Source organism: Crinia signifera, chromosome 4 (assembly GCF_055691185.1).
Source record: "Crinia signifera chromosome 4, ASM5569118v1, whole genome shotgun sequence".
Taxonomy (NCBI): domain Eukaryota; kingdom Metazoa; phylum Chordata; class Amphibia; order Anura; family Myobatrachidae; genus Crinia; species Crinia signifera.
The window spans coordinates 284,649,593-284,721,681 of record NC_139220.1 but is presented as its reverse complement, the minus strand read 5'-3'; the positions used below and the strand labels follow the sequence as shown (position 1 = coordinate 284,721,681).

The 72,089-nt window shown below is 48.2% G+C and overlaps 1 protein-coding gene and 1 pseudogene across 5 annotated transcripts; both read right to left on the bottom strand.

The window, feature by feature from the left end:
• Positions 1-24,140: 24,140 nt before the first annotated feature.
• On the bottom strand, positions 24,141-67,708 carry SORBS3 (sorbin and SH3 domain containing 3). 5 transcript variants are annotated; one of them, XM_083184835.1, is made up of 16 exons: positions 67,062-67,697; positions 66,879-66,986; positions 65,387-65,545; positions 63,009-63,069; positions 62,722-62,803; positions 59,499-60,054; positions 59,001-59,099; positions 50,763-50,796; positions 47,981-48,036; positions 46,701-46,759; positions 42,148-42,262; positions 39,302-39,406; positions 30,037-30,216; positions 24,642-24,727; positions 24,430-24,536; positions 24,141-24,354 (listed from the first exon to the last, which is right to left on the bottom strand). In XM_083184835.1, exons 2-16 carry the CDS (start codon positions 66,984-66,986, stop codon positions 24,269-24,271), a joined length of 1,893 nt encoding a protein of 630 aa, XP_083040961.1. In that variant the 5' UTR covers positions 67,062-67,697; the 3' UTR covers positions 24,141-24,268. The 5 variants fall into 5 exon arrangements, with proteins under 5 accessions (XP_083040961.1, XP_083040960.1, XP_083040963.1 ...); XM_083184834.1 differs by having other exon boundaries at positions 66,879-66,989; positions 67,062-67,695; XM_083184837.1 differs by having other exon boundaries at positions 47,981-48,033; positions 66,879-66,989; positions 67,062-67,687.
• On the bottom strand, positions 35,759-35,895 carry LOC146076294 (U2 spliceosomal RNA; annotated as a pseudogene).
• Positions 67,709-72,089: the final 4,381 nt, after the last annotated feature.

Below are 72,089 nucleotides of genomic sequence, written 5' to 3'. Positions count from 1 at the left end.
TAGACATGTCGGTATTTCATGCCCTACCATCCACTAGGGTGAATAAAATAGTATGTTGAGCGCAGCGAGCCATGCGAGGGGACATGGTACACTTAGACAGTGTCCATGTGGACCTATGTAAAAACAATAAAAACTCATGTTGACCTTTTGAACATGTCGACCTTTTTCACGTCGACCTTTTAACCATGTCAATCTTTTACCTGTCGACCTATAGACCCTGTCAACCTTTTGACCCTGTCAACCTTTTGACCCTGTCAACCTTTTGACCCTGTCCACCTTGTGACTGTCTACCATTAGTGGTCCACCATATGACTGTCTATCATGAGTCAGTCTATGTTTTATACCATAACCGTATAGAAGCACTCACACATTACCAGTAGCCTCCTGGCTGTGCAGTTTAGCTTTGAAACCAGACACAAGCTGCTATTTTTTGGGTGTCAGCGTGTGAGGTAATTTTCAGGGTCAGGCTCTGACGTCAGCGCTGGCCTCGATCATCCTGTTTCAGTCGCAGATGACCAGTAGGGTCAGAATAATACCCACTAGCCTAAACATCTATGGTTTTTGCATGGGAGCATGCAAAACCCGGGATTTAGGCTAGTAGCTCCCAGTTGATATGACCCGGGTCGTGAGACCTGGCATTTCCACCCTGGTACCGACCAGGGTTGAAAACGGGTTCAACCCGGGTAACTGTGCAGTGTAAACGGGTAACCTGGGTCGATGCAAACCAGAGTCCGTTCACTGCAATGAAAAACCCAGCGCTGGGAGATGCAAGAGAGCATCCCAGTGCAGCCCTGGCCTGTCTCCCAATGCCATCACCCGCTGGCATTATGCCAGGTGGGAACTCAGATTGAAAAGGGTTCACCAGCCAGGTTGCACCTGGGTTGGAGATGGGTACAAAATCCTGGGAATTGTAGATGGAAAAGGGGTATAAAAAGGTGCCCATACACGGTCCGTTTAACGGATCCGTTCGGCACTTAATTAGCACGCATCGCATCGGATCGCATCCCTAGTGCATGCCTTGTGCATGCACTGTGATCCGATGCGATGTGTACCTAGTACAAAAAGTATGTGCAGCACATACTTTTTGTACCGTACGATGAGATGCGCGGGAGCGCGCATCTCATAGTACAGAACGGACGGTCCGGGACATTTATACAGATTGGAAACAACATTAGGTGTTCCTGAATTGCATATGGACTTTTGCTGGGTTTCTTGGCAGAGCAAATGGACCTCAGTGGCTGTAAGTAGGATACTGTGAGCAAATAAGCCGCTGCGCCAGAATCTGCAGATTCATAAACATTTCTTTATTCATCAGTCTAACATGTTATATCACATAGAAATATAAAAATTACTAGTAAGTACATAAGCACTTTAGAAACAGCAGCAATTCAAAAAGGAACTACATAGACAATGAGGAAAATAGTAATGTAGTATCATACTTGCCAACACACTGGCTGCCCCCTCCCAAGGGGGCGTGATGCAAAATCGCGTCATTGCAGACCCACCCCTGCCCCGCTCCACAAGCGCGAGATTACAGGCGTATGGGTCAGGGCGCAGGACTACAATCAGGGACGGACAATGGGGACTGCCATCCCGGGCTCCAAGGTTCCTAGGGCCACCGAGACTCAGAGTCCCAGAGAAGGAACGGAACCTGGGTGGGAAATGCAGTTAATGCACTACTGGGTAATTAGTCCCATGAGGCTGGGCTGATGGGTCAGAGGAGCATGTGCTGAGCTCTGATTGGAGGAGCTCATCACATGCTCCTCTGACCTGTGCAGCTTCCTGTGAGGGACTCACTTGTTGTGGCTGATGCTCTGCCGGGCCGGCTGCTGCCTGTTCCCTGCTGTGAGTACATGGTGGCATTATGGTGGGGGCACTAGCACATAGCATAATGCAGGTTTCTACATCTGTTTTATTACATATATACTGTGTGGATTCCACCATTATTAACGAGTGCCGCATCTCCTGTCTGCATGTATCAGGACCCTGGCTAGGGGATACCCTTTGAAGGCTCCGGGAGTTTCCTGTTCATTTACATGAGTGCTGTCTGATCTGTATATATACTGTACCTCATATTTCTCGGTTCAAATTCAGCAGGACCCCAGAGGTAAAAGTGTACCAGGCCCCAAGATCTCTGTTTATGGGCCTGTGTATAATGGAAGCGATTATATATTTGACACGTAAGTTCTGGGCTGAGGGTATATTTAAACCTTCCAATAGCTGAAATAAAGAGGCTGGCTTGGGCTTTTTATACGGTATGTGGTCATTAAGTTGACAGTGATTAGGTTGACCACTATTGGTGGTCCATATGCATTAGAACGACATAGTCAAAAGTTCAAAACAAGCAATAGGTCGACATGCAAGGTCGACATTAATTTTTTACTTTTTTTTTTTTTTTTAAAAGACTTGTTCGTACTTTACCATCCCGGTGGACGAGGAGGGGGACTAGAATAGTGTGCCGAGCGCTGCGAGGCAATGTACCCGAAGCATGGCGAGCACAGCGGTTCACTTATACTGTGTCATGTCGATATAGACACACCAAAAAAAAACTAAAAACCACATGTCGACCTTTTTCATGTCCACCTTTTACATGGCAACGTTTTTGCTTGTGACAACATTTTGACCCTGACGACTTAATGCATGTCAACCCTTTTCATGTGTCGACCTAATGACTGTCGACCTAAGGATCCATACCCATTTAACTAAGATGGGAGTTCTATTAAAAATGGGATGTTGGGATAATACTGTAGATAGATTCTGTTATCTTCTAGAATCTGATGGCTATCCTTGATACCCCAGCTGTTGTTGAACTACACATCCCAGCATGCCCATCTATAGTTTTGCTATTTGGCAATGCCAAAACTGATGCAGGGCATGCTGGGATGTGTAGTTCAACTACAGCTGGAGTGTCAAGGTTAGCCATCACTGGCCTAGAAGGTGTTAAATAAGAAGTAGAATCTGATTGGTTGCTATGGGCAACATCCCATTTTCAATAGAACTTTCATCTTAGTAAACTTACTCTGAGTGTCACCGCAGAAAATAAAATAAGATGTATTTGCTTTCACCCCGTGCTGAGGTAGTCGGAGGCATAATCCCCAGTATTTCCCTCTCTGCCGATAATGAACGCTAACTCACAAGACAGGAAGAAGCAAAACTAATCCATGACATCTAATATGGCCTTGCTAGATAGAAGGCGACCCCACATCCAATGTACGGAAGGGGCATCAGGCACTCCACATTTAGGGGGTTATTCTGGTTCATTCACTCAGATGCGAATTCGCATCCTTATGAGTCAACCAGATCCCGCCTTGCAAATGGTGGTACGCCGGGCCACCATTCGCACGGCTCGCACATTCGCACAGCAGGCGAATGGATGTTTTACATAAACATCCGTTTGCAGCCTGCGGGGGAACACCTACATAATTCGATGGTTGGCGACCATCGAGTGATGTGGAACATGCGCGCATATCTAAGGTCGCTCAGAGAAACATTAGAGCTGCATGCACATTCTGAGGGAAGTGGGCGGGCAGCTGACAGCCGGTGATGTCAGCTGTCCATCCCCCCTTCACCTGAGTCATTGGCCCATTAGCACATGAGAACGCCCAGCGTTCTCATGGTAACAGCCAGGAAACGCTGGGCGTTTCCATATACTAATGAACCGCCTCACGCTCCCCCGCCCACCAGCTGCAAGGATGGGTGTGTAGACCCAGTGAACTGACATAAAACAACAAACATTGACCCTGTGCGAACGAGCGCAGCCCTGCGAATGGACCTGAATAAGGTCCTTATCGCAGCTATAACCATTAGACAGACCCATCCTGAACCTTCAGTGAGGGAAAAGAAGAATTCAGGTGCTCTTGCTTGCAAAACGGCAGACCTACGCCTTATTAAGAAATAAAATCAATCTTTTCCTAGGTGTTTCCATGTTTTTATTCAACACCTGTGTATGTGTATATATATATATATATATATATATATATATATATAAACGTCACCAAAGGGGTAGGCCCGGCCACCGACATCACAAAGGGGCGGTCCCAGCTGCCGCCATCAGGAGGCAGGTGTGGCCCGCTGAAGTCACACCCTTTAAAAATTGGGCAGGGTGCAGTGCCCTGCTAAAACAGCCTAGCGTGAACACTATGTAGATCTATCTATCTATCTATCTATAGATTAGATAGATACATAGATACTCCTCAAACAAATCTAGTGTCGGTGCTCACCACAGCCCACACCAGGGGGCAAATACAATAGACGGCGTAGAGGTGGCACTCGCTCAAGTAGCAATAATCACAGACCTCCTGTTTAGGCCAACGTTTCGAAGCTTTAATGTGTGCTTCTTCCTCAGGACCAATAATCGATTATTGGTCCTGAGGAAGAAGCACGCATTAAAGCTTCGAAACGTTGGCCTAAACAGGAGGTCTGTGATTATTGCTACTGGAGCGAGTGCCACCTCTACGCCGACTATTTTATATATATATATATATATATATAGACCGGCACTCTCCCCTCTGTGTTGATGGCCCCGGTGCCTATCCAGGCAGTAATGGATGGGGGGAAAGTCGGCAAAGTGGGGCGCCCATCATTTAACCGAAGGGGCAATAATTATCTTGTCCTTACTGATACGGGGGTCTACAGTATTGAGTAAGGGACTTTCTTATGTTCCATCTACTAAGTTTGACGGCATGAAATGGGAATTCGGCAATTGAAATTACGTGAGCATTTTCATGTAGCTGTCGAGACGGCCTATTGATCCCTCCACCGTTACGTAAAGTCATGGGTTCATCAAGATTTGATCAGGTACCTAACTGTGGGCCAGCCAATCAGCTCCTGCCTGCCATGTCACAGACTGTGTTTGAAAAATGTCAGGCAGGGGCTGATTGATTGTTTTTTTATCACTCTCCATTTTATCACTTTCGAAGCTTAGTGTATCTGGCTCTGCCTCTGAATTAAGACTTCCTGTCACATGCTAGATCCCGATATTAATCCAGAGACTACTCTGTCTTCAGTTGATTGTAGGGGTCGTCAATTTACCAATTTCAGTCTGGAAGAACAACAGGTTATTTTCGATTTGTCCAAATATAACGACATTTTCATCCATACCGCCAATAAAGGCAGGGCAATTGTCATACAGGGTGTGATTCAATATAGAAATAAGGTGCTTAGACAATTGGCTGATGATAAGGTTTATTGCAAATTAAGTTGAGATCCCATAGATGTGTACAAATGCAGGTGGGACACAGTGTATCCACTTTGCGCTACATCATCGACCATGTCCCAGCATCACTTAGACGCGGTGACACATCATTGAGGTTGCTGCGCTGTGAGTCTAATTGGATGTACCGTTTGGGCACCCTAGCACCTAGGGGCCTTAATGAATGTTTGGGATCACACAGTTTTCTTTGAATTAGCGTGTTTTTGCCTACGTATGGACATTATGACTTTCTTTAATCCTCTGTTATACTGCAGTTTGCCTTTTTAGAGATAATAGTATTTAACAATTAGTGGGAATGTAGGGTACTGTCTCCTCACTGTGACAATTTTTGTGTGTACTTGCTACAGTATTTTGATAGTAGAACTTGCGTGGCATTGGTATTGTTTTAAAATGTATGTTGTCAATTGTCAATTTATTCACTGATAAAGTTTTTACGGTTTGGTAGGTAACCATGGTAACGGGGGAAACAACGGGCCGTCCAGATGCATGCAGATGTCGGGGCACGTGGACTTGTTCCGGTGTGCATTGATGATGATAGCGCAGTACGCCAGCTGGGGACCCCGCAACTGGATGTGATACACTTGAGGGTATGTAAAGTATGTTTTTTCATTTTATTTGACCTGATGACAAGGTGAACATTAAACCTCGAAACATTGTCGCTATTTACCTGCAAACAAATTTGACATAATGTTCAGGAATGTTGGCCTTTAACCCTGCACAAATTTGTTAATTAATCAAAAAGTTTTGTTCTTCTTCACTGGTGCACTACTGGTACCAGCAAGTCCTGCTAACTGTAAAATGCTTAGGTATGTTGGAGCATCTATAACAAGTGCCAGCATTCCTATGGCTTCCAGAGCATGCTGGCAAAGGTAGTATTACATTGCCACCAGGCCCCGGCAGCCAGAACCTACTGGGACTTACAGTGCACCTGTAGTGTTACAGCTGAATTATCCTTTGGGTCAACGTTGCTCTCCTGCATCCACAGTTGCCAGCCACCACTCAGTTTACTGAAAATCAGTAACTTGTTTCCCATTGGTTAAAATATATAGGGTCCGAATCAGATTTCTATGCTGTGCTGTTGGAATGGTATGGGAACACTCCCTACTAAGGCGCAGTAGAACACAATGTTACATTAGCCTTAGCCTCTGCAGGGCCTGTTCTGTGCACCTAAGAAGTTAACAGCTGCCGAATTTGGTCTCCTGGTAAATATCCAGAGGAATTTTTTTTAAAGTACCGTTTGGGATTAACCTACAGTATAAGGCAAATATATGACCCATGCAGTACGGAAACAGACATATAGCTCTACTGTGGCAGCAGTATTATGTAAAGAACATAAGAGTAGATATATGGCCCTGTCATTATCATGGCAGTTGAGACACCGCACACTACGGCGTCTGTCGCTGCGCTTCGTTACTGGCATCCACTGGGCCATGAACTATTCCTTACATTAGCTGGGAAAAATGTGCAGAAACTATGCAGTGAAGTCTGCTCCCTCCCTAAGCACAATCTCATGATCATCTGTACGTCTTCCCCATAAGCATGCTTTATGCAACAGGCAAATATTAGTTTTCTGTGATAATTCTCCCCCAGGCACATGTGGGCACGTCACGCCAACATTTCCTCTGCCAATGTTCAACCAATCTGGAGGGTACAAATGGGATTTCTGAGTTTCTTTTAGAGCTCCAATGTTACTTGTGCTTAATTTTGTGGCACCCCAGAATTTTTTATGGGAATGCCGCGAAAAAAAATGCAGACAGCCCAGCCATTGCAAGGGAGAGTCACTGACGTCAGCAGTGGCCTCGATCCCCCAGGGCCATCGCAGTACTAAGTCTAGACTGTCGAGACGCTGCACATGGGGGAGGAATCCATTCGATGGAGAGTGATTGCTGCAAATGGATTTTCGGTACTTGTGTAATATCTGGGCGCCCGATTTTTTCATCGGGTCGGAAAAATCGGGTCGATCGCATCGCATGCGATGCGATCGACCCGATTTTTACATTGGATCCAATATTAAATGGTCCCTGAGACCCGATTTTACATTGGGTCCAATGTTAAATGCCCCCCAGACCCCATTTTTTATTGTATACCCACCCTGTTCATACCCCCACTATCCATGTGGGCATGGAGTTGAGTTTATATAGTGTGGCGAGCGCAGCAAGCCACTGAGCCCGAAGCATGGCGAGCGGATTCAGAATACATGTTAAGTAATCCGCGTCCGCTCTCCACGCTTCGGGCTCGGTGGCTCGCTACGCTCGCCACGCTATATAAGCTCAACTCCATGCCCACATGGATAGTGGGGGTATGAACAGGGTGGGTATACAATAAAAAATGGGGTCTGGGGGGGGGCATGGTCTGGCAGCCATTGCGATCGGACGCTGTCATACTTAGCTCCCGGGACCCTCAAAGTTTTGAGCCCCTCCAGAGCCGCCCAATGCCCGCACTCACCCCCTCAGCTTCTCCGGAGCGCCTTCGGAACCCGCCACAGCGATCGCGGAGCCGGGGAAGGACACAGTACCTTCCTGCAGGCTGCGGCCTGCGGCGTTTCTCACATCCCACACCTCGCGCCTGGGCCCGCCTCCCGTCCTCCGGCTGCAGATGCACCCGGCCAGCCTCCACCACTCCTCCCGGCCCCCCACACGGTCCGGACCTGAGCGGGACCCGCTCAGCCAGAGGGGAGCCCCAGATAGGCCTTTTCCTGGCCGCGGCCTACTCGGGTCAGAAGCCGGGGCCTAAATTTGAAGCCCACCCCGGGACTCGGCGTCCGGACCCCATCGGAGACTGAACCCACCACCCAAAGTGCCAGCAGAGGCCCATCCAGCCTCACAAAGGTATTTGGTCTATTTTCAACCAACCCCACGGTGCCCCCCCTGCCTCTGAACACCCCTGGATGAGACCCTGTGACCATATTGCCTCTCACATCCAAGGCAGCCATCTCATTTGGGCTCCCCATATTATTATTATAACCCTGTGGGAGACATTCCTATAAGGCACTTCCAGTTTATTATCCATTGGACTACCATATCATCACCTGTCCCCATTGCGGCCAACCTACCTCCTGCTCCATTTATATTATACTTACTGTGCTCACCTACTGCACAGCCGACCCTCCCTATTGCCCTGGGAACTACCTACACTCCCTACCGTGACCCGCAGGCACAGTCCTTTATGATGTAACCCTGCCGTGCGGTGAATTGCCACCCATGCTATCCCCACTAAAGCCACCTGGAAACCAACTATCACACCTAAGGTGCCAGTGAGAAGAAATCTGCCCTGTTTTGACATCACGATCAATCAACAACCCCACTGTCTCATTATGCCGTCCAAGAAGGCTAAGGAGCCCCTCCCCCCACGGGTTTCCTTTCCTGCACGCAGATCCGTACAGACCCCGCGTGCCCCTTCCAGCCCCTCTACATCTACTCCTGTGACGACTCCTCTACTATATGTCCCGGACCCCCCCTCTCTGCAATGGGAGCCGACTGTGACCCTGATGCCCCAATCACGGTCAAAACCCTGTAACAAATCCTATCTACCTTCAAATCTGAACTCACCAAAGACCTGTCCTCCACAATCAGGGAGGTCAAAACAGAACTGGTCGCTATCGGCGACCGCACCGATCACCTTGAGAAGAAAATGGAGGAACTGGTGGCATCCCACAATGACCTGATTTCTTCCTATGACCAACAACAAACAGAGATAGAGGCGTTCAAAAACAAACTGGCAGACCTGGAGGATAGATCCAGAAGAAACAATATTAAGATCAGGGGGATTCCAGATTCTGTCTCCAACTCCGAATTAGACAACTATGTCACCACCCTGTTTCGCAAGCTGTTACTAACTGCAGAAGAGAAGGAACTCTTGATTGATCGTGTCCATCGCCTCCCTAGACCACGTACGGTCTCTTCGGCTCTTCCCAGAGACACTATCCTCCGTGTCCACTTTTTCACCACCAAAGAACGTATACTACGAGCTGCAAGATCGTCTGGTGACTCAGACATACTGGGAGGCCTACAGATTTTCCCCGACTTCTCAGCGCTGACGCTAGCTAAGAGAAGATCACTGGCACCGATCACGACAGCCCTCAGAGCCAACGACATCTCCTACCGCTGGGGATTCCCCGTGAAGCTCCTTATCACCCATGAAGACTCTTCATATACTGTCTCCTCTCTGGACGCAGGAGTTAAACTCCTCCTCGAATGGGACATTACAGTACTTCGCCCTCCAGCTCCAAAATCAAGCTCCGCTCCCCGCGCGGAATGGTCGACCACATGAGGGCCCATGCGGGTCTCTCACAACTACGGCCTGATCCATACCCGCCTCCGGGTGAACCGTTGTTTACCTCTGACCCAGGAGGCGCGACTCTCGGACTGGTTGGGTATCGCACCTTATTCTACTTTCTCTGTCATTTTTGGTTTGATTCGGGTCATGATATAGTTAGAATTTGTTAGTTAGATGTCTCTTTAACTTGACCATATTGATCCGTTTGATCTACCGGTCCTATATTAGCCTACTAATGTTTGTTAACTGTACATGTTACAACCCTTATGTTCTCATACGCAAATGCCCTTATGGCTCTCTGTCTGTTTTTCATATTCTCTCCATATTTGGCTTAGTAATGATTATGTATGTTTAAAAAAAAAAAGTATGCATGGGTGGCAGCCTGCCACTTCACTAACCCCCTTTATCTCCCCATACTACTGCATTTCCCCCAGTTTGCTCCCTGCAGTAGCCATGTCGGTCCGATATACTGGACCGTTTTGCTTTCATCCCCTCCCTCCACCTACACCCCCCCCCCCTTTCCTGTTGCCGTTCCCCCCACCTTTCCCTCAGATTCCGAACGTACCCACGAGAGACAAATAACCCCATACCTGAGAGGACACTTTATGTACTGCTAGCTCCTGCATTGTACCATCTATCTCTAAATGTTAAGGGATTAAACTCCCCCAACAAACACAGATTGGCTCTCACATTCTTCCATAAACAAAAAGCTAATGTTGTCGGACTACAGGAAACCCACTTTTTTATCTGTTAACCCCCCCCTTATTTAAGGATAATAGATTCCCCACTGGCTATTTTGCCAATGGCCCCTTTAAACGTAACGGAGTGGCTATACTGTTCAGCAGCAACGTATACTTTGTATTACATTCCCATATAGCAGACAAGAATGGACGCTACCTGATCCTGACGGGAGAGTTGGAAGATAAGCTAGTTACATTGGTGTCTCTCTATGCCCCCAACTCCAATCAGATCCCTTTTTTACGCAAGCTGTGCCTCCTGATCCGCAAGTCCACCAAAGGGTCCTTACTTATAATGGGCGACTTCAACTTAGTACTTAACCCCTTACTAGACAAGTCAAAAAAACCTACCGGTTCCAGACCCCCTCCTTAGCCTTCCGTAACCTTTTAGCTGAATTTGACTTATACGATATATGGAGAACCCACAACCCCACTGGCCGGGAATATACCTTTTACTCCCCTGTCCACAACTCGTACTCAAGAATAGATCTCCTCTTATGTGATAAGTGGACATTGCAGAAATCCAAAGACATTGACATCCTCCCCATTACCTGGTCCGACCATGCCCCTATATCCTGGAAATGGCTCCTAAACAGCCAAAACATCCCCCCTAGACCCTGGCGTCTTTCCCCCCACCTCCTGTCTGACCCATTGTCTAAGTCCACAATCACTGACGGAATTACCTCCTACTTTAGCACCAACTCCCCTCAAGACACTTCAGTTACAACACACTGGTGCGCCTTCAAAGCGGTCACTCAAGGCACAGCCATCCAGGCTGATTCGCTTCTCAAAAAGCACACCATCCAGAAACAGACCGACCTGGAAAATAAACTCAAAGACCTAGATACTAAAAATAAATCCTCCCCCTCACCCGCACTTCGTAAAGAACTCCTTCAGACCCGCAGCCAACTCCAAAAAATGCTCTTAGCCCGCACCCAATCAGCTTTAAATAGGCTTCACCAAAAATTTTACCTTTCAGGAAATAAATCGGGTAAAATGTTAGCCCGTAAACTGAGGATGCACCATGCTTAAGACCGCATCAAACTTATATATTCTTCCTCCAATGATAATCTCCTGAACCCACAAGACATCGCCAATCGGTTTGCCCAATATTATGCCCAACTCTACAATCTATCCCAAGACGCAGAAACCCCTCAACCGATGCCCTCGTCCATTTCATCCTTCCTAGAAGGCCTAACTTTACCTTTCCTTACTCCTCACCAACTAGAGACCCTCAATGCCCCATGGACCCACCTTGAGGTGGAAAAGGCAATTAAATCCCTCCCCCACGGTAAGGCCCCTGGGCCAGACGGGTTTATCAACAACTTCTATACCACCTTCCGGGATACCCTGATGCCCTACCTGACTAACCTCTTCAATAGCATAACCTCCTCAGGCTCTCTCTCCAAAGAAATGCTAGAAGCCCAGATAGTAACCATCCCAAAACCCGGCAAAGACCCAGCCCATTGCCATAACTATCGTCCAATAGCGCTATTAAACGGAGACTTGAAAATATACGCGAAACTTATCGCCACAAGAGTCAACAGATACCTCCCCTTGCTGATACACCCTGACCAGACTGGGTTTGTACCCGGCAGGCAATCGTCCGACAACACCCGTAGAGTGTTTAACCTAATAGACTCATTAAAAGACGACCAGGACCTTCTGCTGCTTTCACTGGATGCGGAGAAGGCCTTTGATCGATTTGAATTGGAAATACATACGCAAAGTCCTCTCTAGATTTGGTTTTAAAGACCGAATCCTTTCAGCTATTCTTGCCCTATATAGCGCCCCCGGGTGTTTAGCAATGGTTTCCTCTCAAGCCCTTTCCCCATTTCCAATGGCACTAGACAAGGCTGCCCCCTCTCCCCTTTGATTTTTGTGTTATCTATCGAACCTCTGGCCTCTAAAATTCGCAACGATCCCTCCTTCCCCGGTCTCCGAGTTGGCACATCTACCCATAAGCTGAGCCTGTTCGCAGACGACGTACTCCTTTTCGTCTCAGACCCAGTCTATACCCTACCCCACCTACACTACACTCTGGACTCCTTCAGTAAAGCGTTTTATTACAAATTCAACACCACCAAGACCGACGCCCTCCCCATTAACCTAGCCAGCTCACTCCCGACATTATTTACCAAGTTCCCCTACAATTGGCAAAAGATATCCATCAAATACCTAGGCATTAATATCCCAGGTGATACCAAGAAAGTCTTTGAAGTAAACTTACCCCCACTTCTTCAATCCTTAACCACCCTCTCCAAATCTTGGCTTGCGTTTGATATTTCATGGCTAGGCCACATGGCTGCATTTAAAATGTCTCTATTACCCAAGTTAATGTACCTATTCCGCACGATTCCATATATCTTTCCAAAAAAAGAGCTAACCTCATGCACCTCGATCTTACTCAAATACATATGGTCCTCCGGTCCCCCCAAGATGGCTAGAGCCAGAATGATTCTCCCTAGAGCTAAAGGCGGTTTAACCCTGCCAGACCTGACCCTATATCACGATGCATGCAAGCTAGCCCAGATAAAAACCTTTTTCTCTTTCGTCCAGTCCGGTGACACAGCTAACCTTGGGATGTAGAGGGGTCCGCCAGGAGCCAGGCACCTATGCTTCAAAACTTTGGGAGCAGGCTCCTCCCTTCTGCATCCCATCATGCCTCAGTTTCGTTTAGGTGCCCACAGGAGTGGGTGCAATGCTGAGTGGCTGCGCGCAGCCACACTTTTTTTCTTTGGTTTTTAGTTAGGTTTTATTATTTTCTTAACTTATAGTGCAGGTTTTGCCAGCATAGGACTTCTGTGGAAGTCATTACATGCTGAGAGCGCAGCAGGACACAGACAGAAGCGCGTCCTGTCAGTGTCCTGTGTGCAGAGAGGTACATTCATGAGAATGTGCACTCTGCACGGCGCTGAGCTCCGCTCAGACGAAGACTGGTCCTGGGCCACGGGGGACCCCATCCAGCGCCTTGCTAGAAGGGGATCTTGGGGAAGGGTCCTCCAGCGATGGCAGACGCCATCTTTAACGGTTTGGGAGCCGAAATCCCCCAGGGGAGTTGAAGCTCCTTACAGGACGCCCAGCGTTTCTGGGCAACTCCAAGTAATCCCTAGAGGGGGAGTTACTGGAGATAGAGAGAGACAAGGTGGGTGCGCCCGAAGGGGATTTGGCGCCAAAAGCGCGACTTCCCTCAAGGTTTGGAAGAGTGGACTCTTCCACTCGTTTCTGGCGCCATTACTCTGTGCTTGCTGCGGAGCTGAGAAAGACAGAGCCTGCTCAGAAGTCTCTCTGGTGAACGTTTCCTCCACTGTATCGATAGCAACAGGAACACAGATAAGTACACTTGGTGCATTGCTCTGTGACTTTGCCTGAACGTTGTGCAGTGTTTAGTACTGTATATTATCATGGCGGACGAGGGCAGTTCTGTTGCTGGGGAGGGAGCGCTTGAGATGTTTTATCATTGCAAAAAATGTAATGTAAATATGTCGGTTGAACAGTTGGACCAGGGGGAATTATGCCCTTCCTGTGAAGCTGTCCCCTGTGGAACTCGCATTACTAGTCCCAGGGAGGCTGAGCCGGCCTGGGCTGTGGCTTTGGGACAGTCTGTAAAAGCTTTGGCAGAGGCGTTAAACAGGCAAAGGGGATCGTTGGTAGGATCACCAGGTCCCATTCCCTCATCTCAGGGATCTCTCCCACTTACTCAGGGAGACCCCATATTGCTGCAGACAATGCAGGATACTGCGCAGGGGGTGCATAAAATGTCTTCCCTTTTGGAGCAGTTCACAAAGGTTTCTGATGAGTTTATGCTACGGCAGGGTTCCACAGTGGTTCCTCCTGTATATGCTGATGATGATGTGGAGGAAGAGGATTTAACTTGGTCACAGGGGGAGGAAGCAGATTTTTCAGCCTCTGGTATTGAGGACCTCATTTGGGCCGTCAAACAGGCATTGGATTTACCTGTAGAGGATAAGTCCTCTGCACAGTGTGTGTTTAAGCGGAGTAAAAAAGGAACCAGTGTCTTTCCCATCTGATGAGGGCATGGTAGCTCTGCTGGGTGAGGCTGGCAAAGCCCCGGACAAGAGGCTATTGATGGCTAAAAAATATGCAAACATGTATCCCATGCCGGAAAATCATGTTAAGGTATGGGAGAAAGTTCCGTTGGTGGACTCCTCCGTGGCCAGATTGTCAAAAGCCACGGCACTGCCAGTGCAGGGTGGCGCGGCTTTTAAGGACCCGGTTGACAAAAAGGTAGAAGGCTGTTTAAAGGCAGTTTTTGAGGGAGTGGGTTTCACTATGAGGCCCATCATTGCCTCGGCTTGGGTGGCTAAGGCCATGATCAAGTGGACTGAGTCTTTGGAGAGTCATCTGCAGCATGATGCAGAAGCTTTGGCCATGGTTGAAAAATTAAAGTGTGCCGCAGAGTACATTGGTGAGGCCAGCGAGGAGGGCGCCAAGATGGCGTCAAAAGTGTCGGTCACGTCTGTCACGGCCAGAAGGGCTCTCTGGCTAAAGGCTTGGGACGCAGATAGTGAGTCCAAGAAGTCCTTAGAGAATATTCCCTTTAAAGGGGAGTTGTTGTTTGGTTCAGAATTGGATGAGATAATCAAACAGGCGACGGGTGGTAAGAGCACTTTTCTTCCCACTACTTCAAAGTCCACTGGGTCGAAATTTGGAGTGTTCAAGCAGTCCTTTCGTTCCACCTTTAGGGGGGGAGCATCTGGCAGAGGTCAATCAGGCCGGGGAAGATTTCAAGCTGGCAGAGGTAGGACTTCCAAGTCCAGGTTTGGCGCCTTTAATAAGAAGCACGTTGCCAAGGGGGAGGACAAACCCTCGGCATGACGGGGCGGAGACTCCCTGTTCTGGAATCAGGGTAGGGGGTCGGCTCCTGCAATTTCAGGACAGTTGGAAGGTAGCCACGGAGGATCCGTGGGTGCTTTCCATTGTTTCAGAAGGATATCGGATAAAACTGAGGGGACCGTCCCCTCACAGATTCCTTCCAACGCCATTACCAAGAACAGCCTCCCTCAGAGCTTCTCTTTTGGCAGCAGCCATATCTCTAGAGGAGAAGGGGGTGGTTATTCCAGTGCCCCTAGGGGAGAGAAGAAAAGGGTTTTACTCGATACTCTTTTTGGTTCCCAAGCCAGACGGGTCTTTCAGACCCATTCTAAACTTAAAATCTTTGAATGCTCATCTCTGGGTGGATCACTTTCGCATGGAATCTCTACGGTCAGTGCTGCTGAGTATAGAACCAGGGGAGTTTTTAGCATCAGTAGACATTCAAGATGCCTATCTCCATGTTCCAATTCACAGAGAATTCCAGTCCTTGCTAAGATTTGCAATAGGAGAGAAGCATTGGCAATTCCAGGCACTCCCCTTTGGACTAGCCACGGCTCCGAGAGTATTCACCAAAGTGATGTCCATTATGGCGGCAGCTCTCAGGTTGGAGGGGATAACTGTTATCCCTTACCTGGACGATCTGCTTTTCAAAGCGGAATCGGCAGAGAAGTTGAAGGTCCACCTGGAGAGGGCGACACAGTTTTTAAGAGATCAGGGTTGGATTTTAAATCTACCCAAGTCCCACTTGACACCGACGCAAAATCTGAAATTTTTGGGGGTGATCATAGACACACATCTTCACAGGGTGTTTCTCCCAGAATCCAAAGCGCTGGAGATTCGACTGATGGTTTTGGAAATTCTACAAGCCCCGACACCATCAGTGTGGCAGGGAGTCAGACTACTAGGAAAGATGGTAGCAACCTTCGAAACCTTGCAGTACGCCAGGTTCCACTCCAGAATTTTTCAATGGAACATCCTGGCTTGTTGGTCAGGAGATGCCAAAAGGATGAAATTGGAGATTCTTTACCTGTCCACGGAGTCCAGGAGGTCTCTCTTGTGGTGGACAGATGTGGAGAATTTACAACTGGGAAAATCTCTCAGGTCTTGGGATTGGCTGGTCATAACGACCGACGCCAGTCTGAAGGGCTGGGGGGCAGTGACCCTTCATCTAAGACTACAAGGACTTTGGTCAGTAGAGGAGACAAGATTGCCCATAAACATATTGGAGGGCAGTACTAAATGCGTTACTACAGGCGGAGACGTATCTCAGAGGGTCTCCACTGAAAATTCAATCGGACAATGCCACGACGGTGGCCTATTTGAACCATCAGGGCGGGACTCGCAGCAAGATGGCGATGGCCGAGGTATCCACTTCAGCTGGGCGGAGATCAATGTTCCAGCGTTATCGGCCATTTTTATACCGGGAGTCAAAAATGTGGAGGCGGATTACCTCAGCAGAGAATCCCTACAGGAGGGAGAGTGGTCTCTCCACCGGGAGGTTTTTCAGGAGATTGTCAGTCGTTGGGGTCTCCCAGACATAGACCTTATGGCAACGAGATCGAACCGTCAGGTTCAGACGTTTTGCTCCCGAGTAAGGGATCCGACTGCATGGGCGGTGGACGCCATGACAGTGCCGTGGGAGTTCCAGATGGTGTACATTTTTCCACCCTTGCCCATGTTGCCGAGGGTATTGAGGAAAATAAGGGACCAAAAGGTTCGAGCAATTCTGATTGCTCCAGACTGGCCCAGGAGGTCTTGGTACTCCACTGTACTGAGGTTGTCCAAGGAGTCATGGAAACTTCCTCTACGCCAGGACCTGTTGTTACAAGGCCCGTTCCTTCACGAGGACCCAGCTCGTCTAAGTTTGACGGCGTGGTTTATGAAACCGCCTTATTGAAGAAAAAGGGGTTTTCTGATGAGGTGATACAGACCATGTTGAGGGCCCGCAAGCCAGTGTCTGCGGCTAACTATCATAGGGTCTGGAAAATCTACATTAGATGGTGTGAGAGACAGAAACTACACACCTCCAGATTCAATTTGTCTAGACTTTTGAACTTCCTGCAGGATGGTTTTTCTTCAGGCCTTAGTCTGCAATCGTTGAAGGTACAACTATCGGCCTTATCCATATTTTTTCAAAAAAGAGTGGCTTTGTTGCCGGAGGTTCAGACGTTCTTACAAGGAGTTGCTAGACTCAAACCACCTTATAAGCAGCCAGTGGCACCTTGGGATCTGTCTTTGGTTCTATCCATGCTACAGAATCCTCCTTTTGAACCACTTAGATCTGCGGAATTGAAGTATGTGACATGGAAACTTACTTTTTTATTGGCTATTGCATCAGCCAGACGTGTGTCAGAGTTGGGTGCTTTATCATGTAAATCACCATTTTTAATATTTCATGATGACAGGGCTGTGTTACGCACAGTTCCAAAATTCCTACCTAAAGTAGTGACGTCTTTTCATTTGAACCAGGATATTGTACTTCCAGTTTTTGTTCCCCCAGAAGGGGTTAAAAATAGGGACAAAATGAAGAGGTTGGATGTTGTCCGCGCCTTGCGGATATACATTGAGAGGGTAAAGGACTTTCGCAAATCAGATTTGCTCTTGGTGCTATATGACGTGCATAAAATTGGGTGACCTGCTTCCAAGCAGACCATTGCACGTTGGTTAAGATCTACCATTGCTTTTGCCTACTGTAAAGCGGGTAGACCTGTTCCATCTCGTATTAATGCACACACTACCAGGTCGGTTGCTTCTTCCTGGGCGGTGCGCCATGGGGCTACAGCGGAGCAGTTGTGTAGGGCTGCCACCTGGTCCTCTGTTCATACCTTTACCAAATTTTACAGGTTCCATGAGTTCGCGTCGGAGGACGCTTCATTCGGACGGGCAGTGATGAGAACTGCTAGTCTGAGCGTACCCTCCCAAAGGACCGGCTCGTGAACGTCCCAAGGTTAGCTGTGTCACCGGACTGGACGAAAGAGAAAAGGGGATTTTTGTAAGAACTTACCGTTCGAACCCCTTTCTCTGAGTCCAGTCCGGTGACACAGCGATCCCTCCCTTACGCTCAGTTAAGTGTACCGTTCATGTGTTGCCATGTTATGGTTAATGTTATGTTGCCTTGAAAGATATATGCATATATATATATATATATAAAAGATGTTCAGGCATTGTTCTGAGTTATGTATCCTAGTGTGCTTTTGAAGTCGAACTGAGGCATGATGGGATGCAGAAGGGAGGAGCCTGCTCCCAAAGTTTTGAAGCATAGGTGCCTGGCTCCTGGCGGACCCCTCTACATCCCAAGGTTAGCTGTGTCACCGGACTGGACTCAGAGAAAGGGGTTCGAACGGTAAGTTCTTACAAAAATCCCCTTTTCTACAAACACTCTGACCAACGATGGACGGAACTTGAAAGATCCCGTGCACGGATCCCCACAGAAGACCTATTCAGAATACCCAAATCGCTGAGACCCAACCCTCCATTGCTTCTCCCCTTCACAAGGACTTCCCTCACAGTGTGGGACACTCTGATGAGTAAATTGGCCCACCCCACGCCTCAGCTCCCCTACATCTCCCTTAAAACTCTCCCTCATCTAATACCCAACCTACACCTCTCTCCCTGGTACTCCTCGGGAATAACAAAACTAGGAGACATCTTGGATGGCCTCCGTGTAGCATCCTTTTCACATCTCCAACAAAAATTTACGTTACCCAGCTCTGAGCTCTACCACTATCTCCAGATATCCCACTAGTGGAACAGCATCCCCTGCCGAGCTACCCTTCCACACACTTTAACCCCACTAATCTTTATCCGCCTTAACCAACCGAACTCCAGCGGGGACATTACTTTTTGGTATAAAACCCTTTTAGACTTACCTGACACCCCCAAATCAAAAGCCCAAGAAAAATGGGAAACCGATCTCGACATAAAACTCACAGATGCCCAATGGAGAAATATCTTCAAATCGTCTCATTATATGTCACAGTGTTTGAACCACACCGAAATGCATATTAAACTGATTCATAGACTCTACCTGACCCCAGACAGATTAAACACCTTCTGGCCCTCGTGCTCTAAACTATGCTGGAGACAATGTGGGGAAACTGGCCACATTTTCCGGACCTGCCCTATCATCATGTTTGAACTAGCGAGTCGGGTATTGGACATCCCACTGCAACTTTCCCCATCAACAGCGCTCGTAAACGTATTCCCAGACACTGTCCCGCGATCCACAAGAGCTATGTTTTGGGTCATATCTTTATCGCTGCTCGGGCTACCCTGGCTCGATCTTGGAAACAGCCTGCCCCCCCCCCCCCCGCTCCCAAAAGTTATACAGAAAATCAACTTTAGCTATACTATGGAGACGGAATATATGCCATATCCATACTCTGCCTCATCCCCGCTGGCGCGATGGTCCTACTGGCATAACTATGTCTTAGCTGATGCAGGCTCTTCCACTCCCCCTGTGCCCCCCCCTTGTGACCCTGGCCAATTCAGCCTCAACGAACGGGGCTCACCGTCTCCCGACCATCCCAGATCCGAATAGAGTGCTACCGCTCCCCAGAACAAACTTTCTCCTACATATCCTTGGCCTCCTCTGAGGTTAAATTTGTATCTCGATGATGGCTATTTCCTAAAATATGTGCCACTCCGCCTATGTCTACACTCCATGTGTTTCACGTATCGGATTTGCTACAATATTATTCTTCCATGTCTTGTTTATATTTCTTATTGTTTCTCTACCAAACCGTATATATGTTTGTAGAATCTGAGTATGTTATCCCCACTATGTACCCCCCCCCCCCCCACCTTTTTTTTTTTTTTTTCAGTACCCCCTTTATAAATTTGTTGAAAAAATAACCTTTTCAATAAAAATATTATATTATTATTATATAAAAAATTGGGTCTGGGGTGCATTTAACATTGGACCCAATGTAAAATCGGGTCTCAGGGACCATTTAACATTGGATCCAATGTAAAAATCGGGTCGATCGCATCGCATGCAATTTGGTCGCATGCGATGCGATCGACCCGATTTTTCCCAAAAAATCGGGTCCATCGCATCTGATTGTATGCCTTAAGTTAAGGCATACAATCAAAAAATCGGGCGCCCAGATATTACACAAGTACCGGATTTTCCCCTCTTTGCATGGCTGCAAAGCCATTTGCAGCTGTGCAAATGGGCGGGATTTCACTCTGGTGGGGAGGGGGTAACTGACTGCTGGGCTGCCAAACGATGCAACACTGCAATCAGGTATGAATCGGACACTTAGTGAGGGCAGTCTGATTTTGAGCAGAACATCTATTACATTTCCCCATATTACCAACTTTGCTAAAGCTTGGTCAGTGTATATGTGGTGTGGCTGGGGAATAGCCGGGTGATCAGGAGTGTCGCTGCAAAGAGCTGTAAAGACAGGCATTGTATAGGGGGGCGGGGCTACGGTGGTGCAATTCAGCACAAATTGTATCTTTGGGTCCGCCCAATTGTGTTCTGTAACCAGGTGCAGGGCCATGGTGGAGTATTGCTGGGGCTCGAGGGGAATGCTGGGGACTTGCCAACCTTTCTGGGGGGGCGAGAATGCCACCTTATTTTCGGGAGCCTCACGGCTGTTCTGGAATGTAGGCAAGTAAGCATTTTATATGCTTAAAAATCGGGATATTATGAGCAAAAACCCCACCGATTCCAAATATACCGTGGAATGCGTGAAACCCCAATTTTGCTATTTTTCTGCAGCTCAATATTGGGCATTCCTGACAGCACGGACAGTGTAATGGTTAGCGTTACTGACTCACAGCGTGATGGGATCTATTCCCACCATGGCCCTAACTGTGCAGAGTTTGTATCTTCTCCCCGTGCTTGCGTGGGTTTCCTCCGGGTACTCCGGATTCCTCCCACATTCCAACAATATACTGGTAGGTTAATTGGCTGCCAACAAAATTAACCCTAAAATGTCTGTGTGTGTGTGTACATGTGGTAGGGAATATAGATTGTAAGCTCCACTGGGGCAGGGACTGAATGTTCAAATATTCTCTGTAAAGCTCTGCGGAATATGTGCGCGCTATATAAATTACTTCATAAATAATAATAAAACAGTGAAGTTTCAATTTTTCACAAATTTTCACAATGCCACAACAACATAACGGTAATGTTAGCGCTGGCGGTTGTGAGCAACACTTTAATTGCTCAGTCGGCTCCATCTAGTGGCCACTGGTGCGCAAATCACTTGAATTCCTCCCATAGAGAGGAGGAGCCTTTTATTATATAAACCAGTGTATTAGTAATGTAGGCTCACACCTACGCCCAGTGAGGATCAATTACTTTTATATTTGTATGTGTGTTTTTGGACGAATGGAGTAGTGAAGGGCCCCAAACCAGTGTCTTGCTTCGGGCCCCATAATGTTTTATTCCAGCTCCAGGCAATGGATGTGGAACGATGTATCTTGTAGTAGGAAAGGAGCTGGGCTATAGGTCGCATTGTTTTCTGTATGAGGTTTATCTCTATATTTGGCAGTGTTAGCGGCGTGTGGACATTGCTGCTGTACAGAGTCCGCTTATGTAGCTAGCAAACAAACACACATACCATACATACACGGCGGTCATAAAACAGGACCGTGAAAGCAGCAGATACATTTATGTGCTTAAATAGGGTTTAAACACTATATTTAAAAACCTTGCGTGCCTGTCCCAGGGGAAGCCCCTCTACAGTGAGGGATCGCACTACACCGTCTCCATCATTCTGTATCCAAATGTCATTATCTGGGCTTCATGGGTTAATATTTATTACAGATATATATTTAAAATAGAAAAAAAAACATATGGGTGATGTTTGTAGTGCTCGGGCTGTATTTAGATCATACTGTACACTCCAGTGGTGTAACTCTCCTGCAGCAGCAGCACACTACTGTATATTACCAGGTGATTCTAATACTACAGGTGCAGCGGGCTGAGCATGTCACTGCCCCATCCATACAGCCACTGATTCACATTGTGTAGATGTGGAATGTGAGCAGACATCTTCATTACTGCCACCTCGCCCGGCAACCCGGCCTCAGGCAGTGGGCACAGTGACAAGTAGGGGCAGGGTGGTTACGTACGAGAAACAAGGGCGTCACGCCCAGGGGAGGGAAGGAGGAAAGTGCAGAGAGATGAGCAAGTGTCAGATAAGTGGGAGAAGGAAGAGAAGAACGAGATGTCAATGAAAACACACTGGATAAGAGATTGGGGTGGGGGGGGGGGGCGGATTTAGAAAACCTACTGTAGGGGTGCTGGATCTAGGGCATACCGGGAGGGATCCGATTAGGGGGGTGATTTTACTTGACTCTTTAAGCTGTGAAGCAGCTTAAAGAGCTGATTCATAGTACATATGGTAAATGCGGTGGTGGAACCCTGGTTTTTTTTTACAGCATTTTTCCAATAGTACTCCCACCCGGAGAGAGAGAGATAGTGGTGACTGATAAAGTATCAATCAAGCATCTTCTGTCATTTTGCAGACCATGGGGGAGATGTTCTAAGGCTTCAAGAGTGGTAAAGTGGGGAGAGATCAAGTATCAGTCAGTTTGACTGGGATGTTACTGGCTGTGTTTGAAAAAAGGAGCTTATTGGCTGGTATTTTATCTCTCTCCAAGGCCTAATACCTCTGGCCCTATGCTTCAAATATAGACAGGTAGAAGTTGATAGGTTGTTACTTTATTTCTCTCCTATGCTTGATACATACAGTATTCCCATGGAGGAAATTTAGCAAGATTGGCAGAGAGATGGGAGCAGGCATGGAGAGATGGTGATGGGAGCGGCACAGGACACACACGGACCGTCTCACAGTTGCACCCAAATCGCCAGAATTACATGCACATCGAATGCTCAGATCTAAATCTGTATATTCTCCCGCATTGCGGGTTCTACGTGTTTTAATAGAACAGGGACTCAAACTGTATTCTCGCTTAACGCTTTGAGTGCCAACGTTGCTGCAAGTGATGTGCAAAATATCTGCTAAAAATGCCAGTTTTGCTCACGACGACTTCAAGTAATTGACTTCAGATCATGCGCCGGCAGTAAATAAAGGAGTTCATATTCCTCGACTTCAGCTCTGGCATTTTTAGCGGATATTTTGCTCATCTCTCACAGCATCGTTAACACTCAAAGGGTTAATTATCCATTATCGCTATTAGCGTGCACTCATTCTCCACGGTGCCAGAGATCCATATGTAATCTGATGGATAACCTTTTTACTTTGCTTAGACTATGGTTCCGTGTACTGTACACGCCCTTCCTAAGCTTCTGACCAATCAACCACAAGTGATGATGCAACGCATGACTAAATAATCACCTGTAGATGCGCATGCTCAGCTAAACCCATAGGCCATCTGCAGAACGAGCATAGCTGCCTACCCTCCTGCATTCTGCAGGAGACTCCCTGAAATAGCCGCAATCTCCCTCTCTCCCTCATTAGTATAGCAATCTCCCTCATTTCACCTAGCCCACATTATGTAACTGTTACATTTTTGGGGGAAAAAGGAATGAGAGTTCGCTGCATTTACATTGAATCATCAGCGCTATTTCCCAGCATTGTACCCAGTATAGTAGCTCTTTGGATCGAAGTCATTTAAAAAGATTCCTCTCAGATGTAGCAGTACACCCCCACGCTTCTAGGTGCCACTTTCACAATCTCTTTTCACAATATCTCCATATATGGAACTAGACACACCCTTTGGGAGGAGCATGACATGCCTCCTCAATGGGACACTGTGCAAAATTCTATTACCAACTATAATTTCCCTGAAACTAGTTTTCAAAAGTAAACAAGTATGAGAACGAGGCTTGTGTGCAGCTCTGCATGCATCAGTGGGGGTAGGGAAGATATTGGCAGGTGATGGCAATGGAGAAAGATCCCATTATCTCAATACAGTAAACACATCCCAGTACAAGGGAGTACACATGGTCACCAAGTTATAGATCAGGGACTAAGGAGGGCAATGTCTGAGTAGTCTTTTATTATGCCCTAATTTAATTATAAACATGTTTTCTGAAATACCCTATCCCAAGCGTTCCAGATAACACAATACACACACACACAAAAAAAACCCACAAGCAATAGAATGAACTTTATTGTGATGTAATCGGTCTACAGTAACCACAAATCATTGTCATCGCCAAGTAATTATTGCTGTGAGCTGTGGTGGGCATGCTCAGTCCCGTTGTGCATTAGTAAATACTCATTCACTTGGGAGAAGTCTCCAACGCCACATGTGGGACAACAAAATTTCCAGGGAAGGTTCCAAATTTTTGAGTCCTCCAGCAGACACCTGTGAGACATAGACAGGAGACATGAGCTATGCAGGAGTTACGGCCATGGTCAGCACCGGCCCTGAGTTACTCACCTACGTACCACCCATCTTCACAATGCTCTGTCACCGTCACTATGTCCCCTATAACCATCTGCAGCTCATCCGGATTATTTGGGGAGAAATTGAACACTGCTCGGTACCTGCAAGAACAGAACAAGAACATTCCACGCTCCCATTTGACAACACTCAGAGGTGTTCTTTGTAGCCTGGGTGTTTCATGTGCTGCAGTGTCATATTCTACTTACAGGGTCCCGGACAGCTGCCTTGGCCTACCGGATGCCGGGGCTTTCACCGTACAGGGCTGTCCTCTGAGTGATACATCAGCAGAGTCCTGTCAAGGAAACCATGGTTATACAGAAAGCATATGGCTGGAGACTTGGCAGTTTTAAAATACAGGGCCCACTTATCATTGAATATTTGTGGCTCAATCAACTCCGGGGGAGAGGATACCTGCTACGATCCCTCCCACTGGCGACCATTACTCCTATAGGTTTACAAACTTCCGGATTGCAAAGCATTCCGGAGATTGTTACTTGCAGCTACCACTATCTGAAGATAGAGGGAGCCGCTCTATAGCCTATGGGCCACACTTCACAGATAGCCATAAGAGGGTTCCCCCACATGTGCGGTCAGCGGGACCTCGTATGCGCAGGAGAAGGGGAAGCACTCAGGGCACATCACAAGGGTGGGGTCCTTTCTGAGACCAGGGCTCTGCTGATAAAAAGTTTGGGAACCCTTCTGGATTTTTTGTATTTCTGCTGAAATATGGCCTAAAACTACCTCAGATTTTCACAATACACAATCTGTGCACAATCTGTCTGATTGTTGATTAGTGGAATCCACACTCTTTAGAATAAGGTAGAATTTTTTTTAGCCTGATGAGCATCAACAACTCTTCTTATGAGGTCCTCAGGAATCTACTTCTGTTCGTGGCACATAGGTTGAAAATAACAGACTCTAAGGCCCGTATTCAATGTGGCCAGCGAGGGGGTTAAACGGCTGGGATCGCAGTAAACAAGCGATCCTCGTTGTTCAACCCCCCCGCCGGCTGCTCACTCTATTCAATGTTCAAGTCAGAGGACAGAGAGGATTCCCTCAAACAGCGAGGCTCGCGGTTAATGCAGGGAACCCGCTGCATTTAGCGACGAGTCTCACTGTTTCAGCGGCCGTATCCGCCATTTCCCCCTCGCTCCAAAAAAGGGGGAAACAGCGTGTGCAGGGTCAGGTGAATACTGACCCTGCAAGCTGTGATAGCGAGCAGGCAGCCATGCTCGCTGTCACAGCTCGCCCCCGGCATTGAATACACCCCTAAATGTATCTTCAAAATATCTGCTAAGCCTAAAGGTTCACATTCTGTACTTCTGCCACTCACGGATATGGGATATTGGACCATTGTTCCCATTTGTTTGTTTTGGGGCTTTTTATCTGCATTTAGGACTTGCGTGAAAATCTGGGGTAGTTTTTGGCCAAAGGTTAGCAGAAAATTTCATCAGTGTTCACAAACTCTTTATAATTGGGCCCCTGTAGGAGATAAAACACCAGATTGTGGAGAGAAATTGTTTTAGAACAGGCAGATTGGAGAAGAGTCACAGAACAGTGTGGGGAGAAGCAGTAACTGGCAGCAGAGGGATGGGCAGCAGGGGCACTGATCAGTGTGGAGAGAATCAGTGTCTGGCAGCAGAGGGATGGGGAGCAGGGGCACAGATCAGTGTGGAGAGAATCAGTGTCTGGCAGCAGAGGGATGGGGAGCAGGGGCACAGATCAGTGTGGGGAGAAGCAGTGACTGGCAGCAGAGGGATGGGCAGCAGGGGCACAGATCAGTGTGGGGAGAAGCAGTGACTGGCAGCAGAGGGATGGGGGAGCAGGGGCACAGATCAGTGTGGGGAGAAGCAGTGACTGGTAGCAGAGGGATGGGGAACAGGGGCACAGAACTGTGTGGGGAGATGCAGTGATTGGTAGCAGATGGATGGGGAGCAGGGGCACATATCAGTGTGGGGATAAGCAGTGACTGTTAGCAGAGGGATGGGCAGCAGGGGCACAGATCAGTGTGGGGAGAAGCAGTGACTGGCAGCAGAGGGATGGGGGAGCAGGGGCACAGATCAGTGTGGAAATAATCAGTGTCTGGCAGCAGAGGGATGGGGAGCAGGGGCACAGATCAGTGTGGGGAGAAGCAGTGATGGTAGCAGAGGGATGGGGAGCAGGGGCACAGATCAGTGTGGGGAGAAGCAGTGACTGGCAGCAGAGGGATGGGGAGCAGGGGCACAGATCAGTGTGGGGAGAAGCAGTGACTGGCAGCAGAGAGATGGGGAGCAGGGGCACAGATTAGTGTGGGGAGAAGCAGTGACTGGCAGCAGAGGGATGGAGAGCAGGGGCACAGATCAGTGTGGAGAGAAGCAGTGACTGGCAGCAGAGGGATGGGGAGCAGGGGCACAGATCAGTGTGGGGAGAAGCAGTGACTGGCAGCAGAGGGATGGGGAGCAGGGGCACAGATCAGTGTGGGGAGAAGCAGTGACTGGCAGCAGAGGGATGGGGAGCAGGGGCACAGATCAGTGTGGGGAGAAGCAGTGACTGGCAGCAGAGGGATGGGGAGCAGGTGCACAGATCAGTGTGGGGAGAAGCAGTGACTGGCAGCAGAGGGATGGGGAGCAGGGGCACAGATCAGTGTGGGGAGAAGCAGTGACTGGCAACAGAGGGATGGGCAGCAGGGGCACAGATCAGTGTGGGGAGAAGCAGTGACTGGCAGCAGAGGGATGGGGAGCAGGGGCACAGATCAGTGTGTGGAGAAGCAGTGACTGGCAGCAGAGGGGTGGGGAGCAGGGGCACAGATCAGTGTGTGGAGAAGCAGTGACTGGCAGCAGAGGGATGGGGAGCAGGGGCACAGATCAGTGTGGGGAGAAGCAGTGACTGGCAGCAGAGGGATGGGGAGCAGGGGCACAGATCAGTGTGGGGAGAAGCAGTGACTGGCAGCAGAGGGATGGGGAGCAGGGGCACAGATCAGTGTGGGGAGAAGCAGTGACTGGCAGCAGAGGGATGGGCAGCAGGGGCACAGATCAGTGTGGGGAGAAGCAGTGACTGGCAGCAGAGGGATGGGGAGCAGGGGCACAGATCAGTGTGGGGAGAAGCAGTGACTGGTAGCAGAGGGGTGGGGAGCAGGGGCACAGATCAGTGTGGGGAGAAGCAGTGACTGGCAGCAGAGGGATGAGGAGCAGGGGCACAGATCAGTGTGGAGAGAAGCAGTGACTGGCAGCAGAGGGATGGGGAGCAGGGGCACAGATCAGTGTGGGGAGAAGCAGTGTCTGGCAGCAGAGGGATGGGAAGCAGGGGCACAGATCAGTGTGGGGAGAAGCAGTGACTGGCAGCAGAGGGGTGGGGAGCAGGGGCACAGATCAGTGTGGGGAGAAGCAGTGACTGGCAGCAGAGGGGTGGGGAGCAGGGGCACAGATCAGTGTGGGGAGAAGCAGTGACTGGCAACAGAGGGATGGGCAGCAGGGGCACAGATCAGTGTGGGGAGAAGCAGTGACTGGCAACAGAGGGATGGGCAGCAGGGGCACAGATCAGTGTGGGGAGAAGCAGTGACTGGCAGCAGAGGGGTGGGGAGCAGGGGCACAGATCAGTGTGGGGAGAAGCAGTGACTGGCAGCAGAGGGATGGGGAGCAGGGGCACTGATCAGTGTGGGGAGAAGCAGTGACTGGCAGCAGAGGGATGGGCAGCAGGGGCACAGATCAGTGTGGGGAGAAGCAGTGACTGGCAGCAGAGGGGTGGGGAGCAGGGGCACAGATCAGTGTGGGGGGAAGCAGTGACTGGCAGCAGAGGGGTGGGGAGCAGGGGCACAGATCAGTGTGGGGGGAAGCAGTGACTGGCAGCAGAGGGGTGGGGAGCAGGGGCACAGATCAGTGTGGGGGGAAGCAGTGACTGGCAGCAGAGGGGTGGGGAGCAGGGGCACATATCAGTGTGGGGAGAAGCAGTGACTGGCAGCAGAGGGGTGGGGAGCAGGGGCACATATCAGTGTGGGGAGAAGCAGTGACTGGCAGCAGAGGGATGGGGAGAAGGGGCACAGATCAGTGTGGAGAGAAGCAGTGACTGGCAGCAGAGGGATGGGGAGCAGGGGCACAGATCAGTGTGGGGAGAAGCAGTGTCTGGCAGCAGAGGGATGGGAAGCAGGGGCACAGATCAGTGTGGGGAGAAGCAGTGACTGGCAGCAGAGGGGTGGGGAGCAGGGGCACAGATCAGTGTGGGGAGAAGCAGTGACTGGCAGCAGAGGGGTGGGGAGCAGGGGCACAGATCAGTGTGGGGAGAAGCAGTGACTGGCAACAGAGGGATGGGCAGCAGGGGCACAGATCAGTGTGGGGAGAAGCAGTGACTGGCAGCAGAGGGGTGGGGAGCAGGGGCACAGATCAGTGTGGGGAGAAGCAGTGACTGGCAGCAGAGGGATGGGGAGCAGGGGCACTGATCAGTGTGGGGAGAAGCAGTGACTGGCAGCAGAGGGATGGGCAGCAGGGGCACAGATCAGTGTGGGGAGAAGCAGTGAATGGCAGCAGAGGGGAGGGGAGCAGGGGCACAGATCAGTGTGGGGGGAAGCAGTGACTGGCAGCAGAGGGGTGGGGAGCAGGGGCACAGATCAGTGTGGGGGGAAGCAGTGACTGGCAGCAGAGGGGTGGGGAGCAGGGGCACATATCAGTGTGGGGAGAAGCAGTGACTGGCAGCAGAGGGGTGGGGAGCAGGGGCACAGATCAGTGTGGGGGGAAGCAGTGACTGGCAGCAGAGGGGTGGGGAGCAGGGGCAAAGATCAGTGTGGGGGGAAGCAGTGACTGGCAGCAGAGGGGTGGGGAGCAGGGGCACAGATCAGTGTGGGGAGAAGCAGTGACTGGCAGCAGAGGGGTGGGGAGCAGGGGCACAGATCAGTGTGGGGAGAAGCAGTGACTGGCAGCAGAGGGATGGGGAGCAGGGGCACAGATCAGTGTGGGGAGAAGCAGTGACTGGCAGCAGAGGGATGGGGAGCAGGGGCACATATCAGTGTGGGGAGAAGCAGTGACTGGCAGCAGAGGGGTGGGGGTCAACTTCACGCCGAAGTGGATAGTGGGGGTATGAAACCGTTGGAGGACGCGTACCGCCGCCCCTTGCGGGCTCGCTGCGCTCGCCATGCTTCGGGTTGGCGTCAATAGTGGGGTGGCGTTAACAATGGGGGGGCATTTGACCCATGCGGGGGGGTATGCAATAAAAATTGAGGTCTAGGGTGTATTTTACATTGGTCCCAATGTAAAATTGGGTCTCGGACCATTTTACATTGATTCCAATGTAAAAATCGCGTTGATCGCATCGCGTCGATCGCATCGCATGCGATTTGGTTGCATGCGATGCGCTCGACGCATTTTTTTTGGGTCCCGATGCCTGCAATTAAAATCGCTGGCGCTGTGCTAGGAAACAAGTACCGAATAACCCCCTATGCATACCTCCCAACTTCTGTCCTGATGAAATAGGGACACTCCCGCGGGTGGGACAGTGGGACAGGACCCGAAAATCGGGACTGTCCCGCTGTAATCGTGACAGTTGGGAGGTATGTCTATGTGAATAAGGATAGGAGAGCACCACCACAATGATAAGTGTTAAGGAGTTACTGCAGTAACCAGGGTTAGTACTGACCTGCTCTACAGAATTAGTGTGGGATTCTCTTCTAAGTTTGGGCATCTGCTTCCTCTGCTTTGAGGACCCGTCTTGGATCTGCACATAGCTTGCAGGAAACAGGCCACGACGCTCAGAGCCGTCAATTCGCCCTTCAAACCATTTTCCATCAACCCTCTTAGTTATAGCGACACGCTGGCCCTGAGGCAGATAAAGGCACACGGACTGACACACATGGACACAGAACCATAGACAACACATGCAAGGATCAGACTTATTGCACACTGAACCCTAACCAGACACACAAACACGTTGACACAAGCAACATGATGTACAGTATTGCCTGTAGCTGTGGTGTGCAGGACGGAGGTAGTATTGTAATTATCTGATATACACTATAACACTGAGGCAATATCAAACAATAAGCACAGTCACCATGAAATGACAATTCACCATGTGGGAAGAGCACACAAGGGCTTGTTGTCTGTACACACTATGGAAGTCACATGGCGCTGTACACACGTACGAAGGCACAAATGCTCTGTCTGTCTAATGTGACGTCACTGGGAGTCACAACCAAAAGAAATGTCAAATATGGATCCTGCTACCACTGTTATGTAGGTCGCTGCTACATTGCTCAGGGGCCCCTAGAGATGACGAAATGTTAAGATGAGTCCTAGTATAGGACAATAACTTTGTCCCCCTTGTAAAATGGAGTTCACCGCATTTCTCTCCATTCCTGAAAGCTTATTTAATGAATTGTGTTCGGGAGAAAAAAAAAATGACAATATACCACTTGGATGTAAAAACCAGAACTCTGCCAGTTAGTGGCCTACTGTATATGCTGTAGACATGTGCAGTCCGCAGGTGCCGCTATCATGGCGGTGTCTGGTGCATGCAGACTAATATTTGCCAATGACATGCATGTACTGCTTGTATCAGACTATTATCAGTATGGAGGAAACATTTTCAGGTTAAGGGAATCTTCTCTGCAGTGTTCACGTTGTATATAAAGGTAATGTAACTAAAATGGGCATAGGTACGGATGTCTGACGGTTGGGATAGCGGCGTTCACAAAGCAGAAGCCAGCAGCCTGAAGGAGGGAATACCGACAGGGATCAGTTAAGTATACTGACCCTGCCCCCCTAACTCTCCCGGCATTGGCATCCCGGTAAAAGAAATCTAACACGATCCTGTAGGTGAAGTAATGTAAGGCACTTATGTAGATGAGGGAATATTACACAGGTAGACCTGTCCTCATACATTTACATTTAGCTTCAATACACCAGGAGGTAGTGTGAGATGCCTGGTGCATAGGTACTGCCAGGTCTCTGCAACTCTGTTAGTGGCAATCATCTTTTTTTTCCCCTAGAAATGCATTAAGTCTCAATTCAGAGTGTGCTGATGAATTTGCTATGTGCCATGTGCATATCTGTGTGCAACTGAGTCTGTATACAAAGCACAACGGAACTTAGCATGTAAAAAAGCTGAGGTTGCTGCAGCGTAGCACTTTATATATAGATTAGGAAACATCTCACAATTAGATATGCTTGTTTTAAAGTGTTATATAAAAATAATAAGATAGGTAGATAGATAGACAGCAATGGTAAAACGCAGGTAGGATGTGATTTATAACCATGTGACTTGCTATAGACCTATCAGTTATTCTGTGTATTTACTGTAACGTGAGCTTATTTTAACATACAGTAAATGATAGATATCAATGGAAATATTCATGCAGGATGTTATTTTTCACACCAGTATGCAGACCATATGACTTGCCCACATCATCAATAGCCTTTGTGATGTCACTCAGCTTTGGTAGAAAGGTCACTGCTTTGTAGAGAACTGTCTGTTTATAGAAAGCATCTGCTAATATAACATCTCACGGTATGGTATGCCTAGTGTTCCCGCTAGGCTGTTTTAGTGGGGCGCTGCGCCCTGCCTGATTTTTAAAGGGCAAAATGCGCCCTGCCCCTCTAGCAGCGCCCCGCTAAATCAGCCTGCAGTCTGTCCCGCCGGAGTGCCCGGGCCATCGTATCGCTGAAGGGGGCTTGCCCGGTCATGGCTACGTCCCAGCAGCTCAGTGACGTAGTCATGGCCGGGCAAGCCCCCTTCAGCGATGCGGCGGCTCGGGCACGCCCCATGTGCGATCCTCCTTTGGTGATGCGGCCGCCCGGGCACGCCTCTTTTGGTGACGTCGGCGTGCCCGGTCCGCCCCTCCAGCGCCCTGCCTCATTTGGTTCCTAGAAGGAACACTAATGCCTATTACAACCTATATGTAAATAATAATAGATTAGATTTTCTAGGGATGACATTGATGTTATCTAAAGTACAATGTTCATGTTATGATGATACTCAGCATATATAATGTAGTTTCACCTTAGATAATGACGGAAACAGAATATTAGTACTAAGTACGAAATGACTATTAACCTTTACAAAACACAACATAGCAACTGGGGCCGAACTGACAAATATTCCATTGCATGATAAAGTCCATCTGATCCCTTAAATACACCATAAATTAGTTTATCATGGTGAGAATGAAATCTGAAATGTATTATAATGAATAGTACATTTCCTTAGTTTATTACTGAAATGCACATAAAGGGACAGATTTGTAGAAAGAAGTCACCATTCAAGGCTGATGTACGCGGACGGAGATTGCACATGTAGACGGACTGATCTGTGTGTGTACAGACCACTCTTTGGGCCTGATTCAGAAGTGATCGCATGTCTGCGAATTCACCTAGCGGTGCGATTGTCACTACACTGCGAATTCGTACGGTTCGCAGCATGCGCAAGGCCGTGCTGCAATGAACTGGTGCGCATAATTCTGTTTTCTGGTCGTTTGCAAGGTGATTAAGCGTGTGCTGGTGGAAACTGCCCGTTTTTAAGGATTGGCAAGAAAAACACCGGGCGTGCCGAAAAAAAACCACTGGGAGTGACAGGGCAAATGCAGGCATGCCAAAGCCAGTTAGGGGAGGGTGTGCGATGTCAGTATCAGGCCAGATATACCTATATTCATATCAGCCGCCGCGGAAGTCCTGGGCGACACGGCGGCTGCGATAATTTGGGGGCTGCGTAAAAATCATTTGATGGTGAGCCTGTCGCAATTGGTTTTGGACAGATGTGCAGCCATACACATCCATTTGCTGAGCGTACACATTCATTTGCAAGGTGGGTTTTCATCTGGGCAGAAGCACAGTCCTTCTGGTGGGAGTATGCCATAGCGCACCGATGGAGATGGGGCGCCTGTTTCAGATGCACCTTTTTGCACCCTACATGCAGCAGATGCACATTCATATAGTAACCATCATGGAGGGGTTTTAGGAGGTAATTGCTGTTGTTCAAATTCGCAAGCCAATTGATTATTAAATGCTGCGCATGTGTACGGATCGTAGCGTGCGTGTGCGAGGCCGAACAGTGAAAAAATCAACGATGACTTTTTTTGCTACCTATCCCCTCTCAAATTGACTGGCAGGAAGCCAGGGTTTGTGGGTAACCAGACGCTTTCCATGACTGTCAGAAACAAATCAGGCGTGTCCATGCAGAGAGTTCTACAGACTGGGAAGATGATTCGATAGTGAGTGAGGTGTGAAAGCTGGCCAGCGATTAGGCATTGGCGGACTTGCACAAGGCAGGTTTTCACTGGACCGTGACTTATCTGATTGCTGGCCTTTGCAAATGACCACAGCAGCGATCAAGTCTGAGTTAGGCTCATGGTGGCAGCCGCAAAACACTGGGTGGGAGGAAATTTACTATTTATAAGGGGCATAAAGAAGTTATGTCGGAGACAGTGCCGTAACCAGAGCAGCCAGCCAGTTGCTTCCATTTGTTTTAGCATTGTTATAACACAGAATATGATTGGTTGTCATGGAAAACTATTTTATGTTGTTGTGTGACCAGACTAATATATTTAAGTCCAGAATATGTCATTAAGTTCTATAAGTATATACCGGCCACACCCGGGATCCTTATGTGTCATACATAAATCATACATCCCAACTTCTTGGCTGCTGGAATAGGGACACTCGCGCGAGCCCGGAAGGGGGCGGGGCCTATGCAAATGAGGGCGCAGCTTAGGTAAATTAGCTGCAACCCCATTTTCGGCCGCGAATAGTCTATTCAATCAGCTTGGGGGGGCTCCCAACTGCCACCCCCCGCAGCGGGACAATGCCGGCCGCGGGTGGGACAGCGGGACAGGACCCGAAAATCGGGACTGTCCCGCTGAAATCGTGACACTTGGGAGGTATGCATAAATTGCTCAGGTTGTAAGACTGCAGTAACACAACTAAGTAGGTATGGTAGTAATGGATGCACAGGAGCCAGTGCTGGGGTACCCCGAATATTTGTGTTTCCCCAGCTACTATCCGCCTATACATGGCATTTTCCAATCATGTAAAAGGGGGGGAAGGGGCGTATTCATATAGGACTCATAAACTCGGAAGTTCCATCATGCATAAGGTGTAAAAACACTGTTATGAGTCCGTTGAGTGGCAGGTTGCATCGCAAGCAAAATGCGATGCTTGATGCATCCCGCCTAGGGTGTCTCATGATTAACGTAGACCTCCATCCTGGGACTAATGTAAACTAAAGCAGCTCTGCCAACTTCTAATTGCCATGAGTTTGAAGAAACTCAGGGAGCCCGAGGTGTGCTCCCAACACACAGTGCAGTGACCTTAATCGTGCATAGGGGGTCGTACGTACTTATGGACCCTCTCCCAAAGGAGAAGGGCCCCGTTACTCCCCTAACCCCTCTCAGTCATTAGACCAAAGAGGGGAAAATAGGGATCGGTGGGTCCTCTTCGCTGAAGCTTAGAGAGACCCTCAACCCACGGAAAGGTTAGGACAGTGGGTCCTCCGCACTGAAGTTTGGAGGAACCCTCAGTAGGCTTCCCTCCACCTTGCGGCTCAGAGTCGCCCTCTGGGGACTACAGCTCTCCCCAAAAGGATGAGAGATTTGGTACGTTGGGGAGTGCATGGCCCATAAGGGTCATATACACAGGCAAAAAAAACGTGCCAATAACTACAGAAAAACAGAAAACGTGAAAAGTGACAAATGTGAGAGAGGGAAAAGAAATGAACAATAAAGAGACCCCAGCCAGAAGGCCGGGGTGGGGGTGTGAAAAATTATCCTACCCAAGCCAAAAGGCCCGGGGTAAGGACATGAAGCGCTAACCTAAAGGGAGAGTGCGCAGTGCAAGTGCCATACTTGTGCATAGTGATTTTGGGATCACCAGTGCATGTTCAGGCACCCCCCGAGTTTCCCCGGGGGCACAGTGCAGCCTCGGGCTCCAGGCAGCCGGCCAGTCAGCGTCCAATGAAGTGTTTCTCCGTTCCTACCTAGGGCACTTTCCAGCCCCTGGCATGGGAATGGATTCTCCACTGGGCTTTTCGAGTGAATCCCTTAGGGGTTGAGACCCCCTTGGAAGAGCAATGTACTCAGTCCCAGTGTTTCTCGCATCCCAAGGTTAAGGTACTAAGCTGGGCTTTTTGCTGTCTCCCCATCAGAGGCTACAAACCTCTGGAATGGGAGCAATCTACTCCTTGGGAATGGATACTAAACTGAGCCTTTCGTTGTCCCATCCTTCAGAGGCTACAAACCCCATCAGGGGAGCCATCTACTGGCCCCAGTGTTTCTCCCCTCCTCCTACTAGTGGAATTACGGCGCTAGAACTGTCCCACCACCTGGCAGAGGTGAAGGTACTCAGTCAGACTTTTCCCCGCTTCCAGGCATGTGGGGTCCCACACCCTCCGCCCATCAGAGCAGTTACTCAGTCCAGCCTTTCTCTAGTCTTCTGCCAGGGGCCAGTCCATACTCACTGATAAGAACAGATACTACACTTGATCTTAGCCAAAAGGCAGAGAAGCAAACCTTCTAATTGCCATATATCACATGTAGCCTCCTGAGTAGCCTATAGCAGTCACCGCACCCACATGATTAGCCTATAGCAGTCACAGCAGCCTCCTGTGTAGCCTATAGCAGTCACCGCAGCCTCCTGATTAGCCTATAGCAGTCACCGCAGCCTCCTGATTAGCCTATAGCAGTCACCACAGCCTCATGATTAGCCTATAGCAATCACCACAGCCTCCTGATTGGCCTATAGCAGTCACATCACTCTCCGAATTAGCCTATAGCAGTCATCCACAGCCACCTGATTAGCCTATAGCAGTCATCCACAGCCACCTGAGTAGCATATAGCAGTCATCCAAAGCCACCTGATTTGCCTATAGCAGTCATCCACAGCCACCTGATTAGCCTATAGCAGTCACCCGCAGCCTCCTGATTAGCCTATAGCAGTCACCACAGCCTCATGATTAGCCTATAGAAATCACCACAGCCTCCTGATTGGCCTATAGCAGTCACAGCACTCTCCGAATTAGCCTATAGCAGTCATCCACAGCCTTCTGATTAGCCTATAGCAGTCACTCGCAGCGTCCTGATTAGCCTATAGCAGTCTCCGCAGCCTCCTGATTAGCCTATAGCAGTACCCGCAGCCTCCTGATTAGCCTATAGCAGTCTCCACAGACTCCTGATTAGCCTATAGCAGTCTCCGCAGCCTCCTGATTAGCCTATAGCAGTCGCCGCAGCCTCCTGATTTGCCTATAGCAGTCATCCACAGCCTCATGATTAGCCTATAGCAATCACCACAGCCTCCTGATGGGCCTATAGCAGTCACAGCACTCTCCGAATTAGCCTATAGCAGTCATCCACAGCCTCCTGATTAGCCTATAGCAGTCACCCGCAGCCTCCTGATTAGCCTATAGCAGTCTCCGCAGCCTCCTGATTAGCCTATAGCAGTCTCCGCAGCCTCCTGATTAGCCTATAGCAGTCACCCGCAGCCTCCTGATTAGCCTATAGCAGTCTCTGCAGCCTCCTGATTAGCCTATAGCAGTCACTGCAGCCTCCTGATTAGCCTATAGCCGTCGCCGCAGACTCCTGATTTGCTTATAGCAGTATAGCAGTCATCCACAGCCACCTGATTTGCCTATAGCAGTCATCCACAGCCACCTGATTTGCCTATAGCAGTCATCCACAGCCACCTGATTAGCCTATAGCAGTCACCCGCAGCCTCCTGATTAGCCTATAGCTGTCTCCGCAGCCTCCTGATTAGCCTATAGCAGTCACCGCAGCCTCCTGGTTAGCCTATAGCAGTCACTTGCAGACTCCTGATTTGCTTATAGCAGTCATCCACAGCCACCTGATTTGCCTATAGCAGTCATCCACAGCCACCTGATTAGCCTATAGCAGTCACCCGCAGCCTCCTGATTAGCCTATAGCAGTCACCTGCAGACTCCTGATTAGCAGCAGCATACATTTTATAGCAGCCTCCTCCACTCCCAACAGCCCACCACCAGTGCAAAGATGTTTTTAAAGCTAAAAACCCTGCATGTTTTTTTAAAAACTAGATTCCACAGATATCAGGAGCGCAGTAATACAAAATTGGACACAAACATGCGGTGAAAACCTCATTAGTAAGGGCCAGGGTTGGCATGGCCGTCTGAGACATCTGGTAAATGTCAGAAGGGCCAATGGCCTGTTGGGCTGGTCCGGTCACACAGGGCTGGGCAATAAGTGCATACCTCCTCATCCCTGGCCACACATTCTTTTGTATGCGCATTCAATGACATGCAAATGCTACTTCACAGCCCTGTCCCTCCCTGGTAGGGGACAATGCGCCGATAGCAGCCAGGTAAACTAGTGACAGCGGAAATATAATTGCTTCATGCTCTTAGGGAACACTCAGTCATCAGTTCACATTTTTTGCCTCTTCTCCTCTCCTAATATTAACAGCACCTCTCCCTGTTATTGTCCTGTGTTCCACCCCATACATAGGAATGTTCCATCAGGTCTGATGAGATGTGTCAGCCTCATAGTGATAAACCCACTCTATTGTTTTATGTTTTCCTCACTATGGCAACAACATTTACTCCAATTCCATTCCACCTTTACAAGGGGAGTGTTTGCGTAGCAGTTGTCAGTGGTGCACACAGACTTTGCCTTGTTACACATGGTGTGTACAGGTCACAGCTGGAGTAAGACCTATTGAGACCAGTCACCATCCAGTGTAAGATCATGCACTGTATTGTAAGGTGTCAATGTCACACTCTACTTGTGATCGTTAAGTCCTTCTCCCTATTGCCCATTTGGGGTGATATCCATGGGACACCCCCTCCATGCATTTCATTGCCTGTTGATAATGTTTTACAAGACATATATAATTGGCACATTTACACCCACAGTGCCAGTACAGATATCCCCTATAGAGTGACCTCAGTCACATCCTGCACAGCCAGTGACATCATATACCAGCTATCCCCCATCTACCAATCATATTTCATTTGCTAATACAATATCATATACACAGAGCAGGGAAAAGGGCATTGTCTCAAACTTTGCTGAGTCTGATGTCATATACAACACAAGACTCCATTCATCAATATCTGTGATTCTAAAGCTTGTAGTGTCTGTATCATACTAGGAGGCTGTAATCTGACCCTTCCCCCATGTCCCCAGTGAAATCTCTCACAGGCACCTACCTGGACTGGACACCCCCCTGACAGGCGTTCCGGTCCAGTTCCGGTTTTTACTTAGTCCCGTTGTCTCTGTGCACAGGCAGCATAAATCAGTGATTCTCAACCTCGGTCCTCAAGGACCCCCCAACAGTGCTCGTTTTCCAGGTCACCCGGCAGTTGCACAGGTGCACTCGTTATTCACTGACACATTTTTAAAGCTTCACAGGTGGAGCTGATTATTTCACCTGTGATTCTGTGAGGAGACCTGGAAAACGTGCACTGTTGGGTGTCCTGGAGGACCGAGGTTGAGAACCCCTGGCATAAATGACTGCAGATTAGTAGTGTAGATCCTCTGTACACTATTTACCTGAAATCAGAATGACATAAGCCCTGGCCAGTTCCAGGTCAAACCTTACACTATGCAAATGCTGCCCAGATTCACCCGCACGTGCCTACACACTAACAAAGCTATGCCCACCCTTCCATTCCATTCCTCAGTCTTAAGTAGAATAGTAACTAAAGAATATTAAAGAATAATAAAAATATTAAATAATAATAATAAAGAATAATAAAAATAAGAATAAAAAACGTCAATATTTCTGACAACACAACATAATAAATAATCCAGAACACATATACACAAATAGGAAATGACGATCATGTTATAATCTATAGTTAGTACGGCTGCTTGCACATTCAGACTGCCAGAGAATGAAGGCAGCATTATGCGCCAGGTGTAATAATCACACGCACATTCCCTTACTTTCCGTAGAGGTAGCTCCGCAGCAGAGTCAGCCTGGAAGTCATACAGAGCGATTGCTGAGAGCTGGGGTGTGTCTGCTGCTTCTGCCTGACCGGGGGATACAATCTGCGGGAAGAAGCAAACAGTGACTGAAGGATTCACACTATGGGAATCACCTGGGGCTGTATTCTGTCATATGAAGCAAAGAGACAGACTCCAAATGATAGTTATTAGGAAAGGTTACGGTATAGTGGGTTGAAAATGTCTAGGTCCACAGTCACTAGGTCGACCACTAATGGTCCACAGTGACTAGGTCGACACCTGAAAATGGTTGACATACCATAGGTCGGCATTGCCAAAAGGTCGACAAGAGAATCGACATGGATATGGTCGACACTCAAAAGGTTCACAAGAGTTTTTCATGTTTTTTTGGTGTCTATGTCAACATGAACACCGTATAAGTGTAACGCCGCACTCGCCATGCTATGGGCACTATTATATTCTCACTGTATTCCTACTTGGACAGAAAAGTATGAACCAAGTCGGTCCACACTAAAAATACAAATTCTGCCCATACAAACAGGGCCATCATCATTTTATTTTTCACCAATTACCATCTCTCTCTCAGCCTCTAAGCTGATGAAAGCTATGTATTTTCTTTGTTTACTGTCTCTTTACAATGATTTGTACCATGTACCTCCGTAACCACTGTTTGCAAAGCCTGTATGCTGTACCATCACTAGTTGCACACCCTGCCAGCAACAAGCTGGCAGGGTGTGCCAGCTTTGGAAGAAAAGTGCGACATCCGGTCGAACTCATGCTTCAGTTGCCATGAAAATAATATTATTACTGCTGCCTTTGAGCAGCATGATCAAGATGGTGCCGCTGATGGCTGCCTAGGAGCTGTGCAGCTCAGCCAAATATGTTCATGTTTGATAACTGTACTGTCTCTCTGCTTGTATTGTTACCTACCTAGCTGTTTCGGCGACCATTGGCGCAGCTGATGGCTGCCTAGGCGCTGTGCAGCTCGGCGGGTATGTGCTCCCTATGTGATAACTGTACTGTCTCTGCTTAATGTTACCTTCCTGGCTGTTGCAGCGACCAGTGGCGCCGCTGATGGCTGCCTAGGCGCTGTGCAGCTCGGCGGGTATGTTTTCCCCACATGTAATGTCTTATTGTAATGTATGTAATGCCTTCACCCCCCCTTCATCCCTGCTTGATGCTGCACTGTAAATCCACAAAAAATTCCTAGTGTGCGCAAGCATACATGGCCAATAAAGTTGATTCTGATAACTAGGGTGGTGAGACAGTTGACGCCACATAGGGCATTTGCAAGATAGGGGGCGCTGTTCTGCAGCAGCTGTAAATTTGCTGTTTTATTCTCACTTGCAACTTCCTCCTCTTTAATCACCGGGATCACGTAGCCACCCCTATGCCCCCCTTAAATCCCACACTCCTTTATTGAAGGCACACAGTTCAAAATACTGTCATACTTCCCATACAGGAGCAAATAGCTTCATGTGTAAGGTAGCTGACTGCAATATGGAAGTTCATGGATTTGAAGCCTGATTATTGACAGTATTTTGAAATGGGTGCTTTAAAAAAAAGGAGAATGTGACTGAAGGTCTTCGGTATGACTTCTAAGAAATGGGTAATGTAACCAAATAATAAAGAGTGGGAAGGTGCATCACAGCAAGTGCTTTTACTGGGCTCATCCAGGGCACCAAAATGTCTAGTTACAACTCAGCATACCCAAAATGAGCTAATATGGTACTTGCCACCAATGACATCATGCACCAGCATACACTTGTCAGCAATGACATCATACACTAGCAATGAATCTGTGCAGAGCTCTCTATGCAATGATCTCTACGGCAGTGGTCAGAATTTGTTCATTGCTAACAGCGGAAGTTCGACCTTGATGACACCATTTCTCCTGTAGTCCCATACCTGGGGTGCGTTCAGTAATAAGGTATTACATATTCACACTTTGATAATAACGCCTAGTTTCATACTGTATATCACTACGTGCAGGGAACTTAAACTCCAGACCTCATTCCGCACAGTCAGACATATATCACATGAGCTATGTGCTGTATTATAGATAGCCTGGGAATTGTAACTCTGCATAAGCTACTTTTTAGTTGTAGACCATGGCAACCAGGCATAGGGGCTGATTCAGACCCGTTCGTTTGGGTCTGAATTTGTCCCTGATATTTGGGGTTTGCGCATGTGCCGAAACATTTGCTCCAGGAAAGGAGGGTCTGGGGTGGGCAGGGGGCTGGAGCAGGGGAACACCAGTGTTTTATGGGCGTCCCGATAAAAATGTTGGGCGTTCCCCTGAGAACGCTGATGTGGCGATGCCTGCTTGGGGGCGGCGTCTGACGACGCATGCCGTCAGCGCCACCCCAAATTCGGTGGATAGCAGCTGGAATAAAAATCGGTCTAGACTGACTTTCGTTACCGAAGGGGAGATATATCATTCGATGGTGAGCGATCATCGATTGATTTCTCTCCTGTTCGTCCGCATGCTCGGGGATGTGTTAGTGAACACCTGGAACTACTACATGTCCTGCATAGTAGACAACAACTCACATGCTACTAAACAACTGAAATGGACGGATGTGTATCCAGCATAACAAAAAGCAGACTCGAGGCACCCCTATGGGGTAAATTAGATGCCATGGGTAACGTGCTGCTGCTGCAGCAGTGTGTAAATGGCCGGTGCAGCACCTCAGCCTGCCCCCATCTCTCCCTGCGAGTCCGAGGCTGCCATAAAAAGGCATGCACCTACCCGCACCTACTCTCTGTGCCAGCCTAATTGACTTAACCCCACAGATGGCAATGACATGTGGTATCTGACAGACCCTGGCATAGCTCTCCGGGAAGCGTCCTCTCCGTCCATCTTGCTCTCCAAGAAGCCAGTTTTTATCCACTTTCTTCAGGATGTTGACAGTGGTTCCCCGCCGCAGTGATAGTTCCCTGAAGGCGAGCCAATGAGAATTGTAATGAGAAGGATTAAATGATACCAGTGCTTGGTATATACTATAAAGTCATCTGATAGGTTGGGCCTCAAAATTGCTTATTTACAATCTTACTTATAAATAACTACTGGGCAAAAATGAAATAATCCACACAGTCTAGTAATATACAATATTATAATAAACAGCTATTTCCTATAAATTGTATGTTGCCGTTCATCCAGGCTTGGTATATGTAGGGAGGTGCTACCCAGGAATTGATATAATCATATAGCAGAAAAAAAGATAAAGAATTCCTACACGGGGCACTCAGAGCTGACGATCTTGGCTTATTCAGCAATCGATAGGATTGTTTGGTGTCCCAAGAAAAGTATTACAGGTACAACCCCGATTTTCCGGCACCCGTTGATCCGGAAACTTCTCTAATCCGGACACATCGGGTGCCTGCCGGAAGTAAGTTTTGTTTGCTTTTTAGACATAGTGGGTACTGTGGGAGGGCATAGAAGTAGTTGCAAGGGCAGTGGGAAGGTTTAGAGAGGTAGTGGGAGGGTATTGGGATGCAGGGGGGGGGATCAGGTTGCGGGTGGGGGGGGGGTCATGCTGCTGGATCCAATAATTGCTGCGGGAGGTGGAATGCCATGGGAGCCGGAGAGAAGCTGCGGGTGGTGTGGCGGAGGTGAGAGCCGGGCTGCGGGGATCGCGCTGCGGGGTTATGGTGCTTTAAAATAGTATCACTGATAATCCGGCAATTTCGGTAATCCGGCACAGTGCTGGAACCGACGATGCCGGATAATCGGTGTTCAACCTGTATTAAAATGTAACTTTTATTAGTTTGCAAATTTAAAAAGCTGCGAAATATGTTAAAAACATTGTGAAAAAAAAGTGCATGCAAAGTGACAATTAATGTAAAATAGAGCTGACCGTTGTGTGTGTATTATTATTATAGTCCAGTGACTATCATGCATCTGTGTGTTAATATTTAATACAGTATGTGTTCTGTTTAACTGTTGTCCACCACACTAATATGATGTGGCACTGTCTAACTGAGGGGTAGAGTTATTAAGCTCAGTGAAGAGATAAAGTGTCTGGTTTTTACCACCAGCCAATCAGCTCCTGCCTGTCATTTTTCAAACCAAGCCTGTAACTTCACAGTTAGGAGCTGATTGGCCGGTGATAAAAAAACGGACACTTTATCACTTCACCGAGCTTAATAAATCTGACCCCTGAGAGAATTCCCAGTGTATTGTAGCTTTGCTATTAGGTTGCAGTGATATATCAAAATTCTACTGCAACTATGTTGCTTTAATTAGCTACAATAGAATGCTTGAGATCTAGAGTAGATCTATTATCACATAAACAGTTAATTGAGTGCGGTGTTTGTGAAAATTAATACACTCTGAAAATAACTCTATCTGTAGTACAATTATTTTGCATGTATATTCTAAATGGCATGGATTATTTAACCCCTGTGGTATCCCATGCCATTAGCAATATGATGTAAATTTATAATCAGATAATCATAGCAATAAATGATGGATCTGTACAGTTATTTCAAGTTTATTGACATTGGTACCAGTTAAATGACTATGTCATTGCTATGTTTTATCTGAACATGCATAGGTCTACCAGAGAATGAATGGATTCACCGGTGGATTTATGTAGTTATTACTGACACATACACAGTGTCTCAATACATATGGGGACACTGAACAGCTATTTAAGCCGCTGCGTATATAATAGTACATGGCGGTACACAGCTTTTTAAATTTGCAAACTAATAAAAGTTACATTTTAATACTTTAATCTCCTATATATTTGGCTACATCTGTCACTCAAAGTGGGTGTCTGTGTCTATAACGCTCTGTTCCTGGACTTTCCTCTTAATGGCCCTTATTCTGGTTGGTGCGGCCGGAGCCGCACACGGTGCTCCGGCCGCACAAACCAATCCCCGCCCACGAGACGGATCGCCACGGCCGTCCGTACACGGACGGCTGGCGATCCGCATAAAAATGGTGGGGCGTACGCCTCCACCATGGTGGGAGCTGCCCCCTGCATTCGATGGTCGTCGACCATCGAAGGCAGGGCCGCACGCCACAGCAGCTCCCGCAAGCTGAGACCACACGGACAATCGTCCGTGTGATAGCTTGTATGGGGGCTGAGAGCTGACATCCGGCGACGTCAGCTTTCCGCCCCCATCAGTGGCGTCATACCCTGATTAGCATGCATACGCCCCGCGTTTGCATGGGAACGCCCATGAAACGCGGGGCGTATACATAGGGAAATGAGGGTATGAAGCCCCTCACGCCCCTATACGCCCCCTTTGCGGCGGACGAAATACGTCTGCGGCGAATGGGGCTGCACATGCGCAGATTGACCTCTGCGCATGTGCAGACTAAAAACATCGGCGGTACGGCCGCACGCGGGCCGTACCGTCCGATTCAGAATAAGGGCCAATGTGTGATTGCCTTCATCTGTGCTGAACACCTTTCTGAGAAATTAACCTGTTTAAAACAGGTGATGGCAATCATACATTAAGGGGAAGTCTAGAAACAGAGTATTGTGTCCCTCCTGGAGAGGGTCATGTTGGGAGGTATGTGACAGAGAACCAGCCCAGTGAGCCCACAGACAGTGCCAGACACCCACTGCCTTCCCATGTTGCCCAGCACTGCTACTCCACAGCCACCAGGTGAGCGCCCCCCCCCCCCGCGCGATTTGCGGCAAAACCTACCCCCCCGCGCCCCCCCCCTCCCGCGATTCGCGGCAAAAACACCCGCTCCCCCGCGCCCCCCCTACCGCGATTCGCAGCAAAAACACCCCCGCGACCCCCCCTCCCACGATTCGCTGCAAAAAGAACCCCCCCCCCCACGACCTCTCCCGCAATTCGCGGCATAACCACCACCCCGCGACCCCCCCCTCCCGCGAATCGCGGCAAACCCTCCCCCCCGCGCCCCCCCCTCCCGCGATTCGCGGAAAAAACACCCCCCCCCGCGACCTCCCTCCCGCGATTCGCGGCAAAAAGAACCCCCCCGCGACCCCCCCTTGCACCCCCCACCCCCCCGCAATTCGCAGCAGCCCCAGGATTAAATGGCACATGCAAAACACTGACATGGCTATGGTCGACAATGAAAAAGGTTGACATGAGTTTTTTTGTCATTTTTTGAATATTTTCATATTCATTCTCATGTGTCGACATGGACACCAATGAAGTGCCACACTTATGTCAACATTTACATGTGTTGACCTTTCTGTGTTGATTTTTTCTTGTGGCGATTTGCGTCACACCCCCCCCACCCCCCACCCCCACAACCCCCACTCCCGCGATTCACGGCACACACACCTCCCCCGCGATTCTCGGCACCCCACCCCGTGACCCCCCCTCCTGTGATTCACGGCACACCCCCGCGACCCCCCCTCCCATGATTCGCCGCAACCCCCGCCCCGTAACCCCCCTCCCGCGATTCGCGGCACCCACCCCCGCGACCCCCCCCTCCCGCAGTTCGTGGCACCCCCCCGCGATTCGCGGCAGCTCCAGAATTAAATTGCACATGGAAAACACTGACATGGCTATGGTCGACAATGAAAAAGGTTGACATGAGTTTTTGAAGGGTTTTTTTTCATTTTTTGAATGTTTTCATATTCATTCTCATGTGTCGACATGGACACCAATGAAGTGCCACACTTATGTCAACAATTACATGTGTTGACCTTTCTGTGTTGATTTTTTCTTGTGGCGATTCGCATCACACACCCCCCCCCCCCCCCCGCAACCCCCACTCCCGCGATTCACGGCACACACACACCCCCCCGCGATTCTCGGCACCCCACCCCGTGACCCCCCCTCCCGTGATTCACGGCACACCCCCCGCGACCCCCCCTACCATGATTCGCCCCGCCCCCGTAACCCCCCTCCCGCGATTTGCGGCAACCCACCCCGCGACCCCCCCTCCCGCGATTCTCTGCAATCCCTCCCCTCCCGCGATTCGCAGCATCCACCCCCCCACAACCCCCCCTCCTGCAATTCGCGGCACCCCCCGCGACCCCCCCTCCTGCAATTCGCGGCACCCTCCGCGACCCCCCCTCTCGCGATTCGCGGACACCTAAGTTGCAATGCAGGGCATCTTTCATACAATTCTAACCATATTTCTCATATACAAACGTTCACAAATTAAGGGGGCGCAGCCCCTTACGACGGTGTGAAGAGCGCCCGTAGGGCGCGATGAATCACCTAGTACTTAATACTTTTCTTGGGACACTAAACAATCCTATCGATTGCTGAATAAGCCAAAATCGTCAGCTCTGAGTGCCCCGTGTAGGAATTATTTTTCTTTATTAATTACTACCCCAGAATAATCTCTCACCATGATGACTATATTCTGCACATGCTCTATGTATATAGATATATAAGAGGCACAACATACAGTATACTGCCGGCTACTCACTTTTCAGACTCCGCCACAAAGTCAAACTTTACCACAGCTTTAGAAATAGGTGAGAGAGCCTGCCAGAGAGAGAGAGAGAGACATGGTGTGATCGCGACCACAGGTAATAGCAAGGAGATTGGATGCAAATTCTTCACTGAACTATTGGAATGCAACCGCAATATCGCTAATTGGTCTAGAGGCCCCCATCCCCTACTGCGAGGGGTATCACATGTGCCCCTCACATAACACCTCACCATCTCAAGCCGCAGCTCCCGGGCAGCCGGGCCTCATATGATCCATCGTATGCGGACCTACAAGCGATGGATCCTATAAATCATTGTGGTCGCCATGATGATCCGAATTGCACAGGACCGCACATCGGATCAGCATAGGAAATCAGTTACATACGATATGGCATTTTTCACACAATTTATAGGCCCGGTAACTTGAAATCGTGTGAAACAGGGTCATATTATATAATGCTTATGGTATAGCGGCTCAGCGGTGTCTAGATGGACCATACATGCTCAGTCGAACCCATCTAGGTAGACGCCTAAAGATAGTCGACAGAGTCTAGATCAACAGTCACTAAGTTAGACGTAAACGTTAGTTCAGCGGGAGCCTGATGGACAGTCACAAGGTCTACAGGCGGTTTTTCCTTTTTTTTGGTGGCCATGTCGACATAGGTGAACATGGACACGAAATAAGGCCCTGATTCTGGTTCTCACGCTCCCCTGTGCATTTGCATAGGGGAGCAATGTTTAGCATCTGCGCATAAACTTTTATGTGTTAAAGTGTTCAGCCCCATGCAATACTGATGAGTGGCCCCACAATACCGACCATACCTACCATGCGGGGCCGCGCATCGTTATGGCATGCGGCTGAACACTGTGCGATTTTGACTAACTTGCTATGCGATTTCGACTATATAGCCAAAATAGGTAGCCAAAATCGCACCTTGTACACACCATTACAAAATGTAGGACCCCCCTCCCTCCCCAGTCATTTGTCCCCCGCCGGGTTTCGGCCCACAGCCACCATTATCGCTTCCGATATCGGCGGCCACCGATCGCACTATTTGTGCACACCATAGTGATTTCCTGTAGTACAATAAATACTGTAATTGTATCCATTATAAATCAGCGAGAGACTATCAGATAGGTAACCTTTGGCTCACCAGCTTTTTGCGGAACTTCCAATACTGGAACTTGAAGTTCCACAATTGCTGGAGAGCCATGGGTTATCTGTGCTAGCCCAACCTCCTAAACACACAGATGTTCCACACACATATCACTCACCTGATTATTCTCACTTGTCTGCTTTCTGCTGGTGTTTGGCTCAGGGCTGCCACCTGCTGGAGACACTGAAGTTGTTACAACATACTGTACATTGGCTGAACCCACTTGTTCACGCTATACGATAAAGGCAGACTATAAGCACGATAACGATATTATGTATATCGATCAGCGTATAATGATGCACGCTCCCATGGCTTAATGTAGACCCCATTTCTCGTCTGTACATGCTGTCAGATTTTGCCTATGTACAGTAGTTCATGACTCTCGTTCAGTGCGTACGAATAATAAAGACAGAGACACGTTTTTCACAAATAAGATGGTCAGTGGTGAATCAAAAACAGGCTGGATGTTGCCAAATACCCAGGAAATCACCATTGACTTCTGCCAATAGTCATCAAGGAATCACTCCCTTGGGTGTATGGCCATACCTAACAACTTTACCTGGTACTTGTTTCCTAGCACGGCGCCCATCCTACTCGATCGCATGCCTTAAGTTAAGGTACTTAAGGCATGCGATGGACGCGGTTTTCTGTCAATTACCAGCTTTAATTGCCGGCAATGAGAAAATCGCGTCCATCGTGTGCCATTATAATGGCATGCGATGCGCCCGACGCGATCAACGTGATTTTCCCATAGAGATTAATGTTAAATTAGCTTTTCCAGTTAAAATCGCGTTGATCGCATGCCATTATAATGGCATGCGATGCGATCAACGCGATTTTACATAGGGAACAATGTAAAAAGGGCCAATGTTCCCTTTTTTTTTGATTGTATATGACCCCTCATGGGTATTAAGTATGGTTAATGTCCCTCCATTGTTAACGCCACCCCACTATTGATGCCAACCCGAAGCGTGGAGAGCGCAGAGAGCCCACGAGGGGCGGCGGTATGCGTCCTCTGACCTTTTCATACCCCCACTATACACGTCGGCGTGGCGAGCAGACGCGTATACCTGTGAAGTTATGCGCGTCCCCACGCGGGGCTCGCTGTGCTCGCCACACTTTATAAAATCAACTCCACGGGGTATGAAAAGGTCGGAGGACGAGTACTGCCGCCCCTCGCGGGCTCGCTGCGCTCGCCACGCTTCGGGTTGGCGTCAATAGTGGGGTGGCGTTAACTTTGGATGCCATTTCACCCATGAGGGGGGGTTTGCAATGAAAATGGGGGTTCTGGGGGCTTTTTACATTGGAATCAATGTTAAATTTGGTCTCAGGGACCATTTTACATTGATTCCAATTAAAAAATTGCGTCGATCGCATCGCATGCGATTTGGTTGGCATGCGATGCGCTCAACGCAATTTTTGCGGCCGCGATCAATACAATCAAAATCGCGGGCGCCGTGCTAGGAAACAAGTACCCTTTACCTTTTCCTTTATTAAAAGCTGGACCTGCCTCCCCAGTGGAGTGTCAACTCCCGAAAAGGGGTGGCACATCATCATCATGTGCATCAAGTGGCATGGCTCCTTGTGGAGTGTGTGGCCAGCACAACTACCGTTTTCTTCACTTTTGGGGCAGCCCCTAGCTCCCTAGGAGTGATCACAAGTCCCCCAACCTATGCCTCCACCTGTGGGACACTGTAGTGTAATAGCCTGCATGATGTAAGCATCAATGAGTTGCAAACTTCGGTACTCTTTGCCTAGATGGGCGCCCGTCGTGGTGATCGCGGGTACATTTATGTCTGGCCGCGACCGACGCGATGCCCACGATTTCCCATTGAAACCCATGTTAAACATGGAAATCGTGTCGGTCGCGTCGCGGCCGGCCATAAATGTACCCGCGATGCCCGCGACGCGATGCTCCCGATTTGCCATAGGAATCAATGTTAAAAGGCCCGATGGACACGATTTTACTGTTAAATGCCTCAATGGACCCGATTTGGCCATAGGAATCAATGTTAAATGGGCCACAGAGCCCAAATAAGCACAATTAACCCTTAAATGTCCCCCCAAATTTTTAACGCCACCCCACGATCCACGCCAACCCGAAGCGTGGCGAGCGCAGCGGTACGCGTCCTCCGACCTTTTCATGCCCTACTATCCACTAGGGCGTGGAGTGAGAATAGAATAGTGTGGCGAGCGCAGCGAGCCACCGAGCCCGAAGCGTGGCGAGCGCAGCGAGCTCCGCGAGGGGACGCGGATACCTTCACAGTTATACGCATCCCCTCGCGGGCTTCACAGGTGTCCGTGGCGACGCAGACACCTGTGAAGCCCGCGAGGGGACGCGTCTACCTGTGAAGGTATCCGCGTCCCCTCGCGGGGCTCGCTGCGCTCGCCACGCTTCGGGCTCGGTGGCTCGCTGCGCTCGCCACACTATTCTATTCTCACTCCACGCCCTAGTGGATAGTAGGGCATGAAAAGGTCGGAGGACGCGTACCGCCGCCCCTCGCGGGCTCGCTGCGCTCGCCACGCTTCGGGTTGGCGTGGATCGTGGGGTGGCGTTAAAAATGTGGGGGGACAGTTAAGGGTTAATTGTGCCTATTTGGGCTCTGTAGCCCATTTAACATTGATTCCTATGGCCAAATCGCGGGCATTGAGGCATTTTACATGAAAATCGCGCTCAATCAGCCTTTTTAACATTGTTCCCTATGGAAAAATCGCGGTCATCGCGGGTAGCAGATTTTTATGTACCCGCGATTTACCCGCGATGCCTGCGATTTTTACCCCCGACGCCCGCGATTTCAATCGCGGGCGCCCATCTAGGTAAAGAGTACCCAAACTTCTAAACTCATTCGAGTACAATGTCAGTTTGTGCAATGCAAAATACAGGCCTTTATCCGCCTCACCTGACTGGAATGAAGTCCTCTGGATTATAATTTCCTGTGGAAAGAGGGAAAGTTAGAGACAGCAGAACCCAGGCCTGACACACACACATACACACACACTGTATTATACACTAGCTGGCGCAAAAGCAAATAAATATGAAAGTAACTTTGCACCTGGGATCTGATTCATCAATGGACACTAAGCTAATAGCCCTTTCAGACCGCACTTATTACCGGGTAAAATGGCGGGTTTTTACCGTTTCAAATCGGTCATATGTGCGGTGTGAAAGGTCCATTTTGAATTTACCGGTTCAAGAAAACCAGTAAATCAAAACGGTAAAAAGCAGGGTCCTACCCATTTCAGTGTCCCTGTGTAATGTGATGGGACGGTAATACCCCTTTCAGACTGCACTTAAACGGGTAATATACCGTTTAAGATATGCGGTGTGAAAGGGGTTAAGGCTGTCTGACCCATTTTTAAAAACGTTTTAAATTACCGGGTCAATGCCGTTTTTGCGGTGTGAAAGCAGCATGATTCTCTACGGGACAATTTCCGACAGACTGCACATGCACCACGATGGGATTGCACATGACTTGAGGTGCCACCATGATCCTGATCACAATGAGCTTTTGTTCACAAAGTGATTTGCGGGAGGTAATCGGGAGTGGTTGCAAAAACGTATGCGTGCCATGGCTGTTTTCAAGGTGTGCAGTGCACAGAAACATGGTGCCGTGTCCAGTCTACATGTCCATAGGTTCACCCTTTATCCTGATGTTCCTTGTTCTTGTGTACAGTCTGCAGATGTGTGACGCAGTTGTGGGTGTCAGTTGGACTTGCGTATATCAGCAGCTGCAAAGCCCAAAGAAACCGCGCTTGCAATTTCATTAGCCTCCTCCTCTGACTTTTATACCAGTCACAAACTTCTTCCACCATAGAGCATTCGCGGACAGGAAAGTGAATGTTTGCGCAGGCACCTGCCTCCATGCTGGGAATGTACGAGCCTGGGAGTTCTTGTTCATCAAACACTTTACCTTTCCTCAGTATGGGGCACGTACAGCATCAGGTTACTGGAAATGCGTCTATGCACTGAGGCTGTCACGTAGCCAATGATTGGGCAATATGAACAGTGGACAATAGTCCTGGTGTACTGCTTGCAGCCTCAGCTAACACTTTTTCACATAACTGGTAGTAACAGTTCTGGCCACTGAATATCTTTACCACACTTCCAAGGAAAGGTCACGTCCTGCCCCTTCCATGCCACCATTTGGGAGATGGCAGCAAGCTACATATATGGACATGTTTCAGAGAAAAACACTTCCAAAGCCTGATATAATATGAACCGGGCAAACGATTCGCTTCTGATCCAAGAACAATAAAGTTTGTTCAAAACTCCAATGAGTCATAACAAAAACAGATGGTTTTGTCCATTCTGATGTGTTTTATGGCCAAAACATACGGACTGGGAGAAGATAGCAGCTGGGAGGACGGGTCTGACACCTTCCCTTACGGGACCTGTGAATCACAGCCTAAGGAATATTTATAATCAACAAAGTGTTCAGAATACAATTCATGTTGCATGTGGGGTAAATGTATTTCTACTCAAATACTTTTCTCCAGCCGGATAAACTGTAAAATATAATTTGTCTATATTTTGTACAGTATAGAGGAAAGTGCCTTTCGTTCATCTGTGCACATTCCTGCAGCTCCCATAGTTTCAATGGTGGCTGAATCCTTAACAATACATAAACCCCCGGACATGTGTGAGTAGGCGCAAGCCCACTGTGCTGCAAATAGAGGGCGGGGTTCCCCTCGCTGGCTCCTCCTTGCATGGACTGTCCCGGCAGGTAGTTTTACACAAATATGGTGAAACTGGCAAAAAGCACAGATCATTTCCAGCTGTATATAGCTAATGTTACTAATTGGCCCTCTAATACTGGTATCCAGATGAAGGCAGCTGGCTGTGCCTCCGATTGGCAATGGTTAGGCATGCTGGTCATTGTAGTTCAGCTAAAATCAATATAACTCCAACTGTGTTCTCTATAGACTATTAGAACACGTTTACAGGATTATTACACGTCGCTGCTGTCCCATTCCCCAGCCAATGTGAACAGAGTATCTTACATGAGATGACTTTGTTCTGCTCTCAGCAGCCCTATAACCTGTATATCAGTCCCAGAGCAGTGATTACTTCCCTTATCCTGGCCCTGCTGGAATATTACAGAAAGACAACTACTGTGGGTTCAAAGGGCTCTATTCAACATCAGGTTTGTTATTGCAGTAAAAGTATAATAAAACTATCACTGCAATAAAATCAGATGCTTCTACCATGTAACCATTACTGTATTTTAGTATCCCCGCATGTGCATGGGCTAGGAGCTCCGGTAGGGCTCCCGGGGAATATGTAATAGCTAAGGGTTGGTGTGGGGCTCTGAAATTGAAGAACACACAGCTTTTTGCTTTGTAACTTTCATCCTACTTATAATTTTTCATTGCCGGGACACCCCTTGTTACCGCAAGGTGAGGAGACTTTAAAGATCTTTCTCAGTGCTTGATTCACTAACTATTGAATACATTCCTAAAGTAACTAAAGGTAAATTCAACAAAAAAAAGCCACCATGGTTGGACAAAGAAGTAAGGTCAGCTATCAACAATAAAACCAGAGCCTTTAAATTCTATAAAAATAACTTGAATGAGGAGGCGTTCGCAAAATACAAAGAATCAAACAAAACTTGTAAAGGGGTAATCAAAGCAGCTAAAATATTATATGAAGAGCGCATAGCCACTGAAAGCAAAACCAACCCAAAGAAGTTTTTTAAATACATAAATAGTAAACGTTTAATTAAGGAAAACATAGGCCCACTAACTGATACTATTGGAAAAAGTGTTACTGAGGACAAGGGAAAAGCAAAACTGTTAAATGAGTTCTTCTCATCAGTATTTACTAAGGGAGAGCAGACTGTGGAACGAACATTTACCACAAACGGGACAAATAAGCCAGATCTCATTGTGGATTTCACGCCGAAGGAAATAATTCTGAAGGTGCCCATACACGTTACAATTATTGTATACAATATTGTATACAATATCGCATCTCATCCGATCTCTGTTTTGCGATGACATCAGATGAGATGAGATCTAGTACAAAAAGTACGTGCTGCACATACTTTTTGTACTAGATCTCATCTCATCTGATGTCATCGCAAAACTGAGATCGGATGAGATGCGATATTGTATACAATATTGTATACAATAATTGTAACGTGCATGGGCACCTTGAGGCTAAGCAAACTCAAAACAAATAAATCACCAGGGCCAGATGGGATTCATCCGAGGGTATTAATGGAATTATGGGATGAACTAGCTACCCCCCTACATTATATCTTTAGCAAGTCACTATCGTCAGGTATAGTACCAAAAGATTGGAGAATAGCAGAGGTAGTGCCAATATTAAAAAAGGGAAAAAAGGAAGATCCCGCTAATTACAGACCCTTTAGTTTAACATCAATTGTGGGTAAACTATTTGAAGGATTTTTAAGGGATGGTATCCAGGAATATTTAGATCATCACCATCTACTCAGTACTAACCAACATGGGTTCATGAAAAATCGTTCATGCCAAACTAATCTACTAGGGTTCTATGAAGAGGTTAGCAAAAACCTCGATAATGGAAATGCTGTAGATTCCTAGATTTCGCTAAAGCATTTGATACTGTCCCACACAAGAGATTGATTAATAAAATGGAGAACCTAGGATTGGGTGAAAATATCTGCAGATGGGTAGGGAATTGGCTATGTAATAGAGCACAAAGAGTGGTTGTGAATGGTGCCGTATCAGATATGATACCGGTACTAAGTGGAGTGCCACAGGGTTCGGTTTTGGGGCCCATTTTGTTTAACATTTTTATTAACGATATTGGGATAGGGTTACTCAGCAATGTATCCATCCTTGCGGACGATACAAAACTTAGAAAAGTCATCAAATCATCAGAAGATATCACCATGCTTCAAAATGATCTTGCAATTCTAGATGAGTGGGCAAAAAAATGGAAGATGAGGTTCAATGTAGATAAATGTAAGGTTATGCACCTTGGGAGACACAACCAGTGTGCAAGTTACAACCTTAGCGGAGAGGAACTGGGTAATTCCATACTTGAAAAGGATCTAGGAGTCCAAATAGACAGCAAACTGGGATGTAGTGCCCATTGTAATGTAGCTACAAAAAAGGCCAACAAAATTCTGGCATGTATTAAGAGGGGAATGGAAACTAGGGACTCAAGGGTAATTATGCCACTGTATAAAGCATTGGTGAGACCTCACCTCGAGTACGGAGTACAGTTCTGGGCCCCACACTATAAAAAGGACATCATAGAATTAGAAAAAGTCCAAAGGCGAGCAACAAAGCTTATTAGGGGAATGGATAATTTAAGCTACGGGGAGAGATTAAGCAATTTGGGACTATTTACATTAGAAAAGAGACGTTTAAGGGGGGACATGCTCAACATGTACAAGTATATCAAGGGCCAATATAAGGAACTGTCACACACCCTCTTTTCTACTAGAAAGGAATCTAGGACACGAGGGCATGAGTATAGATTAGAAGAAAAAATATTTCATTCAGCCAGTAGAAAGAATTTTTTTACGGTCAGAACAGTCAAACTCTGGAACTCTCTTCCCAGAGAGGTGGTAACGGCTGGCTCATTAAATGCGTTCAAGGCAAAGTTGGACAAACATTTACTGGAGAAAAACATCCATGGGTACAAATAAGAAATATAATTTGTCAGTAAAATACCAGAACCTACCAAATCAGCAATGGATATCTATACCAGGTTGAACAAGATGGACGCAAGTCTTTTTTCAGCCTTACCTACTATTTAACTATGTAACATTTGCATGGTCTCTGAATGCACAGATCAGCATCGGTGATGTGAGTCCAATGCATATCGGGGAAGACAGCTAGGGGGGGCAGGTATTGAAAGCCAACAGATAACAGGAATTCAGTGGCTGGGCAGTAGTCTCATTCAGTGGCTGGACAGTGTTCTCATTCAGTGGCTGGGCAGTAGTCTCATTCAGTGGCCGGGCAGTAGTCTCATTCAGTGGCTGGACAGTGTTCTCATTCAGTTGCTGGGCAGTAGGCTCATTCAGTGGCTGGGCAGTAGGCTCATTCAGTGGCTGGACAGTAGGCTCATTCAGTGGCTGGGCACTAGTCTCATTCAGTGGCTGGGCACTAGTCTCATTCAGTGGCTGGGCAGTAGGCTCATTCAGTGGCTGGACAGTAGGCTCATTCAGTGGCTGGACAGTGTTCTCATTCAGTGGCTGGGCAGTAGTCTCATTCAGTGGCTGGGCAGTAGGCTCATTCAGTGGCTGGACAGTGTTCTCATTCAGTGGCTGGGCAGTAGTCTCATTCAGTGGCTGGGCAGTAGGCTCATTCAGTGGCTGGGCACTAGTCTCATTCAGTGGCTGGGCACTAGTCTCATTCAGTGGCTGGGCAGTAGGCTCATCTAGTGGCTGGGCAGTAGGCTCATTCAGTGGCTGGATAGTGTTCTCATTCAGTGGCTGGGCAGTAGTCTCATTCAGTGGCTGGGCAGTAGTCTCATTCAGTGGCTGGGCAGTAGGCTCATTCAGTGGATGGGCAGTAGTCTCATTCAGTGGCTGGAGAATAGGCTCATTCAGTAGCTGGACAATAGCTTTATTCAGTGGCTGGGCAGCAGTCTCATTCACTTGCTTGACAATAGTCTCATTCATTGGCTGGGCAGTGTTCTCATTCATTGGCTTGGCAGTGTTCTCATTCAGTGGCCGGTCGGTAGTCTCATTCACTGGCTGGGCAGTAGGCTCATTCAGTGGCTGGGCACTAGTCTCATTCAGTGGCTGGGCACTAGTCTCATTCAGTGGCTGGGCAGTAGGCTCATTCAGTGGCTGGGCAGTAGGCTCATTCAGTGGCTGGACAGTAGTCTCATTCGGTGGCTGGACAGTAGTCTCATTCAGTGGCTGGGCAGTAGGCTCATTCAGTGGCTGGGCAGTAGGCTCATTCAGTAGCTGGGCAGTAGTCTCATGCAGTGGCTGGGCAGTAGTCTCATGCAGTGGCTGGGCACTAGTCTCATTCAGTGGCTGGGCACTAGTCTCATTTAGTGGTTGGATAATAGGTTCATTCAGTGGCTGCGCAGTAGTCTCATTCAGTGGCTGGGCAATAGGCTCATTCAGTGGCTGGACAATAGGCTCATTCAGTGGCTGGACAATAGGCTCATTCAGTGGCTGAACAATAGGTTTATTCAGTGGCTGGGCAGTAGTCTCATTCAGTGGCTGGGCAGTAGGCTCATTCAGTGGCTGGGCAGTAGGCTCAATCAGTGGCTGGGCAGTAGGCTCAATCAGTGGCTGTGCAGTAGTCTCATTCAGTGGCTGGACAGTAGGCTCATTCAGTAGCTGGGCAGTAGTCTCATTCAGTGGCTGGGCAGTAGTCTCATTCAGTGGCTGGACAGTAGTCTTATTCAGTGGCTGAGCAGTAGGCTCATTCAGTGGCTGGACAATAGGCTCATTCAGTGGCTGGACAATAGGTTTATTCAGTGGCTGGGCAGAAGTCTCATTCAATGGCTGGGCAGTAGGCTCGATCAGTGGCTGGGCAGTAGTCTCATTCAGTGGCTGGACAGTAGACTCATTCAGTAGCTGGGCAGTAGTCTCATTCAGTGGCTGGGCAGTAGTCTCATTCAGTGGCTGGACAGTAGTCTTATTCAGTGGCTGAGCAGTAGGCTCATTTAGTGGCTGAGCAGTAGGCTCATTTAGTGGCTGGGCAGTAGGCTCATTTAGTGGCTGGGCAGTAGGCTCATTCAGTGGCTGGGCAGTAGTCTCATTCAGCGGCTGGACAATATGCTCATTCAGTGGCTGAGCAGTAGTCTCATTCAGTGGCTGGGCAGTAGTATCATTCAGTGGCTGAGCAGTAGGCTCATTCAGTGGCTGGGCAGTAGTATCATTCAGTGGCTGGGCACTAGTCTCATTCAGCGGCTGGACAATATGCTCATTCAGTGGCTGGGCAGTAGTCTTATTCATCTTATTCTTTCTGATAATACAACTGAAGGAATATTGCATAACTACTTAATAAATAGAATGCTAGTTGTTTTCTCTTACAGGGATTATGGTGGAACCTGCTGCTCTGTTATTACTGCTGGAAACCCTATAATTGATCGGGCCGAGAGAACAAAAGCCCTATTGCATTTAATAAATAGAACCTGAAGTGTTGTTGCATCACATAATTTTGCTCAAACGTACATTCATAGCACATATACTGTATATCATACATTAGAGATAAGAACAGCACTGATTGGTTGGATTTGATAAATTGAGGGGTTTTCGTCAGTCTGTCTATCCCTGATATACAGTAACTTATGGCTTCTTAGCTCGGAACTACATGTCTATGGGGCACATTTACTAAAGCTTCTTAAACGGAAAATAAGTGATATTGTCCATTCTGTCTATCAATTTCTCTTTTACATCATAGAAAATGATCTGATTGGTTGCTATGGGCAACATCACCTATTTTCATTTTTAGAAGTTCTAGTAAATGCTATCCCTTTATTAGTCTCTGGCACTGATTGCCTGAACTGGGAGACCTATTCCATAACATGCTGAAGATAAAACAACATCTTATTACAGAAGCAGTGCTCATACTGTAGGTTTGTAAATGGACTATCATCCTTTTTGGGCTGCGATTCAGTCCTGAGCGCATGGCAGAGAATTCGCAGGAGCCAGCGTTCAGTGAAGCCAACGCCTCGCTACAGCGAAATCCCGCCTTGTGAATCTAGGTGTACGGCTACACGTCCATTCGCAGCGGATATGTCCAAAACCCATCGGAACAGGCTCACCAGCGAGTGATTTTTACACTGGCCACAAGTCATCGCAGGCACCGCATAGCCAGATACGTATACACCAACTTCAAATCAGCGTGCATACAGACCGCAGGATGGCCTCGCGCATGCTTACTACGGGTCATATGCGTGCGTAGTGCAAAGTCACAGTGGTGCTATCAGGTTTGAATCGGACCCAGAGATTCTACTTTGTTCTATAGGGAAGGTGCCGGGATGGATATAATTTGCATACACCCATTACATTGCTGTAAAAGTACTTGTTTATGGTTAATATATACCTTAAATGATAGCGCCCTTTCATTTAAACACATATGCAAAGCATGAGGCCAGTTTTACCGTAATTACCGGATGAGTAGATCACTGGCAGCCGCATAGTGTGTATAGGTGCGGTTCTGCCAGTCCTTACCTCACACTGATCACGGGTATTTTCCGAGCGCTGCTCACAGGCCTGCAGATCTTTGTCCAATTCATCTGTGAACTGACGCAGGTCGGTTTCCAGCTGCTCCTGCCAAACAATAGGGGGTTCAGGTTTCAGAGGTTTGTCATCAGGTCAAGCAAACACAGGATCAAATAAGTGCTCTTGTGCCTTAGGGTTATGGTTAAAAGTGCTGGACTGAGCCATTGGTGATATGTGTCTGTATACATGTACCGTGTTATTTAGCAATTTACCAGTGGAGGCAGTTGATTTTGTGTGCTGGGAGAATAGCCATGTGAACACGGCCTCTGATGTCATTAGGAACTGATGACATCACTGAGGCAGAATGTGAATTAATCTTCCACATGCTTTTGAACATTGGTTTAATCAACAAAATGGCTGCCTCTGTATGTAATCGGTACACTGGAAGTATGTGTCTGTTGGCCAAAACACTGTTTAATCTGTATTCCCTTATTAGAAATGACTAACCAAGATCTTGGAAGTGGATCTCCTCGGCGGATCCCAGGAGATATTGTATGACGGACTCTTTGCAGATGTTGTGGGTCTCAAGGAAGAGTATTTATCCTGGTTACTGGTGAAGTGTATGGAGGACGTATCCTTACTGGCTACAGTAGCCGAGTCCGAGACTTTGGAACTGCGAAAGGAACGATCAGGTAGCAAATGAAGCGGAGCGGGTTTTGGTCTCTCATGATACGTATGGCTTCCTTGGCTTACTGCTCGCAGAGCGCTGGAAGAGTCAGGTGAGAGTGTATTGTCCGGGCTTATTGCAAACTGTGACCCTCCAGAGGAGACGCGTGGAGATAGCTGGGCCCCTGCTGGCTGACGAGGGGACTGACGTGGCAGAGTAGCTGCTCGTGTCTTGATGGAAGATGATTCTGGAGATGACTGAGTATTCGATGAGTATTTGCTGGGCGACTCTCTGATTGTGGACTTTACTGTAATCTGCAGACTGTTAGGTTCATGGCTGCTTGTTCTGGATTGCGTCCCCAGCTTTGGTTGATCGCGTCCCAGATCCTTTATAGACCTGTAGTCAAAAGGAGAAAAATAATCATCAATCTATGTAAGCAGCAGTGATATCACTGTATGGCAGTGGTGTAGCTAGGCGCCACGGTGCCCGGAGCAAGGGCATGTTTCGATGCCCCCCCCCCCATTTGTAGTAGGCGGGGCTCTAGCGTGGCAAAAAGGGGGAGCGGCCTAACATTATACCATGCAGAGTAATGGCCATTGCTCATATTAGCGAACTCTGTAATACCCATTACACACAAAGCCACATGCCATAATACCAATTACACATAAGGTCACACATGATGCCCATCACATACTATATAACAAGCGGTAAATATACTGTAATGCAGCACCTTGTTCTCCTGCTGCAGATGGTACCCCAGCGCTGCTCTTCCCAGCTCTTATTAACTTAGCCCCTGAAATAGCGCTTCAGCGCTATAATGATTACTAATGTTTAGTGTTGGGGCAGGGATGGCGGTCTGTGTAGTTTGTACTGTGATCTCAGGCTCCTAATTGCTGAGCCGTTATAGCGAGATCTCAGTCCTTTGGCCGCTTATGTTGAGGCAGGCATAGTCAGCATCTCCCTTGGGCTGTCTATCAGGCAAAATAAAATGTTGTTCTAACTGTAGCACTAATTCTCCGTGCTGCAGCTAGTACCCCAGTGCCACGTGAATACAATTTCAGCGCTACAGTGGTTATTAGCGCTAAGTGCTGGGACAGGGACTGCAGGACTGGCAACAGTTATCCTGGGACCCGGTACTCTCTGCTGGGCCCTGGGGACCCCCTTCCCCAACAAACACATTATATGAGACATGTTTTTGCTGGTGACTGATTAAAGCTGAGTACACCCTACATGATGTGTTTAACAAGAGATGCCCGCAAGGGGGGGGGGGACTTCTGAAGGAGCGGTTACATCGATAATGACCAGCGGTAATGTGTGCATCATTGCCAATATTTTGCATACACACTAAGCAATATTTTAATCAATATAGCTCAGAAGGGGGTAAATGAGCAATATCATTTAAAATAAAAATATTACTTATTATGTATTGGCCTTAAGTGAGAGGAAGGCCTGAGAGAGGGGGATGGACCAGAGAGAGAGACAGATAGACAGACAATCCAGAGTCAGAGAGGGAGACCAGGATCAGAGAGAGAGAGAGAGAGAGAGAGAGAGAGAGAGAGAGAGACAGATTCCAGTCAGAGAGAGAGAGAGAGAGAGACAGACAGGCAGACAGACAGACCAGGGTCAGACAGAGACAGATAACAGTCAGAGAGAGAGAGAGACACAGACAGACAGACCAGGGTCAGAGAGAGAGAGAGACCAACCAGGGGGATAGAGAGAGAGACCAACCAGGGGGGGGGGGGAGAGAGAGAGAGAGAGAGAGAGAGAGAAGCTCTAGGGAAAGTGTTCTGTACCTCTGGCTGCTCCTGCTCGGGATGGCACAGCTCCTCCTGATTAAGCCATGCTGTCTGCTTCCCTTCCCCTGCTCTAGTCACTCTGTCTGAAATGAGCTTCATAGAGAACAGTCTCCGATTGGTCCAGTGTCCTGTGCTGCTGATCTCAGTGCAGTCGCTGGGTCCTAGCTAGCTCCTGCACTTGTTTAGGGGTTGGCTGCTTCTGCTCTCCCTGCCAGCAGATCGTAGCTGCTCTGCTTGATGGGGAGAGGCTGCTGATTGCCCCATGGATCTTCTCCTGTGCTGCTCTCCCTGCTCCTCGGCGGCATGAAGACACAGACCACAGGGAAGGAGACAGAGTCAGTGCAGGGTAATGACTCTGTCACCACGTCTGCAACGGAGCCTGGGGACAGACCAAGTGACAGGGTAATGGAGGGGGGAGCTGGCTGTGGTATATTAATTTTTACTTGAGTTTATTAACGGGCGGGTCATCGGAGTATATAAAATCTTAACAGGTGCTGCAGTTGAGGCACATTTATGCCTCTGATCCTTGGGGCCTGGTATGGGTGACCCCCTCTGTCGTCGGGCCTGAGGGACTGTGTTCTGTGCTGCCCACACTGATCTCCGGCTGAGTGCTGTAATTAGATCTCAGTGCTGTTACTGTAGCCGCCTATGCTGGGGCAGGGATTGTCAGTGTTTCAGTTGGGCTGTCTGCCGCCACACTAGTAAGCCTGTTATTTTGGCTCACAGCGGGGGAGCAGGCGAGCAGGGCAGGGCAGCCGGCAGTGCACAGCTTCGGCGCCATTTAATCTCCCTGCGCCCGGAGCACAAGCTCCGCCGGCTCCGCCCTCCCTACGCCCCTGCTGTATGGTAATGCAGCATGAGGCGTCTATTATATGCAGACACCTCCTGCTGCAGTAGTGATCCGACCTGCATCCTAGGCCGCAGCATCGGATCACCAACTCACCATCAGGCAGCTTGTGGCATCCATGGGGACAATCAAGCTGCAAATCTTCCCTCCACCCAAAACAGCGGCGATATGCCTTCATTTTCCAAAACAGAGGCCGTTGCTGCCACCCTCCCCACCTTCCAGGCTGCAGCAGACCTGTGTTATTCTGTTGCTGCCATGCATCCTGTGTCCCAGGATATGTTCGCACGGGCACAGAAAGGGTCCAGCTTATGGGCATACTATTTGGTAAGCAACGCCAACCACATCTGAATAACCCCTAATGTCGTCCCAATGTTGTCAGAGGAGCAAAGACATAGGATGCTAGTGCATGCAGCTGTTTACCTGGACTTGTTGTGTCCATCGAGAGATTGTGTTTGGTGATCTGTCGATTTGGACCGCTCCTCACTGTCACTGTCCTCAGAATCTGAAAGAATAATTTACAAGTTCATCTCACATCACGGGGCATCTATGGAAACGGTTCTAGTTATCTGTGCAAAACGGGATGTTGCCCATAGTTACCAGGCCAGGAAATGACATGTACAATCTGACTGGCTGCAATGGACAACATCTCTTTGTTTTGTATCTACTGTTACAGCCGCATGCTGTGCCGAGAACTAGTGACCACTGACCTGACATCTGGTGCAGAACCTTGAACATGTTCTTGTACCATTCCCGCGGTTTGTCCACACTCTGTAAGAACATAGAGGAAATCAGGCAACAGAGACTCAACACCTCCAGAGCCCTGTATCTCTCCCAAGCAACCCTGACAGACAGTGGGCAGGCTTCTGATGGCCACATAGTGGGCTATATTTTATGTGGAGGGTTTTGGGGTAGGGTCAAAGTTATCCCAGTGTCCCCACCAGAGGGAATTATTAGAGGTCCACTCTATAGTTACAGAAAGTGTTGTTCAAATAATTGTGTATCATGATTTTATACACACTCCTGGAAATGTATTACCAGTTATGTATATGGTGCAAACACATTCCGCAGCGCTTTACAGAGAATATTGGAACATTCACATCAGTCCCTGCCCCAGTGGAGCTTACAATCTATATTCCCTACCACATGTACAGGCACACACAGACATTCTAGGGTTAATTTTGTTGGGAGCCAATTAACCTACCGGTATATTTTTGGAATGTGGGAGGAAACCGGAGTACCCAGAGGAAACCCACGCAAGCATGGGGAAAATATACAAACTCTACACTGATAGGGCCATGTTGAGAATCTAACCCATGACCAGTGTTCCCTCTAAGCTGTGCGCATGTGCGCGCGCACACAACTCGACGAGCGTGCGCACAGACATTACAAGGGAGCGCACAAAGCAGCACTGGTCCCTTTTTGCAGTTGTAGACTCAATTAATGTGCTTTTCACCTATTAACAACATTGTGTTCTGTGTTTTGAATGTTTAAATGTTTAATATCATTTTAAAGTAAAGTTAACACAAATGCTGAATGTCATTTTCCAGTTATATATATGACGCACAAAAATTTTAATTTCCTTCCAAAGTTGCACAGCCAAAATCTTTTGCCGCACACAGCCTTCGTAAAATTAGAGGGAACATTGCCCATGACCTCGGTACATTATAGGGGATATTTATAAAAGTTTGGTGAGAGACCTAGGAGAGAGAGATAAAGTACCAACCAATCATCTACTAACTCTCAGTTTTCAAATGGAGGGGGGCAATGTATTAGGAAAAAATAAATTGGAAAGAGATAAAGTACCAACCAATCAGCTTCTAGCTGTCTTTTTTTTTTCCAAACAGCCTGTAAAATGGCATTTAGAAGCTGATTGGTTGGTGCTTTAACTCACGCCAAGCTGTGATAAAACTCCCCCATGTCTGCTAAACATGAAGAATTACAGCCTGCCAACTGCTGCATTAATGCTCATATTGCCAATGCAATGGAAATTGTACCATACCATGGGATGCAGTCAAAATCCTAATGGTGAAAATCCCGACAGGGTCAAAACCCCGAATGAGTTATAATACCGACAAAGACAAAATCCCGACAAGGTTAAAATCCCGTCATTTACAATCCCGACACGGACAAAATCACGACATTTAAAATCCCGACAAGGTCAAAATACCGACATATAGAATGTTCAGTTGAAACAGTCAACATGACTGTGTTGACAGGTCGCGAGGTTAACATGTTTTTTTTCACTGTTTTTTGACCCGACATGTGCAGACAGGCGGTATTTCATGCCCTACCATCCACTACGGCGTGGTGGGAGAATAAAATAGTGTGCCGAGCGCAGCGAGGCACCGTGCCCGAAGCATAGCAAGCGAAGCGAGTGATGCGAGGGGCTGCGGTTCACTTCCAACTGTGTCCGTGTCAACCGTGTCAACATTCGGGTAAAAAAACTGTGAAAAACCCATGTCAACCTCGCGACCTGTCAACACAAAGTCATGTTGACTGTTTCACCTGTACATTCTATATGTCGGTATTTTGACCTTGTCGGGATTTTAAATGTCGGGATTTTGTCCGTGTTGGGATTTTAAATGTCGGGATTTCAACCTTGTCGGGATTTTGTCCTTGTCGGTGTTATGACCCATTCGTGATTTTGACCCTGTCGGGATTTTGACCGTCGGGATTTCATACCGAATCCACGTATATAATGAGCATGGATTTGTATTATATACTAAAATATGACTATCCTTTAAGGACATTTGTGGCTATACTATATTCACCATATATGTTCACAATACTGACGGCGGCATCGTGTCTACTGCCAGTTGACTGTTGCCGGAATACTAACAATAATGAGGATAATGGCTCCGGAATCCTGACTGCCGAGGCTGGAGGGAGGGTTCGGATCAGACACTTAGAAAGTTTGGGGGGTGGGTAAGCACTAGCGGGGAGGGATAGGGTTAGGCTGTACAGGGCAGTGGGAGGATAAGTATACATTCCTGACCCCTGTTCAGATTCCCTCCATCCGAATGCTGCCTTCTGTATTCTGAACACTAGAACCCATAAAATATAAAGCAGCCTGTATCAGACTCACAGATCTGGAAGCAAAGGGCATCCCGTCCTCATCTGTGGGCCCAATGCCATCATACCGGATCCAGCGCCTCTCTACATGTGGGCTTGTGCTCTCCAATGTGTCCTCAGCGGTAAATACCATTGTGGCCTTGTGGAGCGTACCATTATCCGCAGAGCTCACCTGGTGAGTGACAGAACAGAGATATACATAAATAGTGCCCTTTTTATTGGGACCAAAGTGATAACAATGTTGGTTCTTAGGGGGGTCATCATTGACCATCAATTGCCTTATTTACTGGTGTGACTTTTTGGAGAACTTACATCCATGCGTCGGTATCTGGAAACCCAATATCTGAACTCTGTAAAGTAGGAGTATATAGAACTCTATGGGCGAGATTCAATAGGATACGATTTTTAGTAAGGTTCCGAAATTGCACCTTATCGTGTTTTTTTAGAAGAAACGGGGTGGGATCCCCCCTCTAGAGCATAACCAGCCCTGGGCTCATTGAGCTGCACCTGGTTCCAAAAATATGGGGGACAAAAACCAGCCTTGGGCGCCTGGACCGATCCTGGTTCCAAAAATACGGGTGAACCAATAAACTGGAACCAGCATCAGGCTTCAACAGCCTGCGGTGTCATGCCACAGCCTGGGGACACTTTTTACGTAAGGTCCCAGACTTCACCTGTCCAGAGCTGAACCCCTGGCAGGGGGATGCCGTGCTGAAACGCTTAAAAAAACAAACATTGCTTTTTACAGGTGAACTACAAGTCTCAGCAGGCCGGGCATTAATGGACCCCCTTGGACTTGTAGTTCACCTGTAAAAATAACGTTTAAAGAAACATGGACACAGGGAAAAGTAAAACTTTATTACACATAACTAATTTTACACCATTATACTTACACATCCAGGCTCCAGCGGTGTCTCCGTGCCCTGACTGCGGGGTGAGCCGGCGTCCTCCTCGCTAATCACAGCTTGTACAGCGCTTAGCCCTGGTTTGCTCTATGCGTCTCCATGGAGCCGCTTTCAGTGCATTGAGATGCACAGATCATAATGATCTGTGCATGGTTCTGTCAAACTCGCCAGTCAGAACCTGGGCTATGGTTTTTTGTTTTTTAAATCGCACCCTATTAAATTTATGAGTTGTATACTTCATATTGGGAAAACATCTGGATGCGAATTGAAGTGTGAGAAAAAAAATCAACAGTTAAAAAAGTGCAATTTTTCCCGCAATTCGCATCCTATTAAATGTACAATTTTCAGAAAACGTGCAAATTCACCCGTTTTTTTTGTTTTGTTTGTTTTTTTCCCCGAAAAATTAGCAAAAGTCTAAAAATTGCACTCTATTAAATCTGTCCCTATGGCTCAATCCAGGATCCTTATGAATACTACAGGCTGGTTGCTGAGCCATGGTAGCCTGGAGCACACAGGGAGCTAATATTACAATATCATTCTGTCCTATGGCTTAATTTAAATACAGTATTTCAATTTGATTTGGCAATGGTATAATCTTACCGTGTGGCCATTGTGGTCCTGTGAAGGCCCCCGAATCTGCTTCTTCTGCAGGTGACGGGGGATGAAGTCATCCAGTGATAGTTCTGGGTCTATCCCTTGCAGCGCCATCTGCTGGAAGTGACATATCATTACACATCGGTGCTACACACCTGCCCCTTGCACTCTCTAGAGATTTATGTTCACCTGTTCTTGTTGTTAGGAGTCCATCAAGTCAAATCCAACACAGATCTCACATTGAGTGAGTGCATGCATGTATGTATGATGAGGAATCTCCTGCACAAGTGACCACAATCATTACCTGACTACACAGCCACCCAGTGTCACCAGTCTGTTATCCGGAATGGCTGGCAATGGATTACACCACACAATAACACAAGTTACACAACAGTGCACAGTACGTCCCAGCAAAGTCCTATCACACGTATGTATGTGTATAGGGCAGTAAAGTCTGTTCTTCAAAGGGAAAGTAAGCACACACCCTGGACAATACAGCTAATACACACCCCTGCTGCTTTCCATGACACACACACCCTCCTGCTGCTCTGCTAGTCCCATTTGTGTCACACATCCACCCTCTGAACTCTGCCCTTGGAGCCCAGATAAATGTTTAACTGCAGGGAACTCCTACAGAGGGGGATGCCTGGAGGATCGATGGAAGTGTACAGGGAGGTTAGAGTTAGAGGCAGTCATGTGGAGGATGTGGATGCACAGGAAGGTGTATAAGGGTAGAATAGCTAGACAATGTGGACACACAGGGTATTATACACGGGGATAAATGCATATATCAGATAGAAGCTCTGGATGCAGCAGGGTGAGAGGTATAAGGGAGGTTAGAGGCAGGCAACAGGTAGAGGATGTAGATGCAGAGTGATATGTATAGGGGAGATTAGAGGCAGGTATCAGAGGCTGAGGTTACAGAGGGAGATGTATAGGGGAGGTTAGAGGCAGGTATCAGAGGCTGAGGTTACAGAGGGAGATGTATAGGGGAGGTTAGAGGCAGGTATCAGAGGCTGTGGATGCAGATGGAGATGTATAGGGGAGGTTAGGGGCAGGTATCAGATACAGAGGGAGATGTATAGGGAAGGTTAGAGGCAGGTATCAGAGGCTGTGGATGCAGTGGGAGATGTTTAAGGGAGGTTAGAGCCAGGTATCAGATAGAGGCTGTGGATGCAGATGAAGATGTTTAGAGGAGGTTAGAGGCTGTGGATGCAGAGGGAGGTGTATAGGGGAGGTTAGAGGCAGATATCAGAGGCTGTGGATGCAGAGAGAGGTGTATAGGGGAGGTTAGAGGCAGGAATCAGTTAGAGGCTGTGGATGCAGAGTGAGATGTATGGGGGAAGTTAGAGGCAGGTATCAGATAGAGGCTGTGGATGCAGCAGAGGGAGATGTATAGGGGAGGATAGAGGCAGGTATCAGATACAGAGGGAGGTGTATAGGGGAGGTTAGAGGCAGGTATTAGAGGCTGTGGATGCAGAGGGGGATGTGTAGGGGAGGCTAGAGGCAGATATCAGATAGAGGCTGTGGATGCAGAGGGAGATGTATAGGGGAAGTTAGAGGCAGGTATCAGATAGAGGCTGTGGATGCAGAGGGGGATGTGTAGGGGAGGCTAGAGGCAGATATCAGATAGAGGCTGTGGATGCAGAGGGAGATGTATAGGGGAAGTTAGAGGCAGGTATCAGATAGAGGCTGTGGATGCAGAAGATGGAGATGTATAGGGGAGGTTAGAGGCAGGTATCAGATACAGAGGGAGGTGTATAGGGGAGGTTAGAGGCAGGTATTAGAGGCTGTGGATGCAGAGGGGGGTGTATAGGGGAGGCTAGAGGCAGGTATCAGATAGAGGCTGTGGATGTAGAGAGATATTAGAGGCAGATATCAGATAAAGGCTGTGGATGTAGAGGGACATGTATAGGGGAGGTTAGAGGCAGATATCAGGTAGAGGATGCGGATGCAGCAGAGGGAAATGTATAGGGGAGGTTAGAGGCAGGTATCAGATAGAGGCTGTGGATGTAGAGGGACATGTATAGGGGAGGTTAGAGGCAGATATCAGGTAGAGGATGCGGATCCAGCAGAGGGAAATGTATAGGGGAGGTTAGAGGCAGGTATCAGATAGAGGCTGTGGAGCAGCAGATGGAGATGTATAGGGAGGTTAGAGGCAGGTATCAGATAGAGGCTGTGGATGCAGAGAGAGATGTATGAGGGAGGTTAGAGGCAGGTATCAGATAGAGGCTGTGGAAGTGGAGATGTTGCTTACTATGGGTATCATCTCCTCTTCTATAAGCCAGCACCTTAGTAAATATAACCCTGTGACAGAGGGAAGAGATGTGTATGTATTAGTAAGAAGGGGAATGGTGGAGAGTGGGAAAAGGAGAGAATGTGTGGAAGAATGTGACGGGGAGGAGGAGAACAGAGTGACTCAGGGAGATACGGAAAGAAATACAAATGGAAGGAAAAGTTTAGGATCCTTGGCGTAAAGTGTCTCCAGAGAGATTACACCAATGAAGGAAGAGATCTGAGGAAGGGAAAAGTGTAAGAATGTAATATAATACAAGGCAGCGGAGAGCTGTACCTACACTGTCCCGATGTCGTTACCCTCTGCATTGTCTCTGGGATCAGTGTAAGCAGATGCATTGTGCCCACATTAGCTCACATCGATGCCGGGAGCTGCCAAGTGGCCCTGATTTAAAGGGGCAGCAGCAGGTTTGGAAATTTGTCCCTGGAATTATTCTCCATGAACTTTCCTTATTATCCATCCGTTGTTGTCGTGAACGTAACATTTTGATTGTCCGACTGCTGATCTGTGTGCCCGGTGCCAGTCCGTCTTCTCTGGGACTTACTAATTAAGGTGCATTGAAGGAGAGTGTTAATAATAATAATAATAATGCTAATTATACCCACAGTCAGCCAGTCAGTAAGCTCATCGGTATAGTGTAGCCAGCGCCGCCTGTGATTAGCTGCATGTGCCTGGCAGCACAGTGGAAATGATATCAGAAGCTTGGCACCCATTTCTGTGCATATTCAATAGGCGCTCCTGGGCAGTGCTATATAATGAGGTCATATTACACACAGCACATATGTGATGACAATAATACACAGGGGGGGTGTGAGTCTGCTGGGAGGCACCAGTGGGGCCAATATGCAATACTGCGAGTCAGCTTGTCTCCTATCCTTCTACAGTATGGTATCCCTCACCGGGAAACGGTCATCTGTCAGACCACACTTAGGTCGACAGTCATTAGGTCGACCCCGGAAGGTCGACTGGCCCCAAGGTCGACATGACTTAAGGTCGACATGGGCCAAGGTCGATATGGGTTTAGGTTGACATGAGTTTTTCACTGTTTTTTTAGCCGACATTATTATTATTTTATTTATAAGGCGCCACAAGTGTTTCGCAGCGCCGTACAAAGGAACAATACAGGGAGACAAAGCTTGGCATAACATTGAATAAATAACAAAAATACAGTACAAATAAAGAGCGCCACAGATCAATACACATTACAGCTTGGATATAAGTAGTGAGGACTCAATCAACATACAACTAGAGGCTTGAGGCCAATGATGGAGATGAGTATGCGGACGAAGATGGTCACTGAGTGAGTATAGGAGAGCTGTGAGTGACATGTGAAGAGAAGAGGGCTTTGACAACAGGAGGGAAGAGGGCCCTACTCGGAGGAGCTTACAATCTAGTAGGAAGGGGAGACAGACAGATTACAAGAGGTGCAAGCAAGTGGGTGGTGGTTAGATAGCAGGATGTAAACAGGCAAGGGGTCGGAGAACCAGCTGGTTTATGCAGTGGAAGGGTATGCTTTGATGAATAGGTGAGTTTTCAGTGCCCGTTTGAAGCTTTGCAAGGTCGGGGAGAGTCTAATGGAGCGAGGGAGTGCGTTCCACTGAAGGGGTGCAGCACGGGCAAAGTCCTGTACTCTAGCATGGGAAGCAGTGATCAGGGTGGAGGAGAGACGACAGTCGTCAGCCGACCGTAGAGGGCAGGAGGGTGTATGAATGGAGATGAGATTAGACATATATGGAGCAATGGAATTAGAGATGGCCCTGTATGTGAGTGTGAGGTGTTTGAAGAGGATTCTGTAGGGGAATGGGAGCCAGTGCAGATTTTGTTGAAGGGGAGTGGCAGAATTAGAGCGGCGGGAGAGGAAGATAAGCCTGGCTGCAGCATTGAGGACAGATTGGAGAGGAGCCAGTTGGGATTGAGCGAGGCCGGTGAGGAGAACATTGCAGTAGTCGAGCCGTGAGATGACCAATGAGTGGATGATCAGCTTAGTTGCACTCTGTGAGAGAAAGGGCCTGATGCGAGCAATGTTGCGTAACTGGAACCGGCAAGAATGGGCCAGGGCTTGGATGTGGGGTGCAACATGTGCCGACAGGCGGTATTTCATGTCCTATCATCCACTAGGGCGTGGTGGGAGAATAAAATAGTGTGCCGAGCAAAGCGAGGCACCGCGCCCGAAGCATTGCGAGCGATGCGAGGGGCTGCGGTTCAACTCCAACTGTGTCCATGTCGACTGTGTCGACATTCGGGTAAAAAAACAGTGAAAACCGCATGTCGACCTAAACCCATGTCGACCTTGGCCCATGTCGACCTTCGCCCATGTCGACCTTTAACCCTGTCGACCTTGGGGCCAGTCGACCTTCCGGGGTCGACCTAATGACTGTAGACCTAAGTCTGTTCTGACAGATGTACCGCTTCCCTCTCACCCCAGTGCTCTTCTGGGGGTACGGATCATTAGGTTGACAGACAAAAGGTTGGCCGCTATTGGTTGACAGTAAAAAGGTCTGCACATGAAAAGGGTCGACATGCAAAAGGTCGACATGCGTTTTAAACCTTTTTTTTTTGGTCAACCTAGACACTTTCGACCTAGTAACTGCTGACCCTCTGCTGGCATCTTCCTTAGTGGGCATAGGAAAATGTAGCAGCTGGAAGGAATATCATCTGAGGCTGCAGCAGGGTTACTCCCAATGAGTTGTAGTAATAAAATCCATTACAGAGCAAGAGAACTGGTAGGAAAAATACTGGAGATTGTATGGAAAGTGCACTATGGGAGCCAGGCAGCTATTGGATGTGGCCCATATGAAGCCAGCGTGCTGTGCATCTGTATAGTACAGTCACTCTGGGGCGTTAGTTTCTCCGTCTTCCTGTAATATGTTCCCCCCGGGTGATGGGAAATGCTTTCTAGCCCTCACTACAATGTGTATAGC

What these genes read in the sequence shown, in the direction of transcription:
- SORBS3 (XM_083184835.1), bottom strand. Translation starts at nt 66,986, where the DNA reads ATGGCGCTGCAAGGGATAGACCCAGAACTATCACTGGATGACTTCATC. An exon ending in GAGGACTTCATTCCAGTCAG is followed by an intron (nt 48,037 to 50,762) that starts GTGAGGCGGATA and finishes CAGTGTCTCCAG; the next exon opens with CAGGTGGCAGCCCTGAGCCA. An exon ending in AGGCAGCTGTCCGGGACCCT is followed by an intron (nt 24,537 to 24,641) that starts GTAAGTAGAATA and finishes CTGTTCTTGCAG; the next exon opens with GTACCGAGCAGTGTTCAATT.